Source organism: Calonectris borealis, unplaced genomic scaffold (assembly GCF_964195595.1).
Source record: "Calonectris borealis unplaced genomic scaffold, bCalBor7.hap1.2 HAP1_SCAFFOLD_35, whole genome shotgun sequence".
Taxonomy (NCBI): Eukaryota; Metazoa; Chordata; class Aves; order Procellariiformes; family Procellariidae; genus Calonectris; species Calonectris borealis.
This window is the reverse complement of record NW_027441451.1, coordinates 379,152-449,061: the sequence shown is the minus strand read 5'-3', so window position 1 is coordinate 449,061 and position 69,910 is coordinate 379,152. Positions and strand designations below refer to the sequence as shown.

Sequence of the window (69,910 nt, the reverse complement as noted above, 5' to 3'; positions counted from 1 at the left end):
AGGAATAGAAAATATTTTTGCCATGTATTTTGGTCTAGACTGATGCAGGTTGGCCAGATCATTGGAGATATGTCTCAAGCAATATTTAAGTGTCAGAAAAAGTGACAATTACTGTTCTAGGTCTGTGGTTTTGAGGATTTGTCTTAGCACCAGAGAAGCAGACTTTGGCCTATTCTGGGGAGTTTTCTGGGGATCCAATGGTCAGCAGCACTGAAGGGCAGAAGAGCTCAGCACAGCTTATCTTCAAGGACAGCATCCTCCAAGCACAGAAATGGTCCAGATATAGAAACTCAGTTGAATCTAGAAAGGGAATTCAAGGGCACCATAAAGATCTGTCACTACTTCGGGAACAGTTAATGAAGACACAAAGATCATATGGGACTAGTGCTGAATTTAGTAAGAGCAGGTGTAGAGAGATCTGAGATACTCTATGTTCACTTTGCCTCAACCTTCACTAGCAAGGTCTCACAGACCTTTGTGCCTCAAGGCAGGACTCTGGAGTAGAAAAGCCAAAAGTGGATCGGAATCATATCAGGGGCCATCCATGGATGCTGAGACTGCAAGACAATGTCACAGTGAGGCCAGTCCCCATCATCTTTGAAAAGTCATGGAGGCTGGGGGGACTCCCTGACAACTGCCAAAAAGCAAATATTGCGTGCATCTTTCAAAAGGACCCAGAGGATGAGCTGGGGAGCTAAAGGCTGCTTAGCTGCACTTTGGATGAGGAACGTCTCCCAGAGGGTGTCCTCTTGGATTGCATTTCTGAGCATCTGAAGGAGCAAGTGACTGGATGAACCCAGGGCTGATCATGCTTGAGCATCCTCATTGCTTCCTATGGCGATAGAACCGCACCTCTGGGTGAGTGGAGAGCTCTGTCGTTCTCCAGGACACCAGCAAGGCTTTCAACGCCATCCCCCACATTATTTTTGTTTCCAAGAACAAAGAGGCTGGAAGGATGGGCCAACAGGATCCTCACAATATCCAACAAGGACAAATCAAAAGCCCTGCCCTTTGGGTGGATGGACCGCATGCACTGAAAGAAGTTAAGGATTGCCCATCTGGGTTGCATCTCTGTGCAATAACCCTGTGGTCCTTAGGTTATGCTGAACAAAACCTGAGCTATCAGCAAAGAAGTCCAACAGCATCCTCAGCTGTATGAGCAGGAGCACAGCCAGGGGAAGTGGTTATTCCCCGCTGCACAGGACAGTTTCTGTCCAAGCTGCAGCTCACAGTTGGATGGCTCACGGCATTAACCCGTGTAGGGAGGCTTTGATAAACAACCACATAAATGTAAATCTTTCAGTTTGGGCAACTTAATCCAACCCTTAAAATCAGGCGGGATGAATCCCATTCCTGGCAAAGGGTCCACCTGCCCAGCTTGGGCCTTGGCATGGTGAGCACCCTCTGGGCCCGGCTGCAGAAGCCCTGCAGTGATATGGCTGTGCCCTGGGCCTCTGTGTTGCAGCTGGGGTCTGGCTCTTGGAGGGCCATGGTTTTGTGGCACTGTAATCCCATAAATATTTGGGATGACAGGAGGGAAGTGCTAGCAGGTGTAGCCATTGCTTGATAGCAAAGAAATAACAGGGGGATCTATCCAGCTTCACCAGCTTTTACGGCTCCTAGCTATTTTTAGATAGGAAATGTGGATGCCAAGTGTACTCATACAAATATATCCTTTGAACTCAGCTTCTCCATTCCAAGTGTTGGGAGAAAATGCATTTTCGGAAATGTCTGCATAAATCTAAATTTACATAGGGGAAGGGAAAGTGTCATCATCTTGCCAGTCCATGTCCATGTCCTAGGAAAAAAGTCATAAGAATTTATAGACAACCCTCAAAGTTCTGAAGCCCCCACATCGGACTCGGAAATGTGACTCAGGGCTGGAGCCTTTCTGGAGCAGGAGCTGGTGGACAGGCAGGGTAGGCTAAAGTGTCTCTGTTGAGACAACTCATTTCTCTCCCTTGAGTAGGAAGGGAAGCCTGGAGAAATCCACCTGAGGTGTCCAGCACTGGAGGAGAATGAGAAATGAGTGGGTCTAGATGCTGCAGAGTCTACTTGAAGATGCTCCTGTAACCCCGCTATGTTGGGACTAGTGCAGATTTGGCTGTTCAAAAGAGAGCATTCCATGCACTTTGCCTCTTTGCTTCCTTCTGTGCATTAAGGGAGCTCATGACTTCAGCGTGTGACTCGCTCTGAGTGAGTATGGAGAAACAGAGTCTGGGGCAGGGAGTGCTTTGGGGGGTTCTTGGGATCTGTGCTTGACACAAACATGTGTTTTCTGTTGGTCTAAGGCCATCCAGGTCGTTCTCCAAGCAAAGCGGGTGGGAGTTGGTGCCAATGGGCTGAAACACGCAGCTACGGACTGTAGTGGAGAAAGCTCAGGTTTGAACAAAGGTGCTGTAAGTCCCAGGGGGTTGATGGGAGAAATGGTGGGGTTGGAGGTAGGGACAAAGACTTCCAGTCTGACATACAGGGCCTTGACTTCCCTACATCTTCAGCCTCTGTTAGGAGATGCTGAGGATCAATATCAGTTGGAGTTTTCTGGTACCACTGAATATGTAAGCAGAAAAAGAAGAAGGGGAAAAAGAAGAAATGGTTTCTTACGGATATTTAGTATTGAAAACTTTTCACTTTGACTACACTCCTGAAACCTCTCACATTAACCACATAAGAACAGAGGAGTGAAGGAAAGTTATGCCCAGAGACATGGCTGGGTAGGGCATTTTGCATGTTAATGAGCCCTCTGGTGCCAAGGTCCTGAACTGCAGATACTGAAAGAAGACTGAACTGGCCTCTGGAGAAGGAAAAGCCAGCAGCACGTCTCCAAGTTTCTGCAGGTGTTATTTAGTCCCCCTGAGGGCCATCACTGAAGAGATCATGGAGGGAATGAGATGACAAGGCGACTGTCTCTGGGGGCTGGTGAAGCAGGAACGCAGAGGCACTGCTTACAGGTTGAAGATCAGATGTGCAGGCACCTGTGAAAGGCCTTGATGTGTTTCATCAAGCAGATGCTCAAGCGCTGACCCCCATGCCCTAGGAATGGGGATCCGTTCCCTCCTGCGATGCTCAGGGCTCTTCCAGGGAGCAGGGAGATGTGGGGGGTGCGATGCCGAGGGCAGGGCTGCAGTAGGACTCCTCCCAGGCTGTGTGGAGGGTGGGTGAGGAGGCAAGGAAGTGCTGGGGCTGTAAGGAACTGGTGTCCTCTCAGGGGCTAGAGTGAAGAGACAGCAGCCATAGTCGAAAGGACAAGGATTTCAGTTCTGTTGGGGGGTCCCAGCCCCCACAAAGGGGCCATCCCCACCACAGCCTGTCCTACACTGTTCTGTGCCTGTACCTCTTTCTCTGCAGATTTTAACTACCAGCCCTGATTCCCCACCTCACTCTCACCCCATCATGTCCCAAGCTTTACTGATGACTTTCTGTCCTCATTGACGAGTTCTTCAAACACAAAGCTGTGGTTTTCTGAGGTTCTGCAATGGCTGTGAGTTCTCCACAAACTGTGCAGCTCCTTCCAAAGCCCTGCTAATGCTCCTGAAACAACCAAGATGTGATGGGACATCAGCCCAGGAGGTTTGTGCATTCTCCAGGCTCATGGATGTTTGCCTGACGCCCATCCAATCGTGGGCAGTGAAGGAAGAAAAGAGATCAAGGTCAGCTCATTGGGCACTACTGAGCACATTCCCCCTAGCAGTGGGCATTCCCCTTCTGCCAGGCTGAGCCATGCGCACAGGGTGGAAATGTCTCTATCATCCCTGTTTGTACAAGAAGGGCCTTTCTTCCTGCCATATTCCCAGGACAATCCTCCTCTGGGAGCTGGCGGAGGAGCTTGCCGAGCCGCTCTCCATCATTTACCAGCAGTCCTGGTTAACTGGGGAGGTCCCGGACGACTGGAGGCTCGCCAATGTGATGCCGATCTATAAGAAGGGGCAGAAGGAGGATCCGGGGAACTACAGGCCGGTCAGCCTGACCTCGGTGCCGGGGAAGATCATGGAGCGGTTGGTTTTGAGGGTGCTCACGAGCCATGTCCGGGACAACCAGGGGATCAGGCCCAGCCAGCACGGGTTCATGGAAGACAGGTCCTGTTTGACCAACCTGATCTCCTTCTATGACCAGGTGACCCGCCTAGTGGATAAGGGAAAGGCAGTGGATGTGGTCTACTTGGACTTCAGTAAGGCCTTTGACACTGTCTCCCACAGCATTCTCCTAGAGAAGCTGGCGGCTCACGGCTCAGACAGGTGCACTCTTCGCTGGGTAAAAAACTGGCTGGACGGCCGGGCCCAGAGAGTTGTGGTGAACGGAGTTAAATCCAGTTGGCGGCCGGTCACGAGCGGTGTTCCCCAGGGCTCAGTACTGGGGCCGGTCCTGTTCAATATCTTTATCAACGATCTGGACGAGGGGATCGAGTGCTCCCTCAGTCAGTCTGCAGATGACACCAAGTTGGGCGGAAGTGTTGATCTGCTGGAGGGTAGGAAGGCTCTGGAGAGGGACCTGGACAGACTGGATCGATGGGCTGAGGCCAATGTATGAGGTTCAACAAGGCCAAGTGCCGGGTCCTGCACTTGGGCCACAACAACCCCAGGCAACGCTACAGGCTTGGGGAAGAGTGGCTGGAAAGCTGCCCGGAGGAAAAGGACCTGGGGATGCTGATTGACAGCTGGCTGAACATGAGCCGGCAGTGTGCCCAGGTGGCCAAGAAGGCCAACGGCATCCTGGCCTGTATTAGGAATAGTGTGGCCAGCAGGAGTAGGGAGGTGATGGTGCCCCTGTACTCGGCACTGGTGAGGCCGCACCTCGAATACTGGGTTTAGTTTTGGGTGCCTCACTACAAGAAGGACATGGAGGTGCTGGAGCGTGTCCAGAGGAGGGCAATGAAGCTGGTGAAGGGACTGGAGCACAAGTCTTATGAGGAGCAGCTGAGGGAACTGGGGTTGTTTAATCTGGAGAAGAGGAGGCTGAGGGGAGACCTCATCGCGCTCTACAACTACCTGAAAGGAGGTTGTAGCGAGGTGGGTGTTGGTCTCTTCTCCCAAGTAACAAGCGATAGGACGAGAGGACATGGCCTCAAGTTGCACCAAAGAGGGTTTAGATTGGACATTAGGAGAAATTTCTTTACTGAAAGAGTGATCAGGCCTTGGAACAGGCTGCTCAGGGAAGTGGTGGAGTCACCATCCCGGGAAGTATTTAAAAGACGTGTAGATGAGGCACTTAGGGACATGGTTTAGTGGACATGGTGTGTTGGGTTGATGGTTGGACACGATGATCTTAGAGGTCTTTTCAAACCTCTATGATTCTATGATTCTATGATTCTATGATTCTTCCTCCCCCACCTGCAGGCATCAACTGCTGTCCATTGCTGGGCTCAGGCATGGTTGTAAGGATTTGCTAAAGCCATCAGACATCCCCTTGCTTCTCCCGGACATCCCCTGACCCTCTCTCCCAGACCTACCCATGGCCAATCACTGCTGCTCAGGGCCTCTCACTCTTCAGAAGAGGCCTTGAGCTTTTTGGTTCTTCCTGGTGCTCATTATAAACTTCCTCGCTCGTTCCAGAGCTCATGGTGAGCTTTCTTGTCCATAAAGGGCCTTTTTGACCAGCTCTTATGAAACCGTTTTCTGTTTGTGATCGTCTGTGCAGAAAGAGCCGTCACAGAAAAGCACCAAAGAGATCAAAACGGATGCTGCGTGAAATGCCATAAAAACCTGCTGAGTTCCCCCCGCGGCTGTGTCTTTCTGGCAAGGAGTCTGTCCTGAGAAGGGGATCCAGCCTCTGCCACTCTCTGGAGAGGCAAACCAGCAGCGTCCATGCCACCTGGGGAGAAAAAGGGCGACTTGTGCAAGACCGCCCTTCATCTGAGCCACTTAGATATGTACTTGGGCACGGGGTATCATGCCTTAGAGTGCAAACACCGATCTGATGGGCACTGCCCAGAAGGGCACCCACAGATGCAGACTGCTATGTTGCAGGTGTTTATATTCAGGCAGATTAACCCTTTTGAAATTTGTATTTATTTTTCTAAAATACTGAGACCCTTCGGGAAATCACACAGACACTTGAAGGATTATTGATGCATTTTAACATGATTATGGACAAAAGGCCCACCAGCTTTGCATGTAATGGGATGCCAGAGGCCAAGGGATGGATGGTTTGGGCACTGTCCTGGGATCAGGGAAACAGAAGCGTGCTCCCACCTCCCCGACACCCTGCCCTCCTCACTGAGGCGTGTGAGAACGTCTGCCAACGAGGTCTGAGCTCACAGTCGTGACAAGTATCATATGTCTAACTGCAGCCAGCTCAGGATTTGAGCTTCCATCTGAGTCAAAACCCTTTCAGTTCACACTACCTCCAGCTTCCCTCTGAGGCTGGCTGTTGTGTGGCACAACTGTCCCGGCTCTCCAGGCAGGTTGGGCCATGGGTTGATGCCTGAATTGGAAGTTTTCCTCTTCCTGGGGTACAAGACCCTCGATGAGAGAAGGCTGTAGAGATTTGGGTTGCAGAGGTTTGAAGTAGTCCTTTCAAAATCTGAGCAGGGTGAGCTTTGGAGCCAAGGAAAAATAGAGCAGCTCTCAAGGGTGTTTTTGGATTAGTGGTACACCACCAGTACCTGCACTTCCAGTTCCCAAAGTCCTACCTGTGCAGCAGAGAGCCTGGAGTTGTGAGCTCCCTTCATCTGCCCTGCATGTCAGCATGTGAAATGGAACTAACCTAGTCACAGAGTTGGGTTTGGTTCTCTCCACAGCCTGAAGCACCACGTGGGTCAGGAGACAAGCCAGGATACCTGACGAGGACTCACACTTCTCTGCACTTAAAGCTTAGGGTTCCAGGGAATCTCAGGTGGCATGGCATACCGATTCCTGGTTTGAAGGAGCTGGTCAAGTGCCTCGTCTCCATTTCTGTGATGGTGGCTTTGATGCCTGGCTGATGTGCAGACTCTGTACATGGTTGCTGACACCTATTGCGAAACCTGCTCTGAAAGGATTACCAAGGTAGGCTGTTCTTTTTGGAAGGGTATTAGGAGAGTAAAAAGGAAGAACGTGGGTTGGGACAAATGAAAAGGGATGCCAAAGATGTGGTCAGGGCTGTTTGGGGGTACTTGTAAGGCAGCCCCGCACCTGATGTGAATTATTTCTGGGGTCAGGGAGAACCTGAGAGCTTCCTCTACTCTGAAACCATGAAGGGGAAGGAAGGACAGCATCCTTCAGGCTGGAAGGGACCTCAGGAGGTGTCTCCACCAACCTCCTGCTCCAAGCAGGGTCAGACCAGATTACTCAGGCCTTTATCCAAACACATCTTGATCACATTCCAGGACAGAGCTGGTGCACGCTCCCTGGGAAACAGCTTCCAGAGTTTGACTTTCCTCATGACTGAAAAGTTTCTCCCTATATCTAGCATCCTTCCAAGCCCAACCATCCAGCTTCTTTTTTACCCATCTGTTTATACACCCATGCAGACCATAATATCCTCTCCTGGCCACAAGAATATCGTGGGGGATGTTGCTAATGCCTTGCTGACTTCCAGGGAAAAGACCACCACCGCTCTCCCAAAGTCCAGCAGTCCTGTCCTTTCATCACAGAAAGCAAAGAGGCCGGCCAGGCACAATCGACCCTGGGTAAATGCAGTCACCTTCTCTTCCAGGCACCCAGAGGTGGGATCTGAGTGGACGTGCTCTGGGGCACAGCCTTTAGTTCCACTGCTCAGGCATTGGCCATTTCTGAAAAGTGCAGACCACATTTGGGTGCTGCCAGGCGTCAAGGAGTTCTCCCAGTCTCCGTGACCTTTCAGAGATGATGGAGAGTGGCCTCACTGTGCCACCAGCCTGCTCGCTCAGCTCCCTGGGATGCCGCCCCTCCTGTCCCAGAGACTGGTAAAGATTGCATTAGTCCAAGTGACCCCGACGTGATCCCCATCCACTGCTGGCTGTTCTTCTCCAGATTCCTACCTCGAGTCACAGAGGCCTGGGAGACCTTGCTCGTGAAGACGGAGGATGAGAGGACATGGAGAATCTCACCTCTATCCCTATGAAATTCAGCAGTGGCCACACAGTGTCTTTGTTTCTTCTTTAACTCTTCCTCAAGTAGTCAACACTCCTTATGGTGCCCTTGAGTTGCCTTACAGGTCTAGACTCAGTTTCGATCGGGACTATTGCTGTGCCTGGAGGATGCTGTCCTTGAAGAGCAGCTGCACTGAGCTCTGCCACCATGCCTTGGCAGTTCATTCCATCAGTGTCACAGCTCGGTCTCTGACATGAACGGCTCCAGCTCACCGTGTCTGTGGCCCTGGCTGAGGGCATTGCTGCACATCAGGGCTGAAGCACATACGCTGTGGAACCAGGCAAGCTCTGACTTGCCATAAGGGGTCCTGGTACCAAGTGTCCTTGACCCCGTGTGTGCAAAGGTTTTGTTTCAGAGCAGAGACATGGCAAGGACAAAAGATGGCTGAATGTCTTTGGAGGCCTAGAACTACAAACCCAGAATGCAATGCCTAAATTCACCCAAGTGAAAACATCTCCCCCAGCTTGGAGAACTTAGGTCCTTTGCTGTAAATTTCCTGGTGTCCTTTGTAACGATGGTGATTCTCACACCCAAATCTTTTTCTAATAGGAGAAATGCTCCTGCTGGAAAGAAGTGTCCCTCCCCAGTGGAGGGAAGAAACATCAGTGATGACTTCAGCTTGTTCCACAGTTGGTTTCCCAGGGATATCCCTGAGGGAGCCCCGAGGGGGCAGAGCAAGTGGTGCCTTGGGCTGGTCCTCTGCTGCTGAGCTGGGCTGGGCTCCTGGGATGGAGGGAGCTCATGGCAAGCGGGCAGCGCTGCAGAGAGACAGCTCTGCCCAGGAGCAGGGCTGGGGGCACTGCCTGCAGGCACCGAGGGCAGAGGAGCGAGGCAGAGAGAGGTTAGAGGCAGTCTGGGCTGGGAGGATGCTGAGAATGAACGGGAGGAGAAACCTTCACAGCCCTTGACACGGTAAGTCTCCGGGTGCAGGGCAAAGAAGCTGCAGTGCCTGGAGAGATCTCCAAAAGCTGGCACATGCCACAGCCTGTGGGACATTTCCGGAGGTCTCTCCCACCTTCTCTGGTGTGGAGGAGGAGGACATGGTGCAGAGCAGGGCTTCCCTGCTGCACGGTCAGAGGGACAGGGCATGAGGGCTGCCTTCTGCTGGGGGGGACTGCAGGGGTGTGCAGGCAGGGGTGCCCAGGGCTGTCCTTGCGAGCAGGGTCCCTGCACCCCAGGGGCTGTGTGCTGGGGCAGGGACTCTGCCGCCTGCCAGGCTCAGCACTCAGCCTGCCCAGGGAGCTCCCCACGGCGCTGTGGGGAGAAGCTGTGGGTGGAAGGAGCGAGCCCCAGCAGGGCAGGGTCCTTCTGCTGTCGAGAGGGTGCTGCCGGGGTCAGCCCTGCTCACAGCTCCAGCCCAGCCCCGGGCATTTACGAGGGGACTTTTCAACTGGAAGGTCAAGGAGGGATGACTGTTTGGATAAGGAGCTTTCCTGAGTCTGTCTGTTCAGTTTCTAGCTCGGGGTGTTAATGTTAATCTTAATCAACATTAATCTTCAAAGTGTTATCATCCTGTGTATAGCCCTCACCCAGAACTGGGTTAAAAGACCAGTTAATAAGAAACCAGAATGATGAAGCTAGTGAGTGGGTGTTTGATTGGAGGAGATCAAGATGTATATGTTTTAATTTAAGAACACTATGGTGATAGATAGTTTAGTTTGTTGTGGATTCTATATTGCTCGCTTCTGTAATTTTAAACAATGAAGATTTGTTACTTAGAAGTTAGATAACTAACAGGTGTGTGTTTGTAATTGTGTGGAGTAGTAATTAATTATAAACTGTGTGTTTTAGAGGTAGTGATAATTAATTTCAGCTATGGAAACTATAAACAAACGTGGTACAAGCATGGTTCAGGGACAAATTGCGACCCTATAAGGTAAAGAGAAAATAAGTTCATGAAGAGTTCACCACCCTGCCGACCACCAGAGACCACCCGAGACCTCCAAGAAGACCCTAAAGGCTTTAGTGCGCATGTGTTTAAGATGATGTAATATTATAATTGGTTCTCAGAAATGTAATGAATATGTAACAAGGAAATTTAAAATATGTATTAGAAGCATGGATATAAACAGAAAGGTGACTAGACCAGGTGTGCTTGATTTGTGGCAAGTCCACCGAGCAACCAGGCCTGAATAAAACAATATCTCTCCTGAGCGTGTGGAATTGGTTACTTGCACGCCGGGCACGAATCCGCTTTTCGGACAACAGGGGGGCTACAGATAGCACCAGCATCCCCTTTCCAGTCTCATCAGCATTTGTGGGACCTGCTCTTTACCCCCTGCGCACACGGAGAGGCTGCAGGGCAGGGGCTGAGATGGGGTCTGTGAGCACTGGCAGGGAAGAGCCGTGGGGCCAGAGCAAGAGCTCCTGGCAGGGACAGCTCCAGGCAGGAGAGATGGGCAGGAAAGGAAGGACCTGCTAATGGAAGCCCTGTTGCAGGGGAGATGTGGGCACCTCCCGGCCACCCCTGCAGTGCAGATGCCTTCCCTCAGCAACCCCCTTCATCTCTGCCACCCAGCACAGCCCGCGGCCCTCCCGGCCATGGGGTCTAGGGGGGAGCTGACAAAAACCCCAAGCCTCTCACAGTGCCTTCTGCCACCTCAGTTCCTCAGCACGGGGAGTGCAGGTGCTGACAGGCCCTTCTGCGTTAGGAGCGGTTCCATCTGACCAAGTCAAACGCCAGCACTGGCCCCTGCCCCCACCCTTCCCAGGAACCCACTGCTGCAGAGCAGGGCTGACTCCTCGGCAGCCAGCGGGCAGAGGCCCTGCTCCTCACGCCACATTCAGCCAGCACCCACCAGAGCTCCAGCCCCGCAGCTGAGGAAGGATTCCTGGAAAATGCAAAGGGGGGTGTGCAGCAGGGGCAGGGGCTGTGGGAAATGGCTTGGATTTTGCTCAGAGAAGTCTCCCCTAACTTCTTGTGTTTTCCTCCTCCAACAGGTCCCCGTGCCCAGAGGGACCAAATGTCCAACGGCAGCTCCATCACCCACTTCCTCCTCCTGGCCTTCGCAGACACGCGGGAGCTGCAGCTCTTGCACTTGTGGCTCTTCCTGGGCATCGACCTGGCTGCCCTCCTGGGCAACGGCCTCATCATCACCGCCATAGCATGCGACCACCGCCTGCACACCCCCATGTACTTCTTCCTCCTCAACCTCTCCCTCCTCGACCTGGGCTCCATCTCCACCACTGTTCCCAAAGCCATGGCCAATTCCCTCTGGGACACCAGGGACATCTCCTACGCAGGATGTGCTGCACAGCTCTTTTTCTTTCTCTTCTTGATCACAGCAGAGTATTGTCTTCTCACTGTCATGGCCTACGACCGCTACGTTGCCATCTGCCAACCCCTGCACTACGGGACCCTCCTGGGCAGCAGAGCTTGTGTCCACATGGCAGCAGCTGCCTGGGCCAGTGGGTTTCTCAATGCTCTCCTGCACACGGCCAATACATTGTCACTACCCCCCTGCCACGGCAATGCTGTGGACCAGTTCTTCTGTGAAATCCCCCAGATCCTCAAGCTCTCCTGCTCACACTCCTACCTCAGGGAGGTTGGGCTTCTCGTGGTTAGTGCCTGTTTAGCATTTGGATGTTTTGTTTTCATTGTGCTGTCCTACGTGGAGATCTTCAGGGCCGTGCTGAGGATCCCCTCTGAGCAGGGACGGCACAAAGCCTTTTCCACGTGTCTCCCTCACCTGGCCGTGGTCTCCCTCTTTCTCAGCACTGGCATATTTGCCTACCTGAAGCCCCCCTCCATCTCCTCGCCATCCCTGGATCTGGTGGTGGCAGTGCTGTACTCGGTGGTGCCTCCAGCAGTGAACCCCCTCATCTACAGCATGAGGAACCAGGAGCTCAAGGATGCCCTAAGGAAACTGGCCCAGTGGACGCTGTTTCACCGACAATAACCTGCCTCCCCTTCTCTGCACATTCCCCAGAGTTTATCTTAGGCCATGGCTCTATTTTTTCTCTTGTGATAATCCTTATTATATATAATTTTCTGGCTTTATACTACTTGTCTTGAGGCTTCATACTATTGTGTCTGAATCTTGCCCAACACTGTGTCAGATGTGGCATGTGCAAAAGCAGCTCTTCAATAAAAGGGGATCTCCCAGGTGCAGTGTCTGAAGGCTGGGCTCTTCCTTCAAAGTTGCTTCCACGAAAATGTCCAAGGAATTGGTCTTTCAGAAAGCTTCTTCTCCTTTTGTTCTCAATGGTTTGGGAGTCAAGCTGCATTCCACTGGACCAAACGGTCTGGATTTAAGAGCTCTCTCCTTGGTGTCAAATGGCAGGGGACACGGTCCATGAACTCCCATTATCTTCTCAGGTTCCTTCATGGATGACAAGACTGATGGCACATACCAGAGTCTCTGGAAATAAATTTGGAGGGGTGAGGAGAGGAGAGGATGGGGACTCACCCCGTGCCCTGGGGTTGCAATGAATGGAGACTCAGAAGGTGAAACACCCTCCAAGGTGAAGTCCCCCAAAAGGAAAGAACCAAATCGACGTATCCCTGGACAAGGACTCTGCAGTGCCATGGGAGTGAGTGGGGAGCCAGCAGGCAGAGGGAGGGGAGACTGGAGAGATGCAGGAGGTGCCGGAGTCTTGTCTCAGGAGGAGGCCCAGGGCCAGGACTGTCGTGCTGTCGTGGGGAGTGGGACTGGTGGGAGCAGAGGAGGGGGCAAATTCAGTGAGGGCTGGGCATCACCTGCAATATGAATTCAGGAGAGGCAGCGAGTGAGTAGCCTCCATTTCCTCGTGGCCTTGGGGCCAGCACCATCCCTGGGGCTGATGGGGAGGCTGAGCTCCCTGTGTGCCCCCCAGCAGCTGCTGTGCCCCTCAGAGGGGCTGGGGCCGTGGGGTGAGTGCCCAGAGCTCTGCAGCACCCTGTGGTGGGCACTGTCGTGGGACCAGCCCAGGCTGGGCTGCTCTGCTGGGCTGGGCTGGGGAGAGGGCAGGGGTGGTGGGGAGAGCTGGGGAAGGGCTGGGCTGGGCTGGGAAGTGCCCGGGAGAGGAAAGCAGCAGTGTAGAGCTCAGCTGTGTGAGTGTGCAGGGTGGGGGCACACAGCAGGGTGCTCACAGTGCAGAGTCAGGCGTCATGGAGAAGGAAGCAAGGTGCTAAAGGTGCAGAAGAGAGAGGCCCAGTCTGCGCCATGTTCCCTGGACACCCCGGGGAAGCTGTCCTGGGAAAACCATCCCAGACTAGTCCCACACACTGGCAATTTCCACCTCTGGTTGTACCCCTTTGCTGCTTGGAGGGACCTTTGCTGCTTGGTCACCCCTGTCCTCCTCCTCCGGGGCTCACTGATACCCAACTCCACCGCCAGTATTAATAAAAAGGGAACCAGTTTCCTGCTGACACTTCTTACACACAAGTCCCAGAGCTCGTGCCACAGCTGGTCTCTCAGCCAAGCCCCTTCTCAGACAGCCCCAGCTCGATCAGGTGCTCATGGCCTTGTCTCAACAAACATTGAAAATCTCCATTGATTGAGATCCCACCAACTGGCCTGGGTCCTTGCCCCAGTGGTTGGCTCTGAGGGATTTCTAAAAAAATCCCAGCTCTCTCAGCCTTTCCTTGGCCAAAATGTGCTCCAGGCCCCAACCATGCTTCTGGCTTCTGCAGGACTCGCTCCAGTCTGTCAGGGTCTTTCTTGTGCTGGGGAGCCCCAAACTGCACACAGCGGTCCTGTGGTGGGTTAGCATTGGCCAGCAGCCAGACACCCACCCAGCTGCTCACTCACTCACACCCCCGGTTCAACAGGACAAAGGGAGAAAATAAACCAGAAATGTCATGGGTGAAGATAGAATCAAGGAGATCAGTTACCAATTCCTGTCATGGGCAAAGACATGTTGACTTGCCGGGGATCAATGTAATTTACTGCCAATTAAAAAAGATCGGGATTGTGAGAATCAATGACAAAAATATTAAAGGCCATTCTCCTCACACTTTCTCCTTGCTCAAATTTCTCCATTGCTCCCAATTCATCTACCCACCCACACACCAAGAGGAGCAGGGGGGATGGTGAAGAGGGGGTTAACAGTCAGTAAAGAATATCGCTTCGTCTCCTTCCTCCTCACACTTTTCTCCTGCTCCACCTTGGGTCCTCTCCTCCATGGATCCCACCATATTTACAATCAAGGCCATGTGTTGTTCATTTCTTTCTGTCTCTCTTTTCTCCTTTATACTCCCAGAATCACGGAAATGTTGAGATTGGAGAGGACCTCTGGAGATCATCGAGTTCAACCCCCCAGCTGAGGCAGGGTCAGCTAGAGCAGGTTGCTCAGCACCTTGTCCAGGTGGGTTTTGAATATCTCCATGGATGGAGACTCCACAACCTCTCTGGGCAACCTGTTCCAGTGATTGACAATCCTCACAGTCAAAAAGTGTTTTCTTGGGTTCAGGTGGTACTTTATAACATTAATAAGACCCTTCCAAACCTTTTCTTCTGCAGACTGAACAGTCCCACATCTCCCAGCCTTTCCTCCTGTGAAAGATGCTCCAGTCCCATAAAGCAGCTTTGTGGCCCTTGGCTGGACTTGCTTTAGTAGGTCAACAACTGTCTTGCACTGGGCAGCCCAGCACTGGACACAGCACTGCAGATGGGGCCTCACCAGTGCTGAGGAGAGGGGAAGGGTCACCTCCCTCCACCTGCCAGCAATGCTTTTCCCAATGCAGCCCAGGAGGCTGTTGGCCTTTGCCGCGGGGGTGCACTGCTGGCTCCTGCTCAGCTGCTTCTCCTCTGGGACCCCAAGGTCCTTCTCTGCAGAGCTGCTGTCTAGCTGGTTGGCCCCCAGCATGATGTCCAGAGTGTGGCAGGATCAGAGGCTGTCCTCCCCCAGGGACATTCTCAGCAGCACCTTGTCCTTCGTGGAGATCAGCTCCACCTCTGGCACAGGCCCCACGGTGCTGCAGAGTCACCTGGGACAGCAAAGCCCTCTCCTGCCGGGGCTGCACAGCCCACGCCTCTTTCTCTCTGGCCTTGGGCTCTGCAGCTTTTGCTCTCGGGGTGGCAACCTCATCCACCATTCTGTTGCCACCTGCCACCCACTCCAGCATGCCTCTGCTGGGAAGCAAAGCCTTTCCACACACGGGGTCCCATCTCTGGGTACCAGGTTTGCATGGGACAAGTCTGCCCTTGGCCCTGGTGCCCCATCGGAGGGGCTGCAGCCCAAATGAGCACCAAAGCCCCCAGCCTGGGCCACAGAGAGCAGGAGCCGCGGGTGCCACCACAGAGCTGTGACTTCAGTGGAATAAGAGCTGAGGTGGGGAAGGACAGCTCCCACGGCTTTTGTGGTGGGTGGAGATACAACATCTTTAGGAGAGACCGATGGGGAAGATGAGGAGTGGGGGCTGCCTTGTGTGGCGTCAGGGCAGCTCAGATATATGGAGGGTCTCTATGGGACACGTAACAGGTCAGGTGGCGGCTTGTGTGTGGGTCAGCTTCTGAATGGGCCACACAAACTGCTGCTCACCTGGACCTGGTACTCCCAAAGGAGGAAGAGCTGGTCAGGCATGTGAAGACCAGTGTCAGCCTTGGCTGAAGTGACCACGAAATTGTGGTCTGCCACATGCCCAAGGACATGGGGAAGGAGAGTAGCAGAGAGCAGACCCTGCACATCAGGGAGTGAGAATTTGGCCTAGTGAGGGCAGTGGCAGGTGGGGTCCAATATGGCAGTGTCAGGGCCCTGAGAGCATCCATAGGCCTTCATGGTCCTGAGCAGCATCACCTGGGGCCTCCACCTGCATCTCTGCCCATGGGCCCAGGAGACCACTGAAGCCCAGGCCTGAGGTTCAGCCCCAGCTTCATCTAAGCTGTAGGTGTTCGGGTCTCCAGACACAGCCAGAGACACAGCCTTGCCTGGCCATGGACCTTGTTGGTTCGGACTTGCAGAGGCACTCCCCAGCTTGAGTCTTTATGGGGTGTCCAATGAAATGACACCATCGCCCTCCAGGTGCCAGACCCCGGCTGATGCACAGAGGCCAAGGGCCTTTCTGCTGCCTTTCCTCCCATCACTTGGTCAGGTTTTGGGAGGAGAGGACGGAAAAGCAGGTGAGGTTTCTGGGTGCCAAGGATTGAGATGGGGGAGCAGAGCCCTCACATGTGAAACGATCTAAAGGCTACGCTAGTTCACAAGTGTTCTCTTCAGCTCCTTTCTCGGAGGCCTTAAATCTTCAGCAGGAACCTGGAAATGCTGAGATCCCTCCACCTCCCTCTCTTTTATTAATTAACTTGATAGAACCCAAGTCAGAGGCTTTCTTTCAATTCTGTTTCGAGCCTAAAGCACTGTCTTGGCAAGGCTCTTCTTTACACACTCCAGGACGCTGCTGGCCGCCTTTGCCACCAACTCACTACTGGGTTTGTTTTGCCTTCTGTCCCCAGCACCACCAGGGCCTTTTCCGCCGAGCTGCTCCCCAGCCAGGCAGTCCCCTTCCCCTGCCACTGCAGGCTGTCAGTCTATCCCAGGCGCAGGACCTGGCCTTTGTCCTTTGTCTATCTCATGAAGTCCCTGACAGGACAGTTCTCCTGCCTGTCAGCTTTCCCCTGAAAGGCGTCCCTAAGGCACAGGAATTGTCCTCACAAGTTGGTATCATTGAAAAATGTGGTGTGAGTTGCCTCCTCCGGGTCGTGGATGCAGGTGTTAAACTGCAGAAGGCTCAGCAGAGTCCCCGGTGCCGCCTCACCAAACCCCAGTACGTCCCCTGGCCCCCAGGTAGAGCATGGCCCCTTCACCCTGCACTCTCAGCCTCATCATCCAACTGGTGTTTTGCTCATCTGTTTGTCTCCCTCTCCAGACTGGAATGGCCTAACTTGGGTACAAGAATAGTGAGGGAGACCACGCCAAAAGTCTTGCTGAAGTGGAGGTCAATGACATCAACTGTTGTCCCCTCATGCACAAATGCAGCTACTTCATCATGAAGGCAACCCGGTTGGCGAGGCATGATTTACCCTTGGTAAGTCCATGGCGATGCTCTTCTCTTTCAGGTGCCCAGAAGTGTCACCCACGAGCACTCATTCAATGGCTCACCCCCCCACCAAAGTGAGCTTGTGCAGCCTGTGGTTCCCTGGGTTGCACTTTTGGCCACTTTCAAAGATGAGTGCAACTCTTGCGTGTCCTCACTCACAAGAGACCTCTACCAATCCAATGACCTTTCAAAAGGGATATTCCAAAGAAATATTGGTCTTGCCCTGTAACTTCATTACCACTGTTCTTCCTGTTACACAGTGTATTCAGTTTCTCTAATCTTTCATATAATTTCACCTGTCCTCATACAATGACCATTTCTGATGTCGCCTTTGCAGATGCAGACTCTCTAGACAAAGGCCCATTCCATCAGTCTCTACTTTTCTCCGGACGTTATTCTTTGTTCATTCAGATAACTCTCACCTACTCAGTTGCTGCTTTGAGCTTCAGGGAGTTAAAAGCTTGCCTGTCTTTCAGTAGTTTCATTGGCTCTTTAGCCAATTCTTTAATTATGGTTGTATCTAACTTTTTTGTATCTATCTCAAACATTTCTCATAAGATTACCCCTTGTCGAAAGGCAACTTCATTACAGACAGCTTGTACTTAGCATATGGTTGAGGAGTGTGTTTTATTCTTTATGAAACTATCATGCTTTGCTTTTCTTTGTTTGCAAATAAAAAAAATTCTTATGTGGCCTGTGTGCAGCCAGTTCTCTGAGGAGAGCAGGTGGGAGATGGTGCAATGGAGCTGTAACACCCAGCTGCAGAGATCAGTGGAGAAGTCTGATGCAAGGAAGAGTGATGTAAGTCCCAGATGGCCAATGAGAGAAATGGTGAGGTTTGGGAGGTGAGGAGCAAAGTTCTCCATACAGAGTCAGACCTCAAGGGACTGCTTCTCCTGCCTGTCCAGACCTCCTGAGGAGACACCCTGGATCACTATCACTTGGAGAAGGCTTCCATCACCTCTTCTCTAAACTGAAAACTAATAAAATAGAAACTTTAAATTAAAAAAAAATATTTTTATTAGGTGCACTTTGAAATCTTCCTCTTTCACTACACTATGAAATGACTCCAGTTAGCTGTACAAGCCTGGAAGACCTTAAGAAAACTACAGGAAGAGAAAGAGCTCCTTAAGGCTTTCTGTATTTTAATGAGACCCATGGTGTATTTGGTGCTGAGTCCTTGAAGCTCCCATGATGAGAGGAGAAAGAACAAACCTCTCAAGAAGTCAAAGTCAGAAGCAAAACTCAAAGTACCTTGAAGTATTAATGGGTCCCACTGAGGACCATTACTGACAAAGCCTCCCCATGGCCTCGTTAGAGCAGATCATTGGAGGCCATGCTTGCAGGTAGGCAAAGGCACTGTGCAGGTGGCTGTAATGCTGAGAAAACCCTTGGTTTATTTTGTGAAGCAGAAAGGCCAAGCCCTCACCCCCAGGCCCTGGGAAGGCAGACCCTGTCCCTCACGCGTGGCTCAGGGCTCTTCTTGGGGGCAGTTGGATGTGGGGGTGAGCAATGCCAAGGGTAGGAAAATTCTATGGTACCTCCTGGCCTCCCAAAGAAGGGGCAAGGAGGAAATGAAGTCCAAAGCCTCAAAAGAAAGGTCCTCCTTGTAGGCCTCGGTGGCAGAGGCAACTACCTTAGCCAAGGGGACAAAGACATCGGTTTTGATGGGCCTGTCAGTCTTGCCAGAGGTCTAGGCCATCTCTGCTGCAGGCTGTCCTACACTGTCCCATGCCTGCACCTCTTGCCCTTCAGGCTGTAGACACCCATCTTGCTTTCCCACCTAGCTCTCACCCCAGCATTTCTAGACCTTCACTCATGTCTCTCCACCCTCACTGGCTTTTCCTTGAAACACAAAGCCATGGGCTGATCCAGACTCCCTCTGGGTGACCTCTTTCACCACAAGGCTACCCTTTGAGTGAGATTTCTTCTTCCTCACATCCAGTCTGAACGTTCCAAGCTGCGCTTTGTGGAGGTTGCCTTCTCTTCCCAATACCAAGAAAAGCTCCATTATCCCGGAAACCACCCGTCAAGACGTTGCAGGCTACTACTAGAGAGCCTTGAGCCTCTACTTCACCAGGCTAAAGAAGCCCAGGTCTCTCAGCCTCTCCACAGAGGCCCCAAACCACATCCTGGCACATGTCCTCTGGGGCCACTCCAGTTCATCCCCATTCCTCCAGCGAGGCCCTGGTTTTCCATTTCTTCTCTCTAAGAAGAAATTCTGTTCTATTCTGTTCTGTTCTATCCTATTCTTTTCCATTCCTTTCCATTCCATTCTGTTCCATTCCATTCCATTTTCTTCTGGCCACAAAGGTATGGGAAGGCTGTCATTAGGTCTCCCCAAAGCCTTCTCCTCTCCTGCCTTTGCACCTTTGCAGCAAAGGCAGACAACGACACCCTGGCCTGCATTAGGCAGAGCACTGCCAGCAGGTGGGTGGAGGTGATCCTTCCTCTCCACTCAGCCCTGCTACAAGTTGTCTTGCTGACTTCCCTCAAGGGTTTCTACATCCCCACCTCACTCCCACTGCAGCCAAAGCTGCCCTCCACATCTTCCACCAGCTTCTTGTGAGAAACAAGTCCAGGAGAGCATCCCCCCATGGCAGATCAGGGATCACCTTCCACCTTCCCTCTGAGTGAGGCCTTCTAGCAGAGGTCCATGGCCTTCAAAGTCCCCAGTGACTACCAAGTCCTTTGTGTCCCTTCCTCCAGCTTTCTAAAGGAGCCCTCATCCTCTTCCTAACCTTCCTCAGGCGGTTCGGTGATCCCGACCATAAGAGCATTGTACATGGAGGAGTTAGTGATCCCCCTAACAGCAAACCTGAAAAGACCCTGGCCTGCATGTGCCGCGCTGTGCTGGGCTCCACGTACAGCTTGGTCTTCAGGCTGTGTTGTGCTGAGCATATCCCTGGGTCACAGGAGAAACTTGACTGCAACAGAGGAATCTGCAGGAAGCTCCCACCTGGTACTGGTGATGAGGCCAACTGCATGTCCTTACCTTTACCAAACACTGCAGCAACAAATTTGCATGTGAACATCACTTCTTAGGGCAGGGGAAATGACGACTAGAGTTTGTTTCCCTGTTTGTTGCAAATGAGAGGTTTTGTGGCCGCTTGAAGAATCACTGGCAAAGATATCAGCAAAGGGGATTTTAATAGAAATTTATAAAAGCGCGACTTAACAGAATTCGATGGCAAGGTTCACTCTATTACTTATTACGTGGATTAAGCATACACAGGGAAAATCCTGTGTCCTGGTTTTGGCTGGGATAGGGTTAAATTTCTTCCTAGTGCTGTGTTTTGGATTTAGTATGAGGAGAATGTTGATAACACACTGATGTTTTCAGTTGTTGCTAAGTGCCCTCCTAGTCCAAGGACAGCTCCCGTGCCTACTGACTGAGCTAGGTACACAAGGTGGGAGGGAACATAATCAGGACAGCCAGCCCAGCTGGCCAATGGGGTATTCCATACCATGTGACGTCATGTTCAGTATATGAAGGGTAGGCGTGATCCAGGAAGTACCGATCGCTACTTGGTTATCGGTCAGCGCGGGTGGTGAGCAATTGCATTGTGCATCACTCATTTTGTATATTTTATCATTATCATTATTATTTTCCCTTATTTTTCCCTGTTCTATTAAACTCTCTTTATCTCAACCCACGAGTTTTTCTCACTCTTACCCTTCCGATTCTCTCCCCGTCCCACTGGGGGTGGGGGGAGTGAGCGAGCGGCTGTGTGGTATTTGGCTGCCTGCCAGGTTAAACCACGACAGTCCTTTTTGGCGCCCAACGTGGGGCACAAAGGGTTGAGATAACGACACATCTGACCCGAACGGGTTAAAACCAATTTGTTATGAGCATTCATTATATCAGTTTAGTACTCGATGTTCACAATGTTGATTTATTTGCTCTCAGAGTTTTTGGATCTGTTTTTGGAGTTGTGGTATATAGCACCTTACTGGCTGTCTATACTGCTGATTATCAGTTTGTATGTGGGGTTGGTCATCTCTGGGAAATGGATTAAGGTCATTGCTTTGCTATACTGTGTGACCTGGCTTTATATTATGATAAAATTATTGGTCACGAGCCTGTACTCAGCACTGCCATCATTCCTGTTCTTCGGGAGCTATCTTTTGGAAACTATTAATAATTACACTTCTTACGTCTTCACCTCAGAGGATGAATTTAGTGGGGAGACAGGATGGGACAGTTTCTCCCACTTGTTCACCTTCCCTTCCATACCTTCAGAAACTCTTTTTTCTTCTATCCTCTTCATGAAGACGTCCACAATATTCCCTGAGAATTTTGAATATCCTTGGGATGTTCAAACGAGCGTGTTCATATTGCTATGTCTTCTGAATGTGGTTCAGGTCTTGTTTAGAGTTAAACAACTATTCAGGAATACTGTCCAGAGATCAGCCCCGGCAACAGACATGGTGACTACTCAAACCCCCACGACAGGCACTGTAGCTCCTTCAACCCGCACGACAACCACTGTGGCTACTCAAACCCCTGCGACAGGCACCGTGGCTACTTCAACCCCCACAATAACCACTATGGCTACTCAGACTCCAGCAACAGTCACTACAGTAACTCCAACCAGTGCGACAAGCACTGCAGCCACTCAAACCCTGGCAACAGTCACTACAAGTACTCCAACCCCCGCGATAGGCACTGCAGCTACCCAAACCCTCGCGACGGGTACTACAGCTGAACCAGAGGACCAACCGTCGCTGTATCTGTCGCCCCTGTACAGAAGAAGAAATCTTTGAAGTGTAGAAAAGGGTGATGGAAAACCAGGGCCATCACAAGGAGAGGAGGAGGAAGAGGAAGAACTCGTAAACGAGACGGAAACCACCCGATCCTTATCCCTGAATGAGTTGCGAGATATGCGGAAAGATTTCGGCCGTCGTCCAGGCGAGCATATTGTTACCTGGCTGCTCCGATGCTGGGATAATGGGGCCAGTAGCCTGGAATTAGAGGGGAAGGAGGCCAAACAGCTGGGATCCCTTGCTAGGGAAGCGGGTATTGACAAAGCAATCGGAAAAGGGACACAGGTCCTCAGCCTCTGGAGGCGACTTCTGTCAGGCGTAAAGGAAAGGTATCCCTTCAAGGAAGATGTTATATATCGCCTAGGCAAATGGACCACTATGGAGAGAGGTATCCAGTACCTGAGAGAACTAGGCGTGCTGGAGGTGGTTGATAGTGACCTGGACGATGCCCGAACACCCAAAGATCCAGATGACATCCAGTGCACCCGACCCATGTGGCGGCAGTTGGTACGGAGCGCACCAGCGTCGTATGCCAGTTCGTTGGCAGTACTGTGCTGGAAAGAGGAAGAAGCACCAACGGTGGATGAGGTGGTTAGCAAACTTCGGGATTTTGAAGAAACTATCTCCTCCTCCCTTGTCTCGGCTGTAGAGAAACTATCCCGGGAGGTCCAGCAACTCAAAGACGATAGGTCCTATTCTCCACCTGTACGGACCAGTATCTCAGCCATTAGGAGTCAGCGTTTTTCTCCTCAAGAGAGAGGATATCGAAAGTACACACCACGGGGCACCCTGTGGTTTTACCTGCGTGACCACGGAGAGGACATGAGGCAGTGGGATGGAAAACCTACCTTGACCCTAGAGGCACGTGTACGTGAGTTGCAAGGAAAAACAATCACACAAGGGGGTTCTCTCAGGAAAAATGCTGCTCCAGTTTTCAGGAAAACCCTGTCTCACGACGGTCCAGTTTCCAGTGAACAGTTCCCCAGACAGAGTAGAAGGGCTGATCTTACTTTGGATTGTAATTGCAATGAAGAAATTCTTGACTCACTTTTGCAAGAAGTGAGAGATGGATACTATGACCAGAACTAGAGGGGCCCTGCCTCCAACCAGGTGGAGGAAAGGGACAACCGGGTTTACTGGACTGTGTGGATTCGATGGCCTGGCACATCAGACCCACAGGAGTATAAGGCTCTCGTAGACACCGGTGCACAGTGCACTCTGATGCCATCAAACTATAAAGGGGCAGAACCCATTTATATTTCTGGAGTGACAGGGGGATCCCAAGAGTTAACTGTATTGGAGGCCGAAGTGAGCCTGACTGGGAATGAGTGGCAGAAGCACCCCATTGTGACTGGCCCAGAGGCTCCGTGCATCCTTGGCATAGACTACCTCAGGAGGGGGTATTTCAAGGACCCAAAAGGGTACCGGTGGGCTTTTGGTATAACTGCCCTGGAGATGGAGGAAATTAAACAGCTGTCCACCTTGCCTGGTCTCTCAGAGGACCCTTCTGTTGTGGGGTTGCTGAGGGTTGAAGAACAGCAGGTACCAATCGCTACCACAACAGTGCATCGGCGACAATACCGCACCAACCGAGATTCCCTGATCCCTATCCATGAGCTGATTCGTCGACTGGAGAGCCAAGGAGTGATCAGCAAGACTCGCTCACCCTTTAACAGTCCCATATGGCCAGTGCGAAAGTCCAATGGAGAGTGGAGGCTAACAGTAGACTACCGTGGCCTGAACGAAGTCACGCCGCCACTGAGTGCTGCCGTGCCGGACATGCTAGAACTTCAATACGAACTGGAGTCAAAGGCAGCCAAGTGGTACGCCACAATTGACATCGCTAATGCGTTCTTCTCCATCCCTTTGGTGGCAGAGTGCAGGCCACAGTTTGCTTTCACTTGGAGGGGCGTCCAGTACACCTGGAACCGACTGCCCCCAGGGTGGAAACACAGCCCTGCCATTTGCCATGGACTAATTCACACTGCACTGGAACAGGGTGAGGCTCCAGAGCACCTGCAGTACAATGATGACATCATCGTATGGGGCAACACAGCAGAAGATGTTTTTGAGAAAGGGGAGAGAATAATTCAAATCCTTCTGAAAGCCGGTTTTGCCATAAAACAAAGTAAGGTCAAGGGACCTCCACAGGAGATCCAGTTTTTAGGAATAAAATGGCAAGATGGACGTCGTCAGATCCCAATGGATGTGATCAACAAAATAACAGCCATGTCCCTACCAACTAACAAAAAGGAAACGCAAGCTTTCTTAGGCGTTGTGGGTTTTTGGAGAATGCATATTCCAAATTACAGTCAGATCGTAAGCCCTCTCTATCACGTGACCAGGAAGAAGAACGACTTCAAATGGGGCCCTGAGCAACGACAAGCCTTTGAACAAATTAAACAGGAGATAGTTCATGCAGTAGCCCTTGGGCCAGTCTGGGCAGGACAAGATGTGAAGAATGTGCTCTACACCGCAGCCAGGGAGAATGGCCCTACCTGGAGCCTCTGGCAGAAAGCACCAGGGGAGACTCGAGGTCGACCCTTAGGGTTCTGGAGTCGGGGATACAGAGGATCGGAGGCCCGCTACACTCCAACTGAGAAGGAGATGTTGGCAGCATATGAAGGGGTTCAAGCTGCTTCGGAAGTGGTTGGTACTGATGCACAGCTCCTCCTGGCACCCCGACTGCCGGTGCTGGGCTGGATGTTCAAAGGGAGGGTCCCCTCTACACATCATGCAACCGATGCTACGTGGAGTAAGTGGGTCGCACTGATCACACAACGGGCCCGAATAGGAAGCCCCAGTCACCCAGGAATCTTGGAGGTGATCACAAACTGGCCAGAAGGCAAAGATTTTGGCATATCCCCAGAGGAAGAGGTGACACGTGCTGAAGAAGCCCCACTGTATAATAAACTACCAGAAAATGAGAAGCAATATGCCCTGTTCACTGATGGGTCCTGTCGCCTTGTGGGAAAGCATCGGAGGTGGAAAGCTGCTGTATGGAGTCCTATACGGCAAGTTGCAGAAACTGCTGAAGGAGAAGGTGAATCGAGTCAGTTTGCAGAGGTGAAAGCCATCCAGCTGGCCTTGGACATTGCTGAACGAGAAAAATGGCCAGTACTTTATCTCTATACTGACTCATGGATGGTGGCAAATGGCCTGTGGGGGTGGTTGCAGCAGTGGAAGCAGAACAACTGGCAGCGCAGAGGTAAACCCATCTGGGCTGCCGCATTGTGGCAAGATATTGCTGCCCGGGTAGAGAACCTGGTTGTAAAAGTACGTCACGTAGATGCTCACGTGCCCAAGAGTCGGGCCACTGAGGAACATCAAAATAATCAGCAGGTGGACCAAGCTGCTAAGATTGAAGTGGCCCAGGTGGATTTGGACTGGCAACATAAGGGTGAATTATTTATAGCTCGGTGGGCCCATGACGCCTCAGGCCATCAAGGAAGAGATGCAACATATAGATGGGCTCGTGATCGAGGGGTGGACTTGACCATGGACGCTATTGCGCAGGTTATCCATGAATGTGAAACGTGCGCTGCAATCAAGCAAGCCAAGCGAGTAAAGCCTCTTTGGTATGGAGGACAATGGCTGAAATATAAATATGGGGAGGCCTGGCAGATTGATTATATCACACTCCCACAAACCCGACAGGGCAAGTGCTATGTGCTCACCATGGTGGAAGCAACCACCGGATGGCTGGAAACATATCCCGTGCCCCATGCCACTGCCCGGAACACTATCCTGGGCCTTGAAAAGCAAGTCCTGTGGCGACATGGCACCCAAGAAAGAATTGAGTCAGACAACGGGACTCACTTCCGAAACACCCTCATAGACACCTGGGCCAAAGAGCACGGCATTGAGTGGGTCTATCACATCCCCTACCATGCACCAGCCTCCGGGAAAATCGAACGATACAACGGACTGCTAAAGACAACACTGAGGGCAATGGGTGGTGGGACATTCAATCATTGGGACACACATTTAGCAAAAGCCACCTGGTTAGTCAATACCAGGGGATCTGCCAATCGAGCTGGCCCTGCCCAATCAAGACTCTTACGTACTGTAGATGGAGATAAAGTCCCTGTCGTGCACATAAGAAATATGCTGGGGAAGACAGTCTGGGTTACTCCTGCCTCTGGCAAGGGAAAACCCATCCGTGGGATTGCTTTTGCTCAAGGACCTGGGTGCACTTGGTGGGTGATGCGAAAGGATGGGGAAGTCCGGTGTGTACCTCAAGGGGATTTGATTTTGGGTGAAAATAGCCAATGAACTGAATTGCATGATGTTAATTGTTATATGATATTGTATATCATTATTTCTATGGTTGCTATCAATGGTGTAGCAGTAAAAATCACCCAGATTAGTGAAGAATGAGCTAACTCCGATGAAACCGAGCAAAGTGCAACGATGATAGAACTGGACGAGCACAGCAGTACCGAAATGAGAACTGGCTTCAGGATGCAACAGCCCAACACCACACACCATCTCTCCTGCCCTGAAAGACAGTTATGACAGATGGAGCCCAAAGTCATGGACTAAATGAACTCAGTGGACATTTTAGAGGGATGGCCCATAGACTAAGGGAATGATATCTGTGCGTACATATATATATATATGTATATATCAAAAGAAAGATAGTGGTGGTTAATTGAAATGTATTAAAAAAAGATGTGAGACCTAAGCACATTGTAAATGGTATGGAATAAGGGGTGGATACTGTCCTGGTTTTGGCTGGGATAGGGTTAAATTTCTTCCTAGTGCTGTGTTTTGGATTTACTATGAGGAGAATGTTGATAACACAGAGATGTTTTCAGTTGTTGCTAAGTGCCCTCCTAGCCCAAGGACAGCTCCCGTGCCTACTGACTGAGCTAGGTACACAAGATGGGAGGGAACATAATCAGGACAGCCAGCCCCGCTGGCCAATGGGGTATTCCATACCATGTGACATCATGCTCAGTATATGAATGGTAGGCGTGATCCAGGAAGTACCAATAGCTACTTGGTTATCGGTCAGCGCGGGTGGTGAGCAATTGCATTGTGCGTCACTCATTTTGTATATTTTATCATTATCATTATTATTTTCCCTTTTTCTGTTCTATTAAACTGTCTTTATCTCAACCCACGAGTTTATCTCACTCTTACCCTTCCGATTCTCTCCCCGTCCCGCTGGGGGTGGGGGCAGTGAGTGAGGGGCTGCGTGGTATTTGGCTGCCTGCTGGGTTAAACCACGACAATAACACAGGGATGTTTTCGTTCTGCTGAGCAGGGCTTACACAGAGTCAAGGCCTTTTCTGCTCCTCACCCCACCCCACCAGCGAGTAGACTGGGGGTGCAGAAGGAACTGGGAGGGGACACGGCTGAGACAGCTGACCCCAGCTGACCAAAGGGATGTTCCATACCATATGACGTCATGTTCAGCAGTTAAAAGCTGGGGGAAGAAGGAAGGGGGGGATGTTTGAAGTAGTGGCGTTTGTCCTGCCAGATAACCTTTATGCGTGACGGAGCCCTGCTTTCCTGGGAATGGCTGAACACCTGCCTGCCGATGAGAAGTAGTGAAGAGAAGTGAATGGGAAGGTCAGCCTCCCCATCAGCCCCAGGGATGGTGCTGGCCCCAAGGGCACGAGGAAATGGAGGCTACTCACTCACTGGCTCTCCTGAATTCATATTGCAGGTGGTGCCCAGCCCTCACTGAATTTGCCCCCTCCTCTGCTCCCACCTGCCCCACTCCCCACGACAGCACGACAGTCCTGGCCCTGGGCCTCCTCTGGCACCTCCTGCATCTCTCCAGTCTCCCCTCCCTCTGCCTGCTGGGTCCCCACTCACTCCCATGGCACTGCAGAGTCCTTGTCCAGGGATACATCGATTTGGTGCTTTACTTTTGGGGACTTCACCTTTGAGGGTGTTTCACCTTCTGAGTCTCCATTCATTGCAACCCCAGGGCACGGGGTGAGTCCCCATCCTCTCCTCTCCTCAGCCCTCCAAATTCATTTCCAGAAACTCTGGTATGTGCCATCAGTCTTGACATCCATGAAGAAACCCAAGACGCTAATGGGAGCTCATGGACCATCACCCCTGCCATTAGACACCAAGAGGAGAGCTTTTAAATCCAGACCGTTTGGTCCAGTGGAGCCCAATGGTACCGTGAGCTTAACCCCAAACCACTGAGAATAAAAAGGAGAACAGACTTTTTAAAAGATCAATTCCTTGGACATTTATTTGGAAGCAACTTTGGAGGAGATCCCCTTTTATTGAAGAGCTGCTATCGGGCATGCCACATAGGACACAGTGTTGGGCAAGCGTAACAGGATCAAGCCACAAGACAAGTAGTATAATATCAGAAAATTCTATATAAGCAGGATTATTACAAGAGAAAAAAGCAGAGTCGCGGCCTAAGATAAACTCTGGGGAATGTGCAGAGAAGGAGAGGCAGGTTATTGTCGGTGAAACAGCGTCCACTGGGCCAGTTTCCTTAGGGCATCCTTGAGCTCCTGGTTCCTCATGCTGTAGATGAGGGGGTTCACTGCTGGAGGCACCACCGAGTACAGAAATGATACCACCAGATTTAGAACTGGGGAGGAAATGGAGGGAGACTTCAGGTAGGCAAATATGATGGCGCAGACAAACAGGGAGACCACGGCCAGGTGAGGGAAACACGTGGAAAAGGCTTTGTGCCGTCCCTGCTCAGAGGGGATCCTCAGCACGGCTCTGAAGATCTGAACGTAGGACACCACAATGAAAACAAAACACCCAAATGCTAAACACACACTAACCGCAATAAGTCCAACCTCCCTGAGGTACGAGTGTGAGCAGGAGAGCTTGAGGATCTGGGGGATTTCACAGAAGAACTGGTCCACAGCATTGCTGTGGCAGAGGGGTAGTGAAAATGTATTGGCCGTGTGCAGGAGAGCATTGAGAAACCCACTGGCCCAGGCAGCTGCTGCCATGTGGACACAAGCTCTGCTGCCCAGGAGGGTCCCGTAGTGCAGGGGGTTGCAGATGGCAACGTAGCGGTCGTAGGCCATGACAGTGAGAAGAAAATACTCTGCTGAAATCAAGAAGAGAAAGAAAAAGACCTGTGCAGCACATCCTGCGTAGGAGATGTCCCTGGTGTCCCAGAGGGAATTGACCATGGCTTTGGGAACAGTGGTGGAGATGGAGCCCAGGTCGAGGAAGGAGAGGTTGAGGAGGAAGAAGTACATGGGGCTGTGCAGGCGGTGGTCGCAGGCTATGGCGGTGATGATGAGGCCGTTGCCCAGCAGGGCAGCCAGGTAGATGCCCAGGAAGAGCCAGAAGTGCAAGAGCTGCAGCTCCCGCGTGTCTGCGAAGGCCAGGAGGAGGAACTGGGTGATGGAGCTGGTGTTGGACATTTGCTTCTACTCAGCATGGAGCACTGTCCAAAAAGAAAAAGACACTGATTAGTTAGGGTAGACTTCTTTGAGCAAAGTCAAAGCGCTTTCTCCTACACCCACCCCTCCGCTACACACCACCCCCTTTTCCTTTTCGAGGAGACCTTCCTCAGCTGCGGGGCTGGAGCTCTGGTGGGTGCTGGCTGAATGTGGCGTGAGGAGCAGGGCCTCTGCCCGCTGGCTGCCGAGGAGTCAGCCCTGCTCTGCAGCAGTGGGTTCCTGGGAAGGGTGGGGGCAGGGGCCAGTGCTGGCGTTTGACTTGGTCAGATGGAACCGCTCCTAACGCAGAAGGGCCTGTCAGCACCTGCACTCCCCGTGCTGAGGAACTGAGGTGGCAGAAGGCACTTGGACAGGGTTTTCTGCTGCACTCAGGAGAACAGAGTGAGTCCTGCGAGACAAGAGGATATTCTGCGGATTAGGGAGGAGTCAGGGGATCTGGTCTGTCCCTCCGTCTTGTTCCCAGCTGCCCTGGCCTTGCACCTTTCTGAGATGGAGGGCCATTACACTCCCGTGTTACCCTGAAAAGCAACCAGACTCTGCTGAGAGCAGAGGGATCCACTGCAGACCATGAAATGACTCACCCTTTCTCAAAGCCTCAGCACCCCACTTCTAGCCAAGGACACACATTGCTCATAGCATACCCCGGAAGCAGCAGACAGCTTGGATGGACACCCCAAGGAGAGAGCCAAGCGTCCGAACCATGGCAGCTTATGAAGGGAGAGTCAGCTCATCCCCAGCCTCACAGACTGCATTGCCCAGAGCTGCACAGGTTAGAGGAAAGCTGGGACACCTCCTTGCTGTGGACACATCTGCATAGGAGGACCCACAAGGTCTGTGCCTGACTCTGCAGCTGAAACTGCCATTCCCAGGAGCCTGTCAGCAATACCAAGAGCATCTGAGCAAGGCAAGGAGAGAGACAGATGGGCACTGAGGGGAGCCTTTCCCTTACCCAGCTCTGCACACCCCTCCCAGACAACAGCAATGCAGGACAGTCGCCCTCAGGCCCTGGTCAGGGAGAAATGGGCACGTGGCAGGAGAGATGTGCTTCATCTCTTCTGCTGGTCTGCTGGACGAGGAGGTGACTAACGGCCTAGAGCCCACGGGCTAAGGGCTGTGCTGGGTGGGAGAGGAGACAAGAGGGGTGTTGCCCAGGGAAGGAGTCTGCACTGCAGGGCATGGCTGGGAGGTGCCCGTATCTCCCCTGCAACAGGGTTTCCAGCAGCATTTCCCTCCCTCCCTGCTCATGTCTCTGCTGCCTGGAGCTGCCTCCCCAGCTGGGAGCTGTTTCTTTGGCCCCATGGTTCTTCCCTGCCAGTGCTCACAGACCCCATCCCAGTCCCCGTCTGCACAGCTCTGCCCTGCAGCCACGCTGTGTGTGCAGGGCTCAAAGAACAGGTCACACAAACCCTGAGGAAAATGCAAAGGTGATGCTGGTTTTATCTGTAGGCTGGTGGGGGGTGAATGCGCTTGCTGAGGTTCCTAGTAAACCTCAGCGTGACATTTTAAGAGTCTGAGACCCTGCTCTAACCTGCATTGGTCTCCATTCCCACCAAGCCGAGCCAGAGAAAAGTGGAAGCGCAGGTTCAGGAAAGCACAGACTGCAGCAGGAAACCCCTGCCCTGAACATACTCATGAAACGTCCCCTCAGAAATGACCTGGGCATGAGCTGGAGCTGTGAGCAAACCTGACCCAGGCAGCAGCCTCTCGACAGCAGAAGGACCCTGCTATGCTGGGGCTCGCTCCTTCCACCCACAGCTTCTCCCCACAGCGCCATGGGGAACTCCCCGGGCAGGCTGAGTGCTGAGCCTGGCAGGCGGCAGAGTCCCTGCCCCAGCACACAGCCCCTGGGGTGCAGGGACCCTGCTCGCAAGGACAGCCCTGGGCACCCCTGCCTGCACACCCCTGCAGTCCCCCCCAGCAGAAGGCAGCCCTCATGCCCTGTCCCTCTGACCATGCAGCAGGGAAGCCCTGCTCTGCAGCACGTCCTCCTCCTCCACACCAGAGAAGGTGGGAGAGACCTCCTGAAATGTCCCACAGGCTGTGGCATGTGCCAGCTTTTGGAGATCTCTCCAGGCACTGCCGCTTCTTTGCCCTGCACCCGGAGACTTACCGTGTCAAGGGCTGTGAAGGTTTCTCCTCCCGTCAATTCTCAGCATCCTCCCAGCCCAGACTGCCTCTAACCTCTCTCTGCCTCGCTCCTCTCCCCTCGGTGCCTGCAGGCAGTGCCCCCAGCCCTGCTCCTGGGCAGAGCTGTCTCTCTGCAGCGCTGCCCGCTTGCCATGAGCTCCCTCCATCCCAGGAGCCCAGCCCAGCTCAGTAGCAGAGGACCAGCCCAAGGCACCACTTGCTCTGCCCCCTCGGGGCTCCCTCCACGTGTCCCTGCGCCTCCAGGGAACCTGCTGGGAACAGCCTGAAGCCATCACTGATGGTCCCTCCCTCAGCTGGGGAGAGACACTTCTTTCCAGCAGGGGTATTTCTCCTATTAGAAAATATTCGGGCATGAGAATCACTTTTTCTGTCCCATATTTAGGCAGGATTTCAGGAAGGTGACAGGGAAGGATCTAATATTCCATGCTGGGGAAAATGTCTTCACTTCGATGAATTTAGTCATTGCATTCTGGGTTTGTAGTCCTAGGCCTCCAAAGACATTCAGCAATCTTTTGTCCTTGCCATGTCTCTGCTCTGAAACAAAGCCTTTGCACACACGGGGTCGAGGACACTTGGTACCAGGACCCCTTATGGCAAGTCAGAGCTTGCCTGGTTCCACAGCGTATGTGCTTCAGCCCTGATGTGCAGCAATGCCCTCAGCCAGGGCCACAGACACGGTGAGCTGGAGCCGTTCATGTCAGAGACCGAGCTGTGACACTGATGGAATGAACTGCCAAGGCATGGTGGCAGAGCTCAGTGCAGCTGCTCTTCAAGGACAGCATCCTCCAGGCACAGCAATAGTCCCGATCGAAACTGAGTCTAGACCTGTAAGGCAACTCAAGGGTACCATAAGGAGTGTTGACTACTTGAGGAAGAGTTAAAGAAGAAACAAAGACACTGTGTGGCCACTGCTGAATTTCATAAGGGATAGAGGAGAGATTCTCCATGTCCTCTCATCCTCCGTCTTCACCAGCAAGGTCTCCCAGGCCTGTGTGACTCGAGGTAGGAATCTGGAGAAGAACAGCCAGCAGTGGATGGGGATCAAGTCGGGGTCACTTGGACTAATGCAATCTTTACCAGTCTCTGGGACAGGAGGGGCGGCATCCCAGGGAGCTGAGCGAGCAGGCTGGTGGCACAGTGAGGCCACTCTCCATCGTCTCTGAAAGCTCACAGAGACTGGGAGAACTCCTTGACGCCTGGCAGCACCCAAATGTGGTCTGCACTTTTCAGAAATGGCCAATGCATGAGCAGTGGAACTAAAGGCTGTGCCCCAGAGCACGTCCACTCAGATCCCACCTCTGGGGGTCTGGAAGAGAAGGTGACTGCATTTACCCAGGGTAGATTGTGCCTGGCCAGCCTCTTTGCTTTCTGTGATGAAAGGACAGGACTGCTGGACTTTGGGAGAGCGGTGGTGGTCTTTTCCCTGGAAGTCAGCAAGGCATTCAGCAACATCCCCCACAATATTCTTGTGGCCAGGAGAGGATATTATGGTCTGCATGGGTGTATAAACAGATGGGTAAAAAAGAAGCTGGATGGTTGGGCTTGGAAGGATGCTAGATATAGGGAGAATCTTTTCAGTCATGAGGAAAGTCAAACTCTGGAAGCTGTTTCGCAGGGAGCGTGCACCAGCTCTGTCCTGGAATGTGAACAAGATGTGTTTGGATAAAGCCCTGACTAATCTGGTCTGACCCTGCTTTGAGGAAGAGGTTGGTGGAGACACCTCCTGAGGTCCCTTCCAGCCTGAAGGATGCTGTCCTTCCTTCCCCTTCATGGTTTCAGGGTAGAGGAAGCTCTCAGGTTCTCCCTGACCCCAGAAATAATTCACATCAGGTGCGGGGCTGCCTTACAAGTACCCCCAAACAGCCCTGACCACATCTTTGGCATCCCTTTTCATTTGTCCCAACCCACGTTCTTTTTTACTCTCCTAATACCCTTCCAAAAAGAACAGCCTACCTTGGTAATCCTTTCAGAGCAGGTTTCTCAATAGGTGTCAGCAACCATGTACAGAATCTGCACATCAGCCAGGCAGCAAAGCCACCATCACAGAAATGGAGACGAGGCACTTGACCAGCTCCTTCAAACCAGGAATCGGTATGCCATGCCACCTGAGATTCCCTGGAACCCTAAGCTTTAAGTGCAGAGAAGTGTGAGTCCTCGTCAGGTATCCTGGCTTGTCTCCTGACCCATGTGGTGCTTCAGGCTGTGGACAGAACCAAACCCAACTCTGTGACTAGGTTAGTTCCATTTCACATGCTGACATGCAGGGCAGATGAAGGGAGCTCACAGCTCCAGGCTCTCTGCTGCACAGGTAGGACTTTGGGAACTGGAAGTGCAGGTACTGGTGGTGTAGCACTAATTCAAAAACACCCTTGAGAGCTGCTCTATTTTTCCTTGGCTCCAAAGCTCACCCTGCTCAGATTTTGAAAGGACTACTTCAAACCTCTGCAACCCAAATCTCTACAGCCTTCTCTCATCGAGGGTCTTGTACCCCAGGAAGAGGAAAACTTCCAATTCAGGCATCAACCCATTGCCCAGCCTGCCTGGAGAGCCGGGACAGTTGTGCCACACAACAGCCAGCCTCAGAGGGAAGCTGGAGGTAGTGTGAACTGAAGGGGTTTTGACTCAGATGGAAGCTCAAATCCCGAGCTGGCAGGACAACGTTGGCTGCAGTTAGACATATGATACTTGTCACGACTGTGAGCTCAGACCTCGTTGGCAGAGGTTCTCACACGCCTCACTGAGGAGGGCAGGGTGTCGGGGAGGTGGGAGCACGCTTCTGTTTCCCTGATCCCAGGACAGTGCCCAAACCATCCATCCCTTGGCCTCTGGCATCCCATTACATGCAAAGCTGGTGGGCCTTTTGTCCATAATCATGTTAAAATGCATCAATAATCCTTCAAGTGCTTGTGTGATTTCCCTAAGGGTATCGGTATTTAAAAAATTAAGAAAAAATTTTTTAAAAGATTAATCTGCCTGAATATAAACACCTGCAACATAGCAGTCTGCATCTGTGGGTGCCCTTCTGGGCAGTGCCCATCAGATCGGTGTTTGCACTCTAAGGCATGATACCCCATGCCCAAGTACATATCTAAGTGGTTCAGATGAAGGGCGGTCTTGCACAAGTCACCCTTTTTCTCCCCACATGGCACGGACGCTGCTGGTTTGCCTCTCCAGAGAGTGGCAGAGGCTGGATCCCCTTCTCAGGACAGACTCCTTGCCAGAAAGACACAGCCGCGGGGGGAACTCAGCAGGTTTTTATGGCATTTCACGCAGCATCCGTTTTGATCTCTTTGGTGCTTTTCTGTGACGGCTCTTTCTGCACAGACGATCATAAACAGAAAACGGTTTCATAAGAGATGGTCAAAAAGGCCCTGTTGTGGATAAGAAAACTCACCATGAGCTCTGGAACGAGCGAGGAAGTTTATAATGAGCACCAGGAAGAACCAAAAAGCTCAAGGCCTCTTCTGAAGAGTGAGAGGCCCTGAGCAGCAGTGATTGGCCATGGGTAGGTCTGGGAGAGAGGGTCGGGGGATGTCCGGGAGAAGCAAGGGGATGGCTGATGGCTTTAGCAAATCCTTACAACCATGCCTGAGCCCAGCAATGGACAGCAGTTGATGCCTGCAGGTGGAAGAGGAAGAAGAGGAGGATTGTCCTGGGAATATGGCAGGAAGAAAGGCCCTTCTTGTACAAACAGGGACGATAGAGACATTTCCACCCTGTGCGCATGGCTCAGCCTGGCAGAAGGGGAATGCCCACTGCTGGGGGGGAATGTGCTCAGTAGTGCCCAATGAGCTGACCTTGATCTCTTTTCTTCCTTCACTGCCCACGCTTGGATGGACCTCAGGCAAATATCCATGAGCCTGGAGAACGCACAAACCTCCTGGGCTGATGTCCCATCACATTTTGTTTGATTCAGGAGCATTAGCAGGGCTTTGGAAGAAGCTGCACAGTTTGTGGAGAACTCACAGCCATTGCAGAACCTCAGAAAACCACAGCTTTGTGTTTGAAGAATGAGTCAATGAGGACAGAAAGTCATCAGTAAAGCTTGGGACATGATGGGGTGAGAGTGAGGTGGGGAAGCAGGGCTGGTGGTTAAAATCTGCAGAGAAAGAGGCACAGGCACAGAACAGTGTAGGACAGCCTGTGGAGGGGATGGCCCCTTTGTGGGGGCTGGGACCCCCCAACAGAACTGAAATCCTTGTCCTTTCGACTATGGCTGCTGTCTCTTCCACTCTAGCCCCTGAGAGGACACCAGTTCCTTAGAGCCCCAGCACTTCCTTGCCTCCTCACCCACCCTCCACACAGCCTGGGAGGAGTCCTACTGCAGCCCTGCCCTCGGCATTGCATCCCCACATCTCCCTGCTCCCTGGAAGAGCCCTGAGCATCGCAGGAGGGAACGGATCCCCATTCCTAGGGCATGGGGGTCAGCGCTTGAGCATCTGCTTGATGAAACACATCAAGGCCTTTCACAGTTGCCTGCACATCTGATCTTCAACCTGTAAGCAGTGCCTCACCGTTCCTGCTTCACCGGCCCCCAGAGACAGTCGCCTGTCATCTCATTCCCTCCATGATCTCTTCAGTGATGGCCCTCAGGGGGACTAAATAACACCTGCAGAAACTTGGAGACGTGCTGCTGACTTTTCCTTCTCCAGAGGCCAGTTCAGTCTTCTTTCAGTATCTGCAGTTCAGGACCTTGGCACCAGAGGGCTCATTAACATGCAAAATGCCCTACCCAGCCAAGTCTCTGGGCATAACTTTCCTTCACTCCTCTGTTCTTGTGTGGTTAATGTGAGAGGTTTCAGGAGTGTAGTCAAAGTGAAAAGTTTTCAATACTAAATATCAGTAAGAAACCATTTCTTCTTTTTCCCCTTCTTCTTTTTCTGCTTACACATTCAGTGGTACCAGAAAACTCCAACTGATATTGATCCTCAGCATCTCCTCACGGAGGCTGAAGATGTAGGGAAGTCAAGGCCCTGTATGTCAGACTGGCAGTCTTTGTCCCTACCTCCAACCCCACCATTTCTCCCATCAGCCCCCTGGGACTTACAGCACCTTTGTTCAAACCTGACCTTTCTCCACTACAGTCCGTAGCTGCGTGTTTCAGCCCATTGGCACCAACTCCCACCCGCTTTGCTTGGAGAACGAGCTGCACGCAGACACAGAAGGATGTTTCTTAATTCCAGCAAACAAAACCAAATGAAGGTATGGTTCAATAAAAAATAAACCACTCTCCTCTGCTGTCTATTCAGTCCACCTTACCTCCTCTGAAGTCCGCTTTCCACCGTGGATGGCCTTAGACCAACAGAAAACACATGTTTGTGTCAAGCACAGACCCCAAGAACCCCCAAAGCACTCCCTGCCCCAAACTCTGTTTCTCCATACTCACTCAGAGCGAGTCACACGCTGAAGTCATGAGCTCCCTTAATGCACAGAGGGAAGCAAAGAGGCAAAGTGCATGGAATGCTCTCTTTTGAAGAGCCAAATCTGCACTAGACCCAACATAGCGGGGTTACAAGAGCGTCTTCAAGTAGACTCTGCAGCACCTAGACCCACTCATTTCTCATTCTCCTCCAGTGCTGGACACCTTGGGGGCAATTGTCCAGGCTTCCCTTCCTACTCAAGGGAGAGAAAGGAGTTGTCTCAACTGAGATGCTTTGGCCTACCCTGCCTGTCCACAGCTCCTGCTCCAGAAAGGCTCCTGTCAGCCTTGGGTAACATTTCCCAGTACCATGTGGGGTCTTCAGCTACCCCTGGGAATCTCAGAGGCAGTGGCCACCTCGGTGTGGGCAAGTGCATCAACCCCTGAAGGAAGATGTTAGGCAGAAGTTGAAACATATGCAGAAACGACCTCGGTGTAATAAGTGTGTAAGAAGGCTTCATCTTGACAGCTTTGACACTGGTCTGTAAATTCTCATTATTTTTCACAGACCATGGATATGGACCAGCAAGGCTGATGACACTTTCTCTCCCTCGATGTAAATACAGATTTCTACATCCGGTCCCTTTTCACTGGTAACATTTGAGTTTGCTCAAGCAGCTACTGCTTTGATTCCTGTCCACTGATGGCAGTTTTCCTCTAGAGTCCTGCCTTGAGGCGCAAAGGCCTGGGAGACCTTGCTGGTGATAAGAGCACATGAAATATCTCAGATCTATCCATGCCCACTCTTACTAGATTTAGGAGTGATCCCATATTATCTTTGCTTCTCCTTGAACTGTCCCTGAAGTAGTAACAGCTCATTATGGTGCCCTTGAATTTACATCCAAGTTTCAACTGAGTTTTGAGAGAGACCATTTCTGTGCTTGGAGGATGCTGTCCTTGAAGACCAGCTGCACTGAGCTCTGCTGCCCTTCAATGCTGCTGACCACAAGACCGCACCAGAACTCCCCAGAAGAGGCCAAAGTCTGCTCCTTTGATGTCTGGCATCTACAGCCTTCAATTCTCCTTCCTGACTTCCCTCGGGAGCTGGGACCCCACTGTTTCAGTGTCAGGACAACCAAGGCTTACACTGACCTTCAGTCCACTGGCCAGCTCTCACCTGCTTGCAAGTGTCAGATCCAGGTCTGCATTACACTTGTTGGCCGATTTGGCAGCCGTGCTAAGAAGTTCTCCCAAGACACACCTGAGCTGAGGCCAGAGGAATCCCACCTCCTGTGGGCTTGTGCTGTGCGTGGGGGGCAGCTGAGCCCACTCCTAGCCCCAGGGCCGCAACCATGGATTGGGGGCTGAATCCCTTCCCTCGGCACTGCTAAATGAGGTCCTTCCCTGTCCCTGTCCGGGTGTCCTGTCTACAGATGGGCCAATGAAAAGGTGATTCCTGGAGCTGACTCTTCTTCAGATGGGAGAAATGCCCCTGCTGGAAAGAAGTGTCTCTCCGCAGCTGAGGGAGGGACCATGAGTGATGGCTTCAGGCTGTTCCCAGCAGGTTCCCTGGAGGCGCAGGGACACGTGGAGGGAGCCCCGAGGGGGCAGAGCAAGTGGTGCCTTGGGCTGGTCCTCTGCTGCTGAGCTGGGCTGGGCTCCTGGCATGGAGGGAGCTCCTGGCAAGCGGGCAGCGCTGCAGAGAGACAGCTCTGCCCAGGAGCAGGGCTGGGGGCACTGCCTGCAGGCACCGAGAGGAGACCTGCGAGGCTGAGAGAGCTTAAAGGCAGTGGGGAGTGGGAGGATGCTGAGAGCTCACTGGGGGAGAATCTTCACAGCCCTCTACGTGGTAAGTCTCTGGGTGCGGGGCAATGCAGCTTCAGTTCCTGGAGGGATCTCCGAAAACTGGTACATCTGACAGTTTATTGGTTCTGTCAGGAGGACTCACTCACTTTCTGTAATGTAGAGGAGGAGGAGGTGCTCCAGAGCAGGGCTTCCCTGCTGCACGGTCAGAGGGAGAGGGCATGAGGGCTGCCTTCTGCTGGGGGGGACTGCAGGGGTGTGCAGGCAGGGGTGCCCAGGGCTGTCCTTGCGAGCAGGGTCCCTGCACCCCAGGGGCTGTGTGCTGGGGCAGGGACTCTGCCGCCTGCCAGGGTCAGCACTCAGCCTGCCCGGGGAGCTCCCCACGGCGCTGTGGGGAGAAGCTGTGGGTGGAAGGAGCGAGCCCCAGCAGGGCAGGGTCCTTCTGCTGTCCAGAGGGTGCTGCCTGGGTCAGCCCTGCTCACATCTTCAGATCACTACAGGACTTTCCCAGAAGACTTTTGAAGAAGCACAGCAAAGCAGGGGCTACCTGAAAAGCAAGTATCCTGTTCTTTCTATCTTCTACTCTGGGTTGCCTGGGTGGGCAATGGGACATAGAAATTAATGTCTCATGTCAAGAGGAGGCACTGAATTTCCAAATCTGTTACTCTTGGAAGTGAATAAAGCAGGGAGTATGAGAAATCAACACACCGCGGCTTACAGACAGCATCAGTACAACTTCTCCAGGCTCATCAGGGTTGGTCTGATGATCCCATCAGAGCCTGCATGGACAGAGAAGACATTGTGCAGTGCCCTGCTGCCAGGAGGGGTCTGCAAGCAGAGCTGAGCACACAGCGGGTGGGATGGGGTCTGTGAGCACCGACAGGGAGGAGAGGTGGGGACAGGGAACCAGCTCTCGGCAGGGACAGCTCCAGGCAGCAGAGACCTGGGCAGGGGGTGGGAGGAAGCTGCAAACAAGCACCGGGGTAGGCTCCGTTAAGGCAGCTCTCATTCGGTCCTTCACTGTGGATGTCTTCTGGGCATTGTCTGCTGGGCAATGAGCTGACTCTCCCTTTAGGACATCCCCTCTTCAGGACCCCTGACCCTCTGCTTTGCCTGTCCTGCTGGGCTTGCGAGCTGCCCTCCAGAAAGGCACAGCTCTCCTGTAGGATCCCAGGGAGGGCTGAGCTTTCCCTTGGAGGTCAGTACTCTCCGCTCAGAGTCCTTTGCTTCTCTTGTGAGGGACGGTGTCCTTCTCCATCACAACTCCACCTCTGGGGTGGGGAAGAGAAGAGTGTGCAGATCTGCCCTCTGCAACAGTGCTCCCCTGCTTTCATCAGAGTCCAGTGGTTTGGTTTGGTTTCTTTTAATGAGTAATTTATGTGTGAAGTCATCTTTGAGGCAGCACAAGGGAAAGAGCAGGGCAGCTGGGTAACAGACTGATGGACACTGCAGCTCACCTGACTGCACTAAGCCACAGAGAGCTGAGCCCTTTTGCCTCTCCTGTCTCAAGACTCTTCACATTTTCAGTCATAGAAATGAGCATTTCTACCCCTAAAAAGAACACTCATCAGATGTGATGGTGGAAAATAAAAAACAGAGACAAAATTCTTATAAGGACACGCTAAGCCTCTCTTCTGCAGCCCACGCTCTTGAGAGTCATGAGTGCAGATACTGATCTTTTCCATTAAGGGCGGATGACATCTGACATCCCTTGGGAAAATTGGAGCTGTCACAAACCAGCTGCCAGGTACCCACTGCAGCAGAGAAAAGCTGGCTCCTTGGCCGTGGACAGAGGTCCTGCTCCTCACAGCACACTCAGCCAGCACAAACCAGAGAAGGAAATGCATTTCAATTTTAGGGGGGGTGGATTTCTATGAAAAAAGGAGTGGCTTTGCTTGGAGAAGTCTGTCATACTTTTTCCTTGTCTTTTCCAGTTTTGAACAGTACCCCTATGCCAAGAAACAGCAAATGTCCAACGGCAGCTCCATCACCCAGTTCCTCCTCCTGGCCTTCGCAGACACGTGGGAGCTGCAGCTCTTGCACTTCTGGCTCTTCCTGGGCATCTACCTGGCTGCCCTCCTGGGCAACGGCCTCATCATCACCGCCATAGCCTGCGACCACCGCCTGCACACCCCCATGTACTTCTTCCTCCTCAACCTCTCCCTCCTCGACCTGGGCTCCATCTCCACCACTGTTCCCAAAGCCATGGCCAATTCCCTCTGGGACACCAGGGACATCTCCTATGCAGGATGTGCTGCACAGCTCTTTCTGTTTGTCTTTTTCATTTCAGCAGAGTATTGTCTTCTCACTGTCATGGCCTACGACCGCTACGTTGCCATCTGCAACCCCCTGCACTACGGGACCCTCCTGGGCAACAGAGCTTGTGTCCACATGGCAGCAGCTGCCTGGGCCAGTGGGTTTCTCAATGCTCTCCTGCACACGGCCAATACATTGTCACTACCCCTCTGCCACGGCAATGCTGTGGACCAGTTCTTCTGTGAAATCCCCCAGATCCTCAAGCTCTCCTGCTCACACTCCTACCTCAGGGAGGTTGGGCTTATTACGGTTAGTGCCTGTTTAGGATTTGGGTGTTTTGTTTTCATTGTGGTCTCCTATGTGCAGATCTTCAGGGCCGTGCTGAGGATCCCCTCTGAGCAGGGACAGCACAAAGCCTTTTCCACGTGCCTCCCTCACCTGGCTGTGGTCTCCCTCTTTGTCAGCACTGGCATATTTGCATACCTGAAGCCCCCCTCCATCTCCTCCCCATCCCTGGACCTGGTGGTGGCAGTGCTGTACTCAGTGGTGCCTCCAGCAGTGAACCCCCTCATCTACAGCATGAGGAACCAGGAGCTCAAGGATGCCCTATGGAAACTGGCCCAGTGGACGCTGTTTCACCGACAATAACCTGCCTCCCCTTCTCTGCACATTCCCCAGAGTTTATCTTAGGCCACGAGTCTGATTTTTTCTCTTGTAATAATCCTGCTTATATATAATTTTCTGGGTTTATACTCCTTGTCTTGCGGCTTGATCCTGTGACTCTTGCCCAACACTGTGTCAGATGTGGCATGCCCAATAGCAGCTCTTCAATAAAAGGGGATCTCCCAGGTGCAGCACCTGAAGGCTGGGCTCTTCCCCGAGAGTTGCTTCCAAATAAATATCCAAGGAATTGATATTTTAAAAAGTCTGTTCTCCTTTTTATTCTCAGTGTTTTGGGATTAAGCTCACGGTACCATTGGGTTCCACTGGACCAAACGGTCTGGATTTAAGAGCTCTCTTCTTGGTGTCCAATGGCAGGGGAGATGGTCCATGAGCTCCCATTATCTTCTCACATTTCTTCATGGATGACAAGACTGATGGCACATACCAGAGTCTCTGGAAATGACTTTGGAGGGGTGAGGAGAGGAGAGGATTGGGACCCACCCCGGGCCCTGGGCTTGGAATGAATGGAGACTCAGAAGGTGAAACACCCTCCAAGGTGAAGTCCCCCAAAAGGAAAGCACCAAATCGACGTATCCATGGACAAGGACTCTGCAGTGCCATGGGAGTGAGTGGGGACCCAGCAGGCAGAGGGAGGGGAGACTGGAGAGATGCAGGAGGTGCCGGAGGAGGTCCAGGGCCAGGACTGTCATGCTGTCGTGGGGAGTGGGGCAGGTGGGAGCAGAAGAGGGGGCAAATTCAGTCAGGGTTGGGCATCACCTGCAATATGAAATCAGGAGAGCCAGCGAGTGAGTAGCCTCCATTTCCTCGTGGCCTTGGGGCCAGCAGCATCCCTGGGGCTGATGGGGAGGCTGACCTTCCCATTCAGTTCCATTCACTCCTTCCCATCGGCAGGCAGATATTCAGCCATCTTGGCAAGAGAAACGCCACCATTCTGAACATTCCTCCCTTTCTTCTTCTTCCCCCCAGCTTTTAATTGCTGAACATGACGTCATATCATATGGAACATCCCTTTAGTCACGTGGGGTCAGCTGTCCCAGCTGTGTCCCCTCCCAACTTCTGTGCACCCCCAGCCTACTCGCTGGTGGGGTGGGGTGAGGAGCAGAAAAGGCCTTGACCCTGTGTAAGCCCTGCTCAGCAGAACGAAAACAGCCCTGGGTTATCAACACTGTCTTCAGCACAAATCCAAACCACAGCCCCATACTGGCTACTGTGGAGAAAATTAACTCTATCCCAGCCAAAACCAGCACACCGCTCAGCCCCCAGCATGATGTGCAGGTGTGGCTGGATCACAGGCTGTCCTCCCCCAGGGACATTCTCAGCAGCACCTTGTCCTTCGTGGAGATCAGCCCCACCTCTGGCACAGGCCCCACGGTGCTGCAGAGTCACCTGGGACAGCAAACCCCTCTCCTGCCGGGACTGCACAGCCCTCGCCTCTTTCTCTCTGGCCTTGGGCACTGCAGCTTTTGCTGTCGGGGTGGCAACCTCATCCACCATTCTGTGGCCACCTGCCACCCACTCCAGCATGCCTCTGCTGGGAAGCAAAGCCTTTCCACACACGGGGGCCCATCTCTGGGGACCAGGTTTGCATGGGACAAGTCTGCCCTTGGCCCTGGTGCCCCATCGGAGGGGCTGCAGCCCAAATGGGCACCAAAGCCCCCAGCCTGGGCCACAGAGAGCAGGAGCCGTGTGTGCCATCACAGAGCTGTGACTTCAGTGTAACAAGAGCTGAGGTGGGGAAGGACAGCTCCCACGGCTTTTGTGGTGGGTGGAGATACAATATTTTGAGGAGAGACAAACAGGGAAGACGAGAAGTGGGGGCTGCCTTGTGTGACGTCAGGGCAGTTCAGGTCCATGGAGCTCCTCTACGGCACAGGGAACAGGTGAGGTGAGAGCTTGTGTGGGGGTCAGACGAGAGGCCAGAAAAGATGACACTGCGGTAGGAGTTACTTCTGGTTTGTGTCTGGCCAGCAACAAAACACCCAGAATCACTTGCTCACTCCCCCACTACAACCCCAGGGGGACAGGGGAGAGAATCGGAAGTGCAGAAGCGAGAAAACTCAGGAGTCAAGACAAAGAGGGTTTAATAGGTGAAGCAAAACTGTGTGTGAAGGTAAAGCAAAATGGGGAATTCATTCACACTTCCCATCGGTCAGCAGATGTTTAGCCACTGCCAGGAAAGCATCATGTGTGTCAGTTACTTGGGAAGACAAATGCCATGACCACAAATGTCCCCCCTTCCTCCGTCTTTCCTTGCGGTTCTTTTGTTGAGCATGACATCATTTGGTACAGAATATTGCTTTGGTCCGTTGGGGTCAGCTTTCCCAGCTGTGCCTCTGCCAACCTCTTGCGTACCCCCAGCCTACTTGCAGAGGGGGCAGAGTGTGAGAAGGAGAAAACCTTCAGGCTCTGCAGGGACTGCTCAGCAGTAGCCAAAACCCTGGTGTGTTACCAGTGCCGTTTAGTAACAAACCCAAAGCAGATCACCATACGGTCTGCTATGGAGAGAATTAACTGCATCCCAGCCAGACCCAGGACAGAGCTACAGGTCATAGAGTCAGGGTGAGGAATGAACTAAGTCTTGTTTAAATGACCTGAGGAAATCTGTGGATCACAGACCCTGGCTCTTATGGGGGACTCGGTCTCCCTGGTGTTCACTGGTCAAGTGAGACAGCAGGATGCAAACAGTCCAGGAGGTTTCTTGTGGAGGTTCTGGAAAAGTTCTTAGCACAGCTGCCAAACGGGCCACCCAGTCTGATGTTCACCTGGAGCTGGTACTCCCAAAGGAGGAAGAGCTGCTCAGGGATGTGAGGACCAGTGTCTGCCTTGGCTGTAGTGACCATGAAATTGCGATCTCTCGGATCCCCAGGGAGGTGGGGAAGGAGAGAAGCAGAGAGCAGATCCTGCACATCAGGGCATGAGAACTTGACCTACTGAGGACACTGGCAGGTGGGAACCCATGGGGGCACTGTCAGGGCCCTAGAGCAGCCTCACTTGGGCCTCCACTGCATCTCTGCCCATGGGCCCAGGAGACCACTGAAGCCCAGGCCTGAGGTTCAGCCCCAGCTTCATCTAAGCTGTAGGTGTTCGGGTCTCCAGACACAGCCAGAGACACAGCCTTGCCTGGCCATGGACCTTGTTGGTTCGGACTTGCAGAGGCACTCCCCAGCTTGAGTCTTTATGGGGTGTCCAATGAAATGACACCATCGCCCTCCAGGTGCCAGACCCCGGCTCATTCACAGAGGCCTAGGGCCTTTCTGCTGCCTTTCCTCCCATCACTTGGTCAGGTTTTGGGAGGAGAGGGGGGAAAAGCAGGTGAGGTTTCTGGGTGCCAAGGATTGAGATGGGGGAGCAGAGCCCTCACATGTGAATCGATCTAAAGGCTATGCTAGTTCACAAGTGTTCTCTTCAGCTCCTTTCTCGGAGGCCTTAAATCTTCAGCAGGAACCTGGAAATGCTGAGATCCCTCCACCTCCCTCTCTTTTAGCAATTAAGTTGATAGAACCCAAGTCAGAGGCTTTGTTTAAATTCTGTTTAGAGCCTAAAGCACTGTCTTGGCAGGGCTCCTCTTTACACACTCCAGGACACTGCCGGCCACCTTTGTCACCAGCTCACACTACTGGGTTTTGTTTTGCCTTCTGTCCCCAGCACCACCAGGGCCTTTTCTGCAGAGCTGCTCCCTCTGCCACTGCAGGCTGTCAGTCTATCGCAGGTGCAGGACCTGGCCTTTTTCCTTTGTCTATCTCATGAAGTTCCTGAGAGGACAGTGGATACAGGTGTTAAACTGCACAGGGCTCAGCAGAGTCCCCTGTGCCGCCTCACCAAACCCCAGTACGTCCCCTGGCCTCCAGGTAGAGCATGGCCCCTTCACCACTGCACTCTCAGCCTCATCATCCAACTGGTGGGTTACCCATATGTTTGTCTACCTGTCCAGACTGGAATGCCCTAACTTGGGTACAAGAATATTGAGGGAGACCACGCCAAAAGTCTTGCTGAAGTGGAGGTCAACGACATCAACTGTTGTCCCCTCATGCACAAATGCAGCTACTTCATCATGAAGGCAACCCGGTTGGCGAGGCATGATTTACCCTTGGTAAGTCCATGGCGATGCTCTTCTCTTTCAGGTGCCCAGAAGTGTAACCCAGGAGCACTCATTCAATGGCTCACCCCCCACCAAAGTGAGCTTGTGCAGCCTGTGGTTCCCTGGGTTGCACTTTTGGCCACTTTCAAAGATGAGTGCAACTCTTGCTTGTCCTCACTCACAAGAGACCTCTACCAATCCAATGACCTTTCAAAAGGGATATTCCAAAGAAATATTGGTCTTGCCCTGTAACTTCATTACCACTGTTCTTCCTGTTATACGGTGTATTCAGTTTCTTTAATCTTTCATATAATTTCACCTGTCCTGATACAATGACCATTTCTGATGTCGTCTTTGCAGATGCAGACTCTCTAGACAAAGGCCCATTCCATTATTTGCGAATTTTCTCATTTGTTCATTCAGATAACTCTCACCTACTCAGGGACTTAAAAGCTTGCCTGTCCTTCAGTAGTCACATTGGCTCTTTAGCCAATTCTTTAATTATGGTTGTATCTAACTTTTTTGTATCTATCTCAAACATTTCTCATAAGATTATCCCTTGTAGAAAGGCAACTTCATTAGAGACAGCTTGTACTTAGCATATGGTTGAGGAGTGTGTTTTATTGTTTATGAAACTTTATCAAGCTTGGCTTTTCTTTGCTTGCAAATAGAAAATATTCTTACGTGGCCTGTGTGCAGCCAGTTCTCTGAGGAGAGCAGGTGGGAGTTGGTGCCATGGAGCTGTAACACCCAGCTGCAGAGATCAGTGGAGAAGTCTGATGCAAGGAAGAGTGATGTAAGTCCCAGATGGCCAATGAGAGAAATGGTGAGGTTTGGGAGGTGAGGAGCAAAGTTCTGCATACAGAGTCACACCTCAAGGGACTGCTTCTCCTGCCTGTCCAGACCTCCTGAGGAGACACCCTGGATCACTAGCTCTTGGAGAATGTTTCCATCACTTCTTCTCTAAACTGAAGAGTAAATTTAAATTAAAAAATATTTTTTTTAGGTGCACTTTGAAACCTTCCTCTTTAACTACACTTTGAAATTACTCCAATTAGCTGTACAAGCTTGGAAGACCTAAAGAAAACTACAGGAAGAGAAAGAGCTCCTTAAGGCTTTCTGTATTTTAATGACACCCATGGTGTATTTGGTGCTGAGTCCTTGAAGCTCCCATGATGAGAGGAGAAAGAACAAACCTCTCAAGAAGTTAAAGTCAGAAGTAAAACTCAAAGTACCTTGAAGTATTAATGGGTCCCACTGAGGACCATTACTGACAAAGCCTCCCCATGGCCTCGTTAGAGCAGATCATTGGAGGCCATGCTTGCAGGTAGGCAAAGGCACTGTGCAGGTGGCTGTAATGCTGAGAAAACCCTTGGTTTGTTTTAGGAAGCAGAAGGGTCAAGCCCTCACCCCCAGGCCCTGGGAAGGCAGACCCTGTCCCTCACGCGTGGCTCAGGGCTCTTCTTGGGGGCAGTTGGATGTGAGGGTGAGCCATGCCAAGGGTAGGAAAATTCTATGGTACCTCCCGGCCTCCCAAAGAAGGGGCAAGAAGGAAGAATTGAAGTCCAGAGCCTCAAAAGAAAGTTCCTCCTTGGAGGCCTCGGTGGCAGAGGCAACTGCCTTAGCCAAGGGGACACAGACCTCGCTTTTGATGGGCCTGTCAGCCCTGCTAGTGGTCTAGGCCATCTCTGCTGCAGGCTGTCCTACACTGTCCCATGCCTGCACCTCTTGCCCTTCAGGCTGTAGACACCCATCTTGCTTTCCCACCTAGCTCTCACCCCAGCATTTCTAGACCTTCACTCATGTCTCTCCACCCATAGCTGGCTTTTCCCTGAAACACAAAGCCATGGGCTGATCCAGACTCCCTCTGGGTGACCTCTTACACCACAAGGCTACCCTTTGACTGAGAGTTCTTTTTCCTCACATCCAGTCTGAACATTCCAAGCTGTGCTTTGTGGAGGTTTCCTTCTCTTCCCACTACCAAGGTTGCCTTCCCTTTGCACTGCCAAGAAAAGCTCCATCATCTCGGAAACCACCCTTCAAGTAGTTGACGGCCACTACTAGAGAGCCCTGAGCCTCTACTTCACCAGGCTAAAGAAGCCCAGGTCTCTCAGCCTCTCCACAGAGGCCCCAAACCACATCCTGGCAGATGTCCTCTGGGGCCACTCCAATTCGTCCCTATTCCACCAGACCAGGGAGGCCCTGGTTTTCCATTTCTTCTATCTAAGAAGAAATTCTGTTCTGTTCTGTTCTGTTCTATTCTATTCTTTTCTATTCCTTTCCATTCCTTTCCATTCCATTCTATTCCATTCCATTCCATTCCATTCCATTCCATTCCATTCCATTCTGTTTTCCTCTCTCCCAGAAGAGATGGGAAGGCTGTCATTAGGTCTCCCCAAAGCCTTCTCCTCTCCTGCCTTTGCACCTTTGCAGCAAAGGCAGACAACGGCACCCTGGCCTGCATTAGGCAGAGCACTGCCAGCAGGTGGGTGGAGGTGATCCTTCCTCTCCACTCAGCCCTGCTACAAGTTGTCTTGCTGACTTCCCTCAAGGGTTTCTACATCCCCACCTCACTCCCACTGCAGCCAAAGCTGCCCTCCACATCTTCCACCAACTTCTTGTGAGAAACAAGTCCAGGAGAGCATCCCCCCATGGCAGATCAGGGATCACCTTCCACCTTCCCTCTGAGTGAGGCCTTCTAGCAGAGGTCCGTGGCCTTCAAAGTCCCCAGTGACTACCAAGTCCTAAAATTGTGTCCCTTCCTCCAGCTTTCTAAAGCAGACCTCATCCTCTTCCTAATCTTCCTCAGGCGGTTCGGTGATCCCGACCATAAGAGCATTGTACATGGAGGAGTCAGTGATCCCCCTAACAGTAAACCTGAAAAGACCCTGGCCTGCATGTGCCGCGCTGTGCTGTGCTCCACGTACAGCTTGGTCTTCAGGCTGTGTTGTGCTGAGCATATCCCTGGGTCACAGGAGAAACTTGACTGCAACAGAGGAATCTGCAGGAAGCTCCCACCTGGTACTGGTGATGAGGCCAACTGCATGTCCTTACCTTTACCAAACACTGCAGCAACAAATTTGCATGTGAACAGCACTTCTTAGGGCAGGAGAAATGACGACTAGAGTTTGTTTCCCTGTTAGAAAACACGGAAAGAGATCACAGGAGCAGATTCCACAGATGGAAGCTGCACAACTTTCTGCCCCACTGTCAAAGACTCTGGCATCTGAAGGAACCTAATATTGCCTCCATGATCTGCTCTTTGTTTATGGTGTTTCTCTAACAAATGGCATTTTAAACACCACCTCACAGCGTCTGCGTGCCTTTCTTAGTGGGGACATAACAAACCAGAACCTCCGGGTACAAAACAGCCACCAAGTCACGTGCCTGCTGCTGCCTATCACGTTCTCAGCAGAAGGGAATGTCAGAGCCAACACCCCAGCCCTGTGCCTGCTGATGGCCAATCACTCAAGGAGATTGGAGACTAAGGGGGCCTCACACTCCCCTTCACGGCCATGTGCCTCCTGCTGGCCAATGAGCTCCTCAGACACAATTGATAACATAATAACATCCCAACCCACCAGCCTCCTTGTGGCCTATCAGCCCACTGGACAGAAGTGACCTCACCATGATCTCCCAAGCCGCGTGCCTGCTGCTGGCCTTTCAGCTTCTGGGATTGACCCGGCCAAGCCCTGTGCCTGCCCCTGTCCCCTCAGTTACTGAGGTGGAAAGGAAGTGACAACCCATACCCAACGCCTCTTCCCGGGTTGGCCTACCAGGTATTTAGGGGGCGTGGGGGAAGCTGTGGGTAGAAGGAGTGACCCCTGGCAGGGCAGGGCAGGGTCCTTCTGCTGCCAGGAGGGTGCTGTGTGATACAGGGCTGCTCACAGCTCCACGTCACCCCCAGGGACACATCTGAGTGCAATCGTCCTCCAGCTGAAGGAGCTGCCAGCACCGGGCAGCTGAGCCCAGGACTGGTGGGCAGACTGGCCGTCCTCGCTCGGCACTAAGGGACAGTCCCTTTGCCTCTCAGCACCCGCAATGTTTCACGTGGAGTGCAGCAGAAATGCCAACAATTTCTGCCTTAAAAACACTCCTCAGGTGTGGTGGGGCAACTAGAACAGAACAAACCCAACAAACCCCCCCAGCTCTGCTCTGCAGTCAGGTGAGTTGGGAGCAACAATGCTGCAAAGCTCTTTGATGCCCTGAGTGGTTTTAATCTGGGATCTCTCCTGTTTCCTATTTGCCTATTGCTGGAGGGCAGGACTGACTCCTGCAGAGCCCCCAGCAGAGCTCCCAGCTCCTTGGGCAATTCACTCGGGGACACCAGGGACATCTCTTATGCAGGATGTGCTGCCCCGGTCTTTTTCTTTCTTTTCTTGATGTCAGCAGAGTATTGTCTCATCATTGTCATGGCCTACGACCACTATGTTGCCATCTGCAAACCCCTGCTCTGTGGGACCCTCCTGGGCAGCAGAGCTTGTGTCCACCTGGCAGCAGCTGCCTGGGGCAGTGGGTTTCTCCATGCTGTGCTGCACATTGCCACTGTGGACAGGACAGACATGGACCTGTTGGAGCAGGTCCAGAGGAGGTCACGGATATATTCCGAGGGCTGGAACGCCTCTGCTGTGAGGACAGGCTGAAGGAGTTGGGATTGTTCAGCCCAGAGAAGAGAAGGCTCCAGGGAGACCTTCTTGCGGCCTTTCAGTACTTAAAGGGGGCTTGTAAGAAAGATGGAAACACACTTTTTAGCAGGGCCTGTTGCGGTAGGACAAGGGGGAATGGTTTTGAACTAAAAGAGGGGAGATTCAGACTAGATCTAAGGAAGAACTTATTTATGCTGAGGGTGGTGAAAACTGTCACAGGTTGCCCAGAGAGGTGGTAGATGCCCCATCCCTGGAAACATTCAAGGTCAGGTTGGACCAGGCTCTGACCTGATCTAGTTGAAGATGTCCCTGCCCATGGCAGGGGGGTTGGACTAGATGACCTTTAAAGGTCCCTTCTGTCATGGTTTAAACCCAACCAGCAACTAAGCACCACACAGCCGCTCGCTCACTCCCCCCCTGGTGGGATGGGGGAGAGAATCAGAAGGGTAAAAGTGGGAGAACTCCTGGTTTGAGATAAAGACAGTTCAAAAGGTAAAGCAAAAGCTGTGCGCACAAGCAAAGCAAAACAAGGAATTCATTCACTACTTCCCATCGGCAGGCAGGTGTGCAGCCACCTCCAGGAAAGCAGGGCTCCATCACGCATAGCGGTTACTGGGGAAGACAAACGTCATCGCTCCAAACATCCCCCTCTTTCTTCTTCTTCCCCCAGCCTTATATGCTGAGCATGATGTCATATGGTATGGAATACCCCGTTGGCCGGTTGGGTCAGCTGTCCTGGCTATGCCCCCTCCAGCTTCTTGTGCACCTGGCAGAGAGTGGAAAGCTGAAAAGTCCTTGACCAGGGTAAACACTACTCAGCAACAACTCAAACATCAGTGTGTTGTCAACGTTATTCTCAGACTAAATCCAAACCATAGCACTATTTACCAACTGCTAGGAAGAAAATTATCTCTATCCCAGCCAAAACCAGGACACCTTCCAACCCAAACCATTCTATGACTCGATGATGAGTAAGTATGGTGCTGGGACATCTTAGGTGATTGAGGAGCATTAGCTTTGAAAGAAGCTGGATGTGTTGCTTGGGGATTCACAGGTTTGGCAAAGCCCCAGCAAACCGGAGCTTTGTGTTAGAAGGAAAAGGCAGGGAGGACAAAAAGCCGTTGGTAAAGCCTGGGAGATCCTAGGTTCAGAGTGAGGTGGGGAAGTAGTGGGGGGTGGCCAAAGTCTGCAGGAGAACTGCTGCAGGCATGGGACAGCATGGGAGAGCCTGTGGTGGGGATGACTGAGAGCCTTGGTGGGGCTGGGACTTCCCCAACACAACCAAGATCTCTGTCCTCTCAGCTATGAATATCGTCACTGCCACCAAGAACCATGAGGGGACATCATTTCCTTACAGCCCCATGCCCTTGTGGCCTCCTCATCCCTCCATGGAGTTCAGGCAGTCCTAGGGTTGTCCTGCACTCGGCATCGCACCCCCCCACATCACACTGCTCCATGACGAGCCCTGAGCAACACAGGAGAGAAAGAATCTCCCTTCCCCGGGATCAGAGCTGGCCCATCCTTCTTGATGGAACACATCAAGGGCTCACATGGCATCAGAGCCGCCTGCGCATTGCCTTTGTCACCTGTAACCAGTGCTTACCTCTTTCCAGTTTAAGGCAGCCCCCAGGCAGGGGTACCTCCACCGGTGCTTCCCTTCATGGCTTCATCTGTGATGGTCCTCAGGGGGCCCACTGACACCCTCAGAACCTTGGAGAGTTTAATCAGATTTTAAATACTTCTTCAGCGGCTTGTTCAATCTTCTTTCAGGATCTGCAGTTCAGGAACTCGGCACCAGAGGGCTCACTGAAATGCAAAGACCCGAACGTGCCAGGGCTCTCCGCAGTTTTCTTTAATTCCTCTCTTCTTGTGTAGTTCGTTAGAGAGATTTCAGGAGTATAGTCTAAATGAGAAGATTTCAAAAAGAAATAACGGTTTATAAAGGTTTATGCTTTTTCCAGTTTTCTTTATTTTCCTGCTTACAGAATAAACAATATAAAAAATCTCCAATTCATACTGATCCAAAGTGTCTCATGAGGAGGTATGAGTACGTAGGAAAAGCAAGACCCTTTCTGTCAGATGCTCTAGAGACGCTCTTCATCCCACCCCCACCCCCAATCCCCACCTGGGTACTTGGGAGGGGTCTGAGTGAATGGAGAGTAATGGGAGGGGGAAAAGGGGATGGACACTCGAAAATGCAAAGGTGCAGACAGTCCGCTGAGGAGATGACTTGAGAAATGGTCAGTGTAATCAGGACATGTGGAAATACCAAAAAGATTAGTGAGATTCCGTACATTCTGTACTGGGCAGAGCAGTGGTCAAGCAAGTGCTGGGAAGATCAAGGTTTCTTCTCCTGAGAGCAGTACACATCCTGGAAAACTTCTTGATGGCAACACAGGGAAACACTCTCTCTCCATTAAAAGTATTCAAACGTGAAAATGTTCCCGTACTACGTAAATGTTGAGAAAATGTCCTCATCTTTGCAAGCCGAGCTCCGATCTTGACCAGAAGCCTCCAGTGCCAATTGAGGAGGTCCTGGTGTGCCTGACACACTCACCTGGGACTGGTAGTGACCACAGGGGGCTGTGGGAGACCAGGACCCTCCAACTGAGACTGCAGATGGAGGGCGACACCAGGCCTCTGCGCTCCTGTAACTCAAGCCACCCTGATGTCCAAAATTGTTCTTAAAAAAAAAAAAAACAAAAAACAAACCAACCCCAAAACAAACCAGCCCTCCTGCCCCACCACAGGACAAATATTTGGAAAGAGGGAGGGTAAGGGCATAAGGAGTTCTAAAATCTGTAAAGTGCAATAATACAATTATTTTGCTTTATTTTTTTATATTTCTTTTCTTTTTCTGTGTGCTCAGTTTCCAGGTCACCACGTCCCTCCAGGCCCAACCAGCCAATCATTTCTTTACCCATCAACTTATTCAACCATGCAGAATGCAACGTCCTAACTTGTGATCCAAGAGGACACGCGAAGGGACGCACTCCTCAACCAAAGGGAAGCTAAGCAGCCTTTAGCTCCCCAGCTCATCTTTTGGGCCTTTTTGAAAGATGCTCGCAACATTTGCTTTTTGTCAGTCTTCAGGAAGTTCCCCTGACCTCCTTAACCTCTCAAAGGTGATGATGAGTGATGCCACTGTGACATCGGCCTGCTCTCTCCTCACCCGCGGAGGCAGCCCCTCTGGTGCCCTCGACTGTGAAGGGCTCAGTTTGCCCAAGTAACCCCTGACTCCATCCCCCATCCACTGCTGGTTGTTGTCCTTGGGTTCTGCCGCGAGGTCCAAAGGCCTTGAAGACCTTGCTGGGAAAGACTGAGAGAAAGAGGACACAGAGGATGTCAGAGCTCTCTGCATCTACTCTCCCTGAAGTCAGAGGTGGCCCCGCGTTTTCTGTGTTTATCCTTTAACTGTCACTGAAGTAGTAGCAGCTCATTGTGGTCCCCTTGGACTCCCTTGCAAGGGTCATCTCTAGGGAAGCTACGGGTTTCCTAAAGCCGTTCCTATTTCTAAAGCCCTCCATCTGAAGTGGGTCTCTGCATCCACCTCCTGGAGGCTTGCATTACCTATGGAGCTTCCTCGTGAGTTCCCTCTTCACCCAAGCTGGTCTTGTGAGCTATGTACTCACCCCTGCTCTTCGTGGGCGATTCTGTCGTTAAAGACAAGCTGTACTGAGTTGTGCTGCCCTTCGCTGTGCCCACGGGATCCCCACTAGAAGCCCCCTGAATAGGCCAAAGTCTTCCCCTCTGAGGTCTGACACCTGCACCCTGCTCCTCTCCTTCCTCAGTCTGCTCAAGAGCTGGACCCCCCTATTTCATGGTCACTACAGCCAAGGATGACACTGGTTTTCACCTCCCTGACCAGCTCTTCATGGTTTGCAAGGACCTGACCCAGGTGAGCATCATCCATGTTGGTCCTCTGGTGGCTTTCCTAAGAAATTGCTCCAACATCCTCCAGAAACCTATTGGTCTATTTTCACAGTGCTGTGTTCCCCCTCCAATGAATGTCAGGGTAATGAAAGTCCCCAGAAGGAGCCCCAGGTCACTCATCTGGAGATTTCCTTGCGTTGCTTAAGTAAGAGCTTGGCCACCTCCTCCCCTTGATTGCAGGTTCTTTATCTCCCACCACAATGTTGCCCTCACTGGCCTTTCCTCTGATCCTCACCCACAAGGGCTCACCCAACCTGGTGACTCTCCCAGCAAGGAGCTCCATACATCCCAGCAACTCCTTCCCACAGAACGTATTCCTCTTCTGATGCTCCGAGCCCATCTCTCGTGAAGAACCTTTATCCATCCATTGCAGCACACAAGTTGTGTGAGGTGTCCCACTGTGCCTCGGAAGTTATTCCACCAGGGTCACAGCTTGTGACAGACCACGGGGTCCAGCTCCTCCTGTCCGTTCCCAGTCAGAGGACAGTGTTGCACATCTGGGCTGCAGCCCCTGAGTTGTGGCTCCAGGGCCAAGCTCAGAGCTGTCATGGTGAACAGGGGTACCAAGCACCCAAGAGCCCGTGTATGTGAGACATGCTGGAGCGGATGGCAGATGGTGTTGTAAGAAAGACATGGGGTGCCCAGAAAGAGAGCAATCCCTGCTGTCCCCAAGGTCAGAGAGAAAGAGGGCTGGGTTGGGCAGCCCTGGCAGGAGAGGGCATTGCTGGCTGCGGCGTCTCTGCAGCCCTGGAGGGCCTTTGGTGGAGAGAGGCACTGATCTCCTGGAAGGACAAGGTGCTGCTGAAATTGTCCTTGGGGGTGCACATCCTGCGATCCAGGCACACTCTGAAGTCATTGGACTCTTTGAAGACCGTATCATCAAGAGGGTGAGTGAAGGATGGGGAGGGAGAACCAGAAGAAGCTGAGAACGTAGGCCCACAAGTGGAGACCCCCGCGCAATGTGCTGCTTATTCATGCAGTGCCTTGCATCTACTGGAGAGAGATGGGAATCAGCCACTGTCACACAAGCACCCAATTACTCTGAGATGCCGCCTGGGGTGTCTGCCACGCACCCACTCTGAGTGGACATGGCTTTCCTGCAGGGCCTGGCTGTCCCTGCCAGCCACGTGCAGTTTTGGTGGAGAGCCTTGGCGTCTCACATGGCACTACAGACCCGTGTTTGGCCATGAAATGAGCAGCTGCCCTGAAGGAGGTTTGGCTACATGGGGACGTGTGAGACACCTATTGTTACAGCCAATGGACAGCTAGGAAATACAGGTACGGGAGGGGAGAAGAGACAGACTTCGCTCTCCCTCTGGCACATAACTCCCTTTGGCCAGCTGAACACCTCTATAGGTGGCCCTGAACAGCGTGAGTAGGGGCAGGTGGTGATGTCCTAAACGTGGGCATCTGCCGTCATTTCAGCTGGCATCCTCACCAGGCTGCAGGATGATGCCCCCAGATGTTTCCCAGTCTCTGAGTTCTGCTCCATTATTGTGGACAACATCTGGCACCCCAAATGTCACCAGGTGTTGGTGTGTGAACTCTCTTCCATGAAGAAAGGCTGAGAGAGTTGGGGTTCTTCAGCCTGGAGAAGAGAAGGCTTCGGGGAGACCTTCTTGCGGCCTTTCAGTACTTAAAGGGGGCTTATAAAAAAGATGGCAGCAAACTTTTTAGCAGGGCCTGTTGCGACAGAACAAGGGGGAATGGTTTTAAACTAAAAGAGGGGAGATTTAGACTAGATCTAAGGAAGAACTTTTTTACACTGAGCGTGGTGAATCACTGGACCAGATTGCCCAGAGAGGTGGTAGATGCCCCATCCCCGGAAACATTCAAGGTCCGGTTGGACAGGGCTCTGAGCAACCTGATCTAGTTGAAGATGTCCCTGCCCACGGCAGGGGGGTTGGACTAGATGACCTTTAAATGTCCCTTCCAACCCAAACCATTCTATGATTCTATGATTCTATGATCTCCATCGATGACCATGGCACCATGGAAAAGAGTGCGGGTGCCTATTTCTAACAGACACCACCCCTGAAGCAAGAGGAATCTCACCTCCTGTGGGTTTGTGGCAGGCGTGGGAGGGAGCTGAGGTCCCTTCCAGCCCCAGGACTACAGACCCAGGGTGAGATGCCTCCATTGACTCAGCCGATTCCCTTCCCTCAGCAAAGGAGGTAAAGGAGATCCCTCCCTGCCAGTGTCCAGGGGTCCTGACCAATGGTGGGACAAGGAAGGTGATTCTCAGACCCAGCTGTGTCTCTGAGAGGAGAAAGGCCGCTGCTGGAAAGACATGTCTCTGCAGAGGTGAGACAGGCAACACTGGGGATGACTTCAGTCTCTTTCCAAGCAGGTCCCTGGAGAGCCCCAGGGACACCTGGAGGGAGCGCAGGGCGGGGTGGGGGGCAGAGGAAGTGACGTCTTGGGCGGGTCCTCTACTCCTGGGCTGAGACAGGCTCCTGGGATGGAGGGAGCTCACGGGGAGCAGGCAGCGCTGCAGAGAGACAGCTCTGCCCAGGAACGACTCCTCTGCAAAGCGCAGCAGGGCTCTGGGAGAAGGAGTAGGGCAGAGAGAGGTTCCAGGCAGTCTGCAGTGGGAGGACAGAGGAGAGCTCGAAGGGAGGAAAGCTTGACAGCCCCTGACACGGTAAGTCTCTTGGTGCAGGGCAATGCAGCTGCGGTTCCTGGAGGGGTCTCCTAAAGCTATCCCAGCCTCCAGCCTGCAAGATCTGGCAGGAGGACTCCCAGGCCAGGGGCTCCTGTTAGACAAGCGTGAAGGGGTGAAGCCAGGCTGTGCACCCAGAGCTGCCCAGGGCATTTCAGAGGGGACTCTTCCAGAGGAAGACCAAGGCAGGGGATACCTTAAAGGTAAAGAGCTTTCCTCAGTCTCTGCTTTCAGGTTCCTGCTGTTTCAGGAAAAAGGGTAAAGGCGCTGCTGCCTTTGGAGAGGGAGACTGAGAGTCCTGAGCCGCTCCACCGAGAGATCAGGAGGTCTGGTAGGAGCCAAGTAAACTGCTTTCATCCACTCCTCTGGCTCCAGAGAGCACCAGCATCACCTTTGTTGTCCTCGTCGGGGTTTGTCTGACCTGCTCCTTACTGCCTGCAAAGGGGGAGTACCTCTAGAGAGTGCCTGGAAGTGGGAGGTTTCTTCAGGTCAGAGCTGAGCAGAGGGGAGTCGGTGATGGGGGCTGTGATCCCTGACTGGGAACCATTTGAGGGCAGAGAAACAGTTCCCGGCAGGGATAGCTCCAGGCAGCAGAGACATGGGCAGAGAGCTATACGGAGCTCCAACCAGAACTGGCATGGGAGGGAGAATTTGGGAAGCTCCCTGTCATCCCCTCCAATGCAGACCCCTTCCTCTGAGCAAGACCCCGGGTCTCGTCTCCCACCCAGCAGAGCCTCTGCCCTCAAGGCGGTGTGGTCCAGGGCAGGAGCTGCCTCCTCTGCAGCCCGAGCTCTAGCGCAGCAGAGGTGCGTCTCTCCCGACACGTGGCCACTTCCCTCTGCAGGGGAAAGGGGCTGAGAGCCACTGCCCTGGGATTTTGCTCACTGGGAGGTGCTGTGCTCTGCTGGGTGAGGAGAAGGCTTTCCTGAGCGCCTGGCCGCTTCTCCTCTCCTTGCTTCCCTTAGGAGGAGAGTCACAGAGCTTTTCTTTGTTTCCCCACCTGGTTGTGCTGCTCTTCTTCCTGCTCCTGGGGTCCCTGGCAAGAACCGCTGTGGTGTGGCGCAAGGGATGGGGGTGTTGAGTGCCTGCTCTGACACTGCCCTGGAGGTGCTGCCCTGGAGGTGTTTCCATGCGACCAAGGTGCCCAAGCCCTCTCTGAATTTTCCAGCCTCGAGACACTGCACTCAGTGGCTGGGCAATGAGACCCTCAGCAGACGTCACCTGATGATGCTGGACAGGGAGTCCTGCGGGGCTGTGAGCATCACTCCAGAAGGGCAGAGCTCTCCTGTAGGACCTTTGTGATGTCCGAGAGCACCTGATCTGCCCATGCGAATCACCATCCTTGTCCTCTCCTCTTCATCATACTCTGCAGAGCTGTGCTGGAAAGGAGAGGTGGTTTTAAATCTGCACGTTGAACGGGACCCCTCTGCTCCCAGTCCAGCCCAGTGCCTTTTCAGAGCAACCTCTGTGTGTAGCCCTCCTCCAGCCGAGAGCGGTGCAAGCACAGAGCAGCTGGGCACCAGGCTGAGGGACAGAGCAGCCCTCCTGGGTGCCAGCACTGACGCAGGTTTACACCGAGAGCAACGGGGCAAGGGGGCAATTTTACCCTTTCAAGAACATTTCCCAAGTTGGGGTGGGGGTGTCTGAATACTAAACCACAGCGTAACGAGACACATTTGCTGCACCTCACTTCCCACCTTCCCTGTGGAAGGCAGCGTCCTTTCGAGCTTTTTACCCTCCGCTATAGTGCAGCACAGGGAACTCCTCCCCAGGAACCCTCCCTCCAAACACACGGGGCTATTGCTCCTTCCATGTGTCAGTGCTGTAAAGCAGGGCTGACCCTTCAGGAGCCCGTGGGTAAAGGGCACAGCCCTGCACAGCGCACTCAGCCAGCACCCACCAGAGCTGAAGCCTCGGAGCTGCGTAACAGTCCCCCAGGAAAGAAAAGCACCCGGAGGTATTCACGATGAATGAATCAAATTTTGCTCAGAGAAGCTTCTCTGAATTTTTCTGTTTTCTCTCCTTTGACAGTACCCGTGACCAGAAGCAGCAGATGTCCAATGGCAGCTCCATCACCCAGTTCCTCCTCCTGGCCTTCGCAGACACGCGGGAGCTGCAGCTCTTGCACTTCTGGCTCTTCCTGGGCATCTACCTGGCTGCCCTCCTGGGCAACGGCCTCATCATCACCGCCATAGCCTGCGACCACCGCCTGCACACCCCCATGTACTTCTTCCTCCTCAACCTCTCCCTCCTCGACCTGGGCTCCATCTCCACCACTGTTCCCAAAGCCATGGCCAATTCCCTCTGGGACACCAGGGACATCTCCTACGCAGGATGTGCTGCCCAGCTCTTTCTGTTAGCCTTTTTCATCACAGCAGAGTATTGTCTTCTCACTGTCATGGCCTACGACCGCTACATTGCCATCTGCAACCCCCTGCACTACGGGACCCTCCTGGGCAGCAGAGCTTGTGTCCACATGGCAGCAGCTGCCTGGGCCAGTGGGTTTCTCCATTCTCTCCTGCACACGGTCAATACATTTTCACTACCCCTCTGCCATGGCAATGCTGTGGACCAGTTCTTCTGTGAAATCCCCCAGATCCTCAAGCTCTCCTGCTCACACTCCTACCTCAGGGAGGTTGGGCTTCTTGTGGTTAGTGCCTGTTTAGCATTTGGATGTTTTGTTTTCATTGTGGTGTCCTACGTGGAGATCTTCAGGGCCATGCTGAGGATCCCCTCTGAGCAGGGACGGCACAAAGCCTTTTCCACGTGCCTCCCTCACCTGGCCGTCATCTCCCTCTTTGTCAGCACCATCATGTTTGCCCACCTGAAGCCCCCCTCCATCTCCTCCTCAGCTCTAGATCTGGTCATGGCAGTGCTGTACTCAGTGGTGCCTCCAGCAGTGAATCCCCTCATCTACAGCGTGAGAAACAAGGAGCTCAAGGATGCCCTGAGGAAACTATTTGAAGACGCATTACTGCAGCATCAATAAGGTGTCCATCCTCCTCAGGAAAAGCTCAGATGTTCTTTTGATCATATGTGTCTTGTTTTTCTCTTTGTTTCTTATACATCATATATTACTTCCACTTAAATAATATTAGTCTTTCCCACCCCCACCAGTCTTTTTGGACCCGAAAGACCTCATGTACATATGGAGCCAGGCTCCCTGCGTAGGTAAAGGAGCTGGGAATAAAGAATGCAGCAGAAAATTATTTGTCTCTGCTCCCATCTCTTCCATCTCCTCTGGAGCTGGAGGTGCAGCCCCAGCACACAGGAGGGCTCAAGGGGCCACGAGCCCCCCTGCCACATGGAGGAGCAGGCACTTGTGGACCTCGGGGCTGCCCCTCGCTGCCTCAGTGGACAGATCCTTTCTGCCACCTTCACATGGGGCTGCTGCTTCCCTGGAGCCATGGCCGTGGACGACAGCAGGACTTGGTCTTTCCAGAGCAGCACTGCCAGCTCAGGGCCCTGTGGAGAGCACGGGGTGGGAACCAAGACAGGCTGGCCAGGCCAGCATGGACATGCTCATGTGGGGCAAGGGACATCCAGGGAGAAGAGCAAGGGAGCATTTCTGTGCCTGCAGGGAGGAATCCCTGAGAAAGAGAAAGGTCTTTCTGCAGGCACCCACTCGGGGCAGGCTGCTCTGTCCCCTGACCAGGACTCTGGTGCTGGCCTGGGGAGAGCGGCTGGCACTGAGCTCCAGAGGCAGCCTGGGCTGGGGATCTCCTGCACCCAAGACCAGGAGCTCTTCGGTTTCACTGACCTCCATTTCCTCATGGCATGGGGAGCCTCCAGCCCTGGGGCTGATGGGGAGGCTGACCCTTCTCTGCCCCGCAGCAGCTGCTGTGCCCCTCAGAGGGGCTGGGGCCGTGGGGTGAGTGCCCAGAGCTCTGCAGCACCCTGCGGTGGGCACTGCCGTGGGACCAGCCCAGGCTGGGCTGCTCTGCGGGGCTGGGCTGGGGAGAGGGCAGAGGAGACGGGAAGAGCTGGGAAAGGTCCGGGCTGGGCTGGGAAGTGCCCAGGAGAGGACAACGCTGATGTTAGCTGAGCTGTGTGACCATGCAGGGCAGGGACATGCTCCAGTGGGTGTGTGGTGCAGAGCCCGGTCTCCTGGCAGGGAACTGAGACAGGCGGGTGCAGGAGAGAGGAGGCTGCTCTGTGCCCTTGGTGGCAAGGACAGAGCGAGAAGGTGCCCCAGGGCATTTATCACACCCCCACCCCAGCCTCTTCCCTTGGCCATTTCCAGCACTGGCCACTCATCCCAGTTTAGGGGTGGTTTTGCTCTGTGGCCACCTCCTCCCTCCTGTTGGTCTTGGTACCTGGGTTGGGGGAAGAGCCAGCCCTGCCCCAGGCTCTCTTCTTGCCCAGACCTGGCAGAGCCCAGAGTGGGGCTCTCTGCAAAGCCTTGCGTGGGCCACGGCTGGGGCTGGGCACTGGTGGGCTGCAAAAGAAGGAGGGCCGGTGGGGATGGACCCTGAGGTCTGGCACGGGGACTTGTGGTGGGGAGCGTTTCCCCACCCCAAACGTACCCTGTGCTGTGCTGTGTCTGCTGAGGGGGATGTGGGGGCACGTGCTGGGCAGTGGGGCTGCACTGGCTCAGGCACAGGTGGGAGCTCCAGCACAGCCATCAGGAGGTGGAAGCAAGGACAGGCTGTGCAGGGGGGATTCAGGAACATGACCTGAGCATGCGGGGATGTGTTTAGGAAAGCCAGAGCTCACCTGGAGCTGATGGGGGCTGCAGGCAACACCAAGAGCAAAATGGAGACCTTCAATCCCTGGGTTTGCAGTAAAAGGCTGAACAAGGAACACGCTGGTGAGTGATGAGGGAGGGGTCATAGCAGCAGACCCAGATGAGGCTGAGGCGCTCCATGCCTTTAGTGCCCGGGTCTTTGCTAAAAAGGTCTCCCAGGCCTCTGCTCGGTGAAAGGGCTGCAGGAGGAGGAGAGCACGTATTGGCAGGAACCTCATGAAGTCCCACAAGGACAGATGCCAGTGTCTGCCCCGGCAGGGGACTCACCCTGGCAATGGCACAGGCTGGGGGCTGCCTGGCTGGGAGCAGCCCTGTGGGAAAGGTCTTGGTGGGCAGGGAGCTGGACAGGAGGCAGCCGTGTGCCCTGGCACAAGGGAGGACAGCAGGGCCCTGGGCTGCACGACCAGGAGCACGGCCAGGAGATGGAGGGAAGGGATGATCCAGGTTATTGTGTCCAGATTTCCAGACTGGAACAGGTTTAGCAAAGGGCCTCCAAGATGGTCAGGGCTGGAGCACTGTGCCTGTGAGGAGAGGCTGAGGGAGCTGGGCTTGTCCAGCCTGGAGGAAGGAAGATCTTGGGGGGAACATGCAGCAGCGTTGCACTGTTTCAGGAAGGCTGAGTCAGGCTCATGTCCGTGATAGAAGACACAAGGCCAAGAGGCAATGGGCTGAAACAAGAGAGGGTCAGGCTGCATACAGGCAGAAAGTTTTCCAACAGGAGGATAGTCAAATGCTGGAAGCTGTTTCCCAGGGAGTGTGCATCGGCTCTATCCCAGAAAGTGACCACGACATGTTTGGATAAAGCCCTGAGTAATCTGGTCTGACCCTGCTTTGAGCAGGAGGTTGGTGCAGACACCTCCCGAGGTCCCTTCCAGCCTCAATGATGCTGTCCTTCCCTCCTCTTCATGGTTTCAAATTAGGCAAAGCTCTCAGGTTCTCCCTGACCAGAGCAGTGATGCATATCAGGCACAGGGCTGCTTCACAGGTGCCCCCAAACAGCCCTGACCACATCCTTTGCTTCTGTTTTTATTTCCCCCCTACCCAAGATCTCCTCTGTTACTGTTGTAATGCTCTCCAAAAAGAACATCCTACCCTCTTAATTCTTTCCCCATTGGCCATGCAGTTCTTGTGACCTCTGATGGCATTTCTGAGATAGTTTCTGTGGTATTTTCCACCTTGGGTAGCAATTCCATTCAGCACATCATTTTCTTTCTTTCCCTGTGGTGTCCTGCAATTCCCCATATTCTTATCTTGCTTGAGGCACTGCCCACAAACCTTAACTGCTGATGTGTTGGAGTTTCAGTCTGGAGGGACCTTGACACACTTGTGGATTTGGCCAAGAGAAACCTCCTGGAGTTCTACAAGGCGAAGGGGTCAAGGTCTGCACCTGGGGCAGAATAACCCCGTGCATCAGGACAGGCTGGGACCTGAGTGGCTGAGGAGTGTCCTGGGGAGAAGGGCATGGAGTTACGATGGATGTCACATGAGTCAGTGGGTTTCCCATTCTGAAAGGAGGATGTGGAGACTGGGAAGGCCCAGAGGAAGTCTGTCATGATGGGGTTAGGAGCCTAAAGCACATGAGCTGTGTGGAGAGGCTGAGGGAGCTGGGCCTCGTTAGTCTGCTGAAGGGGAGGCACAGGGCACTCTAAAAGCAGGTGACACCCACCTGGAGAGGTGGCAGATGGTATGGAAGAGGCAACGGCCACCAACGTCCTCCTGGGAGCTTCACCCTGGGCATTAGGGAAAACTGCCTAGGAGGGTGGTGCTGCACTGCAGGTAGACACTGAGAGAGGATCTTTGATCTCCGTCTTTGGAGGTTTTCAGATTGCAGCTCCACAAAGTCGCAGCCAGCCAGACTCTAGGGTGGGTTATTCCCCATCCTTTGCTGGCAGGCTGGACCGCAGACCCCAGCAGACCCTTTCCCACAAACCTTCCATGAGCGTGTGCCTTGCAGTGTGCCCCAGGAGAAGGGGTTCAGCTGGAGGTGAGGGGAGCTACAGCAGAGACACAGGGGACGATTCCGGGAGCAAATGTGCTTGCTCAGGAGGTCCCTAGTCCTCCCTTTGGTTCCAAGAAGGGCCAGCTCTGAGGTTTGAGCACGTTGCTCAATAAGTGTCAGCATCCATGTGCAGAGTCTGCACATGAGCCAGGCGTCGAAGCCACCATTACAGAAACAGAAAGGAGGCACTTGACCGGCTCCTTGAAACCAGGGATCGGCATGCCATGCCCCCTGACGTTCCTGGGAACACCTGAGCTTTATGTGCAGAGAAGAGTGAGTCCTCTTCTGATGCCTGGCCTGTCCCCTGGCCTGTGTGGTGCTTTAGGCTCTGCAGAGAATCCACACCAAGTCTTTGAGGAGGTGAGTTTCATGTTCCATACTGACATGCAGGGCAGGTGACGGGAACTCACAGCTGACCTTGCTCTCTTTTCCTCCTTCACTCACCAAACTTTGATGGACCTCAGAAAACATCCGTGAGCGTGGAGGACACACAGACCTCCTAGGGTGAGGTCTCATCACTGCAGGGGAAGAGGGAAGGCTTTGTGAGACACGTGGGCGTGCAGGGCGATAGCGGTGCGTGTGTGGCAGTGAGTGTGTTAAAGGCAGGACCAAGGCCTGAAATAGCAGCTGGGTGTGGGGGGGCTGCCATGCTGAAGTGGAGAAGGTTGAGTGTTGACTTTGAAGGATGCAGAAGCAAGAGGATGTGCATTTCAGTGCTGGGATATGAAGAGAAATCGTGGATTCAGGCAAGTCTGGGGTAGGTCGTCTTGGGTGCTAGAGGAACAATAGGGCTTTGGAAGTAGCCAGATGGGTTGTGGGGAACTCACAGACATTGGCAGAACCTCTGAAAACCACAGCTTTGTGTTTGAAGAAATAGTCAGTGAGGACAGAGAGTAATTGGGAAAGCTTGGGACATGATGGGGTCAGAGGGAGTCAGGGGATCAGGAGGGTGGTTAAAATCTGCAGGGACCCTGGCACAGCCATAGGACAGTGTAAAAGAGTCTGTGGTGGGCATGGCTGAGGACTTTGGTAGGGCTGGGACCCCCAACAGAACTGAGGTCCATGTCCTCTTGGCTATGGCTGCTGTCTCTTCCGCTGAGGCCCACGGGAGGACACCAGTTCCATACAGCCCCTGTGCTTTCTTGCCTCCTCACCCTTGACAGAGCCTGGGAGGGGTCCTACCACTGACCTGCACTCAGCATCGCAAACCCTCGCATCTCACTGCCCCCAGAAAACGCCCTGAGACACCCATGAGGGAAGAATCCCCATTCCTAGGGCACTGGGCTCAGGCCTTGGCCATCCTCCTTAAGGAAACACATCAAGGCCTTTCACAGCCACTCACACGTTCATTTTTCTACCTGTATCCAGGGCCTCTGAGTTCCTGCTTCACCAGCCCCCAGGGACAGTCACCTTGTCTGGTCGTTCCCTCCATGGTCTCTTCAGTGATGGCCCTCAATGGGGCCCGCTAACACCCTCAGAAACTTGGAGGCTTGGTGCTGACTTTTAGATCTCGAGAGCCTTGTTCAATCTGCTTTCAGTATCTGCAGTTCAGGAACTTGGCACAAGAGGGCTCCTGAACATGCAAAATTCCCTAACAAGCCAAGTCTCTGGGCATAATTATCCTTAATTCCTCAGTTCTTATGTGGTTAATCAGAGAGATTTCAGAAGGGTTGTCAAAGTAAGAAGATTTTTATAAAAAATCACAATAAGAAAGGATTTCTTCTTTTTCACTTTTCTGCCTTTTTCTGCTTCCACATTAAGGGATATCAGCAGTCCCCAATTGATACTGGTCCTGAGCATCTCCTAATTGAGTATGGACATACAGGGAAGGCAAGGCCCTTTATGTCAGACACTCCATGGGAAGTGTTTGTCCCTACCCCAACCCCCACCATTTCTCCCATCAGCCACCTGAGATTTAGAGCAGCCTTGTTCAAATCAGACCTTTCTCCACTACAGTCTGTAGCTGCGTGTTTCAGCCCATTGGCACCAATTCCCACCTGCTTTACTTGGAGAACGAGCTGCACACAGGCACAGAAAGGTGCTTCTTAATTGCCAACAAGCAGAACCAAAGTCAAGCACAGCTCATTAAAAACCCAAAAGACATTCCTCAGCTGTATATCAAGTCCATGTTACCTCCACCGAAGTCCACTTCCCACTGTGGATGACCATACACCAGTGGAAAACACATTATTGTCTCCAGCACACATCCCAAGACACCTCAAAGCACTCCCTGCCCCTGACTCTGCCCATATTTGCTCTTTGTACCCCGTCAGTCACACACTGGAGTCACAAACTCCCTCGAGCCACAGGGAGAAGCAAAGAGACAAAGTGAATGAAAAGCTTTGTTCTGAGCATGGAAATCGGCATAAATCTGAACCTGTAATGCTTACAGGAGCATCTTCAAGTAGACTCTGCAGCATCTAGACCCACTCAGTTTTCATTGCCTGCAGGTAAATTACATATGACTTCACTGCAGGTGAAGAGAGGGATGAGAGTGATCTCTAATGTTGGACACCTCGAGTGCAACTGCTGAGAGGTCCCTTTCTAGTCCAGAGAGAGAAATGAGGTGTCTCAACCCAGGTGCCTTGGTCTTCTCTGCCTGGCCACCAGCTCCTGCTTCAGAAAGGATCCTGTAGGTCCTGGGTCACATTTCCCTGTCCCACGGAAGGGCTTCAGCTACCCCCATGTATCTTGGAGGCATTGGCCACCTCTGTGCTGGCAGCTGCATCAATCCCTGAAAGAAGATGTTAGGCAAAAGTTGAAACATGTACAGAGAAGAGGTCTGTGTAATGACTGTTGAGAAGTCTTCATTTTCAGAACTTTGAGGTTGGTCTATAAATTCTCCTGATTTTTGTCATAGGCCATGGCCATGGCCATGGACAAGCAAGACGACGACCCTTTCTCTCCCTCTATGGAAATACAGATTTCTACAGCCATTTCCAAAAATACATTTCCTCCCAAGGCTTTGAATGAAGAAATTATTCTGCAGAGCTGCAAGACATCCAGGGAGTCCCGAAGCTGTGTCACTTGGAGGGGCTTGTCCGCCCCAGAAATGCAATCCAGAACAACCTCTGGGACATGTTATTCACCCAAAGCGAAGCTAACCAGCCTTTCCCTCCCCAGTTCATCCTCTGGGACTCTTTGAAACAGGCATGCAACTTTTGCTTTTGCCAGTCGTCAGGGAGTCCCCCCAGTCTCCATGACCTGTCAAAGATGATGGAGACTGGCCTCGCTCTGACATCATCTTGCTCTCTCAGCACCCTTGGATGCAGCCCCTCCATTCTCATGGTAACATCTGAGGTTGCTCAATAAGCCAGGACTTGATTCCTATCCAGCCCTGACTGTTCCCCTCCAGAGTCCTGCCTCGAGGCACAGAGGCCTGGGAGACCTTGCTGGTGAAGACTGAGGCACAGAGGACATCGAGTATCTCAGCTCCATCCACACCTGCTTTACTCAATGAAGCAGTGGCCACAGATATTCTTCTTGACCTGTCCCTGAAGTAGTCACAGCTCATCGTGGTGCCCTTGAAATCCCATTCAAGTTTCAACTGAGTTTTGATATGGACCATTGCCGAGCTTGGAGGATGCTGTCCTTGAAGACCAGCTGTACTGAGCTCTGCTGCCCTTCGGTGCTGCTGACCATTGGATCCCCACTAAAACTCCCCGGAACAGGCCAAAGTCTTCTCCTCCATGTCCACCATGTGCAGTCTTTAACTCTCCTTCTGCACGCCCCTCGGGAGCTGGGACTCCACTATTTCAGTGTCACAATGGTCAAGGCTTACATCGACCTTCACATCCCTGACCAGCTCTGTACTGCTTGTGAGTCTCAAATCCGCGTTTGGATTGCCCTTGTTGGCCCATCTGGCAGCTGTGCTGAGAAGTGGTTCCCCAGACATAAACCGCCTGGACTGTTTGCATCCTGCTGTGTTCCCCTTCCAGAAAATGCCAAGGCCATTCAAGTCCCCCATGAGAGCCAGGCTTCTGCAGCCAGAGACTTCCTTGGGGTGCTTAGAAAAGACTATGCCAACTTCCCCACCCTGACTGTGGGTTCCTTATCTCCAACCACGATGTCACCTTTACTGGCCTCTCCTCTGACCCACACTCACAAGGGTTCACCCAACATCTCACTGGCCCCATGAACGACCTCCAGACATCCAAACAACTTCTTCACTTTGAGGGAACCCCACTCCTGAGCCTTCCAGCCTGTCTCTCTTGAAAAGCCTCTACCCAGCCATTGCAGCACCCCAAGCTGTGTCACTTGTCCCACCATGCCATGGCACTTCCTCCATGCATGTCAAAAAGCACAGGCCCAAGCTCGTCCTGGCTGTGCCCCTGGCTGAGGGCATCAGTGCACATTTGGGCTGTAGCACTGCAGGTGCAGCCCCAGGCCAAGCTCTCACTTGTCTTAGGCAAACCTGGGACCAAGTGTCCCAGCCCCCATGTGTGCAAAGGCTTTGCTTCACAGCAGAGACATGCCGGGGTGGAGAGCAGGTGGAAACATAAAACTGAACCTGGGTGCCAAGAGAGTGAGCAAACCCTGCTGTCCCCAAGGGCAGAGAGGACCAGGGCTGGGAAGGGCAACCCTGGCAAGACATGGGTTTGCTGTCAGTGGGGTCTCTGCTGTCCCCGAGGGCCTTTGGTGGAGGTGAAGCTGATCTCCAGGAATGACAAGGTGCTCCTGACAGGCCCACTGTGACAACTGTTGGTCTGGTCCTTGACTGTGTTCTCCAGGGGGTGAGGGAAGGTTGGTGGAGAGAAAAACCAGAAGTCTGAAGGTGTAGGCACACGCGTGGTGACCCTGGTGTGATGGGCTTCCTCTTCATGGAGTGCCCTACCTCTACTGGAGAGAGAAGGGACGGACCTTGCCACGCTGCAGGGGTGGCAATCAGTTTCTGGCCCAAAGGCCCTGGATCTGTCGCAATGCTGTCTGGGTGTCTGTCACACCCTTGCTCTGCATGGGGATGGCTTTCCTGTGTAGGACCATCGCTGTCCCTGCCAACTGCATGTCGCTGTGTGTGAGAGCCTTGGCACCTCACCTACCATTACAGGCCTGTAACTGGCCTTACATGGAATAACTGCCCTGAAGTGGATTGGGCAATGGGAGAATGTTCAGGACACCACCGCCATTAGAGCCAATGGAGATCTAGTCAACCTGGCGGATGGGAAAGACAGAGGGGAACTGAGCTCTCCCTGTGGTACATGACTCCACCAGATGAATCCCTGCGTAGGCTGCCCAGAACATAAAGAAGAGAGACAGCTCCATCATCCTAAATGTGGGCATCTGATGCCATTTCCACTGGCCAAAGAGATTCACCTCCAACCTCCAAGAAGATGCCCCCAGATGCTGCCCTGTCTCTCAGCATTGCTCCACTAGAGCTTGCAGCTAGCTCCAGGTATCTTGGACCATCTCTGGCACTCCAAATGCCCCCAGGTCTTTGCATGTGACCACGTCAGCCCTGGCCTCCATCTCCATTAATTAGCAGGGAGCTGAGAGAAGGAGCTGACATGCAGGTGTCTGCTGTGTGCACACCTGAGCTGAGGCCAGAGGAATCCCACCTCCTGTGGGCTTGTGCTGTGCGTGGGGGGCAGCTGAGCCCACTTCTAGCCCCAGGGCCACAAGCATGGAATGGGGGCTGAATCCCTTCCCTCGGCAGTGCTAAATGAGATCCTTCCCTGTCCCTGTCCGGGTGTCCTGTCTACAGATGGGCCAATGAAAAGGTGATTCCTGGAGCTGACTCTTCTTCAGATGGGAGAAATGCCCCTGCTGGAAAGAAGTGTCTCTCCGCAGCTGAGGGAGGGACCATCAGTGATGGCTTCAGGCTGTTCCCAGCAGGTTCCCTGGAGGCGCAGGGACACGTGGAGGGAGCCCCGAGGGGGCAGAGCAAGTGGTGCCTTGGGCTGGTCCTCTGCTGCTGAGCTGGGCTGGGCTCCTGGGATGGAGGGAGCTCCTGGCAAGCGGGCAGCGCTGCAGAGAGACAGCTCTGCCCAGGAGCAGGGCTGGGGGCACTGCCTGCAGGCACCGAGGGGAGACCTGCAAGGCTGAGAGAGCTTAAAGGCAGATGGGAGTGGGAGGATGCTGAGAGCTCACTGGGGGAGAATCTTCACAGCCCTCTACGTGGTAAGTCTCTGGGTGCGGGGCAATGCAGCTTCAGTTCCTGGAGGGATCTCCGAAAACTGGTACATCTGACAGTTTATTGGTTCTGTCAGGAGGACTCACTCACTTTCTGTAATGTAGAGGAGGAGGAGGTGCTCCAGAGCAGGGCTTCCCTGCTGCACGGTCAGAGGGAGAGGGCATGAGGGCTGCCTTCTGCTGGGGGGGACTGCAGGGGTGTGCAGGCAGGGGTGCCCAGGGCTGTCCTTGTGAGCCGGGTCCCTGCACCCCAGGGGCTGTGTGCTGGGGCAGGGACTCTGCC

General features: G+C 52.9%; 4 protein-coding genes across 4 annotated transcripts; 3 read left to right on the top strand and 1 right to left on the bottom strand.

The window, feature by feature from the left end:
• The first annotated feature begins 11,011 nt into the window (after window positions 1–11,011).
• LOC142076175 (olfactory receptor 14J1-like) lies at window positions 11,012–11,947 on the top strand. The gene has a single exon (XM_075138554.1). The coding sequence runs from the start codon at window positions 11,012–11,014 to the stop codon at window positions 11,945–11,947; it is 936 nt and encodes a 311-aa protein (XP_074994655.1).
• A 16,261-nt stretch (window positions 11,948–28,208) lies between these two features.
• Window positions 28,209–29,144, bottom strand: LOC142076174 (olfactory receptor 14J1-like). The gene has a single exon (XM_075138553.1). The coding sequence runs from the start codon at window positions 29,142–29,144 to the stop codon at window positions 28,209–28,211; it is 936 nt and encodes a 311-aa protein (XP_074994654.1).
• An 11,485-nt stretch (window positions 29,145–40,629) lies between these two features.
• On the top strand, window positions 40,630–45,570 carry LOC142076173 (olfactory receptor 14A16-like). The gene is made up of 2 exons (XM_075138552.1): window positions 40,630–41,372; window positions 45,555–45,570. The coding sequence occupies exons 1-2, from the start codon at window positions 40,630–40,632 to the stop codon at window positions 45,568–45,570; spliced, it is 759 nt and encodes a 252-aa protein (XP_074994653.1).
• A 13,580-nt stretch (window positions 45,571–59,150) lies between these two features.
• LOC142076172 (olfactory receptor 14J1-like) lies at window positions 59,151–59,741 on the top strand. The gene has a single exon (XM_075138550.1). It carries the CDS (start codon window positions 59,151–59,153, stop codon window positions 59,739–59,741), a length of 591 nt encoding a protein of 196 aa, XP_074994651.1.
• The last annotated feature ends 10,169 nt before the right edge of the window (window positions 59,742–69,910 follow it).

Bases quoted from the DNA above. Each gene is read 5' to 3' on its own strand.
- LOC142076174 (XM_075138553.1), bottom strand. From the start codon at position 29,144: ATGTCCAACACCAGCTCCATCACCCAGTTCCTCCTCCTGGCCTTCGCA.
- LOC142076173 (XM_075138552.1), top strand. From the start codon at position 40,630: ATGTACTTCTTCCTCCTCAACCTCTCCCTCCTCGACCTGGGCTCCATC.
- LOC142076175 (XM_075138554.1), top strand. From the start codon at position 11,012: ATGTCCAACGGCAGCTCCATCACCCACTTCCTCCTCCTGGCCTTCGCA.
- LOC142076172 (XM_075138550.1), top strand. From the start codon at position 59,151: ATGGCCTACGACCGCTACATTGCCATCTGCAACCCCCTGCACTACGGG.